Genomic DNA, 60948 nt, shown 5'->3' with positions numbered 1-60948 from the left:
CAAGCTTTGCTTCTTCACTCTGAGACAACCTGGCTCTTGACATCTAAGTGACGTCGATTGATCAACTCTAAGTGAAATAAGTGGGACACGATGTTTTTTGGATGAGCTATATCCACTTCTGTGACAGCCTTACTCGTTGGAGCAGGTGGGAAATATATATTATGGTTTCCTATTTTCGAAACAGGGATAAGTTTAAAATTTAATATAAATCGCTTACCATCGATTCCAATTTTCATATTTGCGATGCGTGTGTGATCTTTGTTCTCCCGTAAATTGAAATTACATCAGCGTATCCCAGGACGCTTATGTTCTCTATTCGGAAGATTGCATTTCTTTTGACAAGTGACAAGCGTTTCTAGCAACCAAGGCAAGGTTAAGTGAACGAATAATAAGTTTTCGCAGCACATGAGACAATAAGTGATTCTCGTGCAATTAAGTAGTTTTTTCACATTTAAATAAAATTCTAACAGAACTTTTGATTTGATTCTAGATATTTTTAATATGTAGAATATTTGAGAAATCACACTGGTCAATCCGTCTCCCCATCTCTGATCAGGGCATCAAAACCACGAAATATCCAGCGAAACTCTCGAGCTGTAGAAGTGGGTGACTGGAAGGTAATTTAACTCTGTATAAATTTTCACCGTGGTTTGGGCAAATCATCATTTTATTGTAAAATGACATCAAATTTCAAGAGCAACCTTTGAGTGTCACCGAACACATAAGTGAAGTACACAGTGGACGAATTATTCCTTAAATTAGTAAAATATAACATGTAACGTGGCTTGCATAAGTTAGTATAGTTCGACTATGTAGAATAACAATCGAATAACAAAACAATTCGATTCCGGCAAAGTTGACTGTTCCGTGCTTGTAAGTGTTGAAGAGAGAATCAAAATGACAACGCATGGAAAATACAAATGCGACATGTACAAGAGGTCTACTCTAGATTCATCAGTAGGAAGGACTCAAGAATCATTCGTGTACTTAACTTGAAACTGTGAGAGTAACCTTGTTTTGTTTTTAAAACAAAAATTGCATGTCGCACACCATGTCATGTAGGCTAATATATGGAAAAATATCTTCTCCGTTGAGAACGAGTAGAGTCAGAATATGTGAAAGCCAGTCGAATAACGCAAAAAGACACGTTTGCTGGATTAGAGGGAAGGATCGGAACACAAACAATGATTCAATGAGTTCGGAAATGACCAATCGAACATACCGTATCGCATTGAAACCAGGTATAATGTACTTTTGAGAGAGTGACGTATGTAAGGTGATATTGCTTGCATTTAAAACATGCACAATGGAGAGAATTTTAGGATACCTCTATGCTACATTAATGTAATGTGGATGATATTTCTTTGGATATTGTAGTTTTGGAAATTGCACACTGCTAACTAAAATGACTGCTCTCTTGTGCTAATAACATCAGCCTGAATTATAGTCTGACTCTACATCCCCGTTTGTTTGTAAACCCCCCCCCCCAATCGATTTCAAAAATGAGGAAGTTTAAGGTGATAAAAAGTGCACAGAACTAAGTCAATTGAATCATTGATTTATAATTTCTAAATTGACTGAGACCAGAATGGCATAATTCTGGCATCCCTTGCACCATTTCATGCTTAACGGACTTTCCATACTAACACGGCGCCATAATGCGTACAATATAGGCTATTTTATTTCCATCAGACTAAATAATGAAGTAGTTCATCCTGTTCGGTAACTGCTGAATAACTGCGTAAACTACATAACGTTGAGAATTTGGAATTATATCCATCTGCATATATGAACATAGAAATTAAACCTCTTGTTAAATCCACATGAAAAGCAAATTTGTAGTTGTCATTATTTTCCTTTGCTTGAATAGACATTATAAATATCGGAAGCAGACGACTTATGTATTTACATCTGTAGTCGTAACACACCCCTTTTCTGAAAATGGATTTGTCCAGAAACTGGAAACGGATTTGAGCATGTCCGTCTATTACACTGAAAACTTCCGTTAAGCATGAGACGCGCATAAAATGAGGCGTTAGGGCCACTCTACTCAGAGTCAGGTTGGAAACTATAAATCAATGAATGAATTGACTAAGTTCCTTGCACTTTTTATCACAGTAAATTTTCCATTATTTAAAAAGGTAGGGGGTACAAACAAACGGTTTGTATTATCAAAGTAAACTATCCGCAGCAGCTATTAAAATAGGGGAAATGAATTTTGCCAGACTAGGCAATACGAACTTCTGAAAGTGCAATGAATGAAATACCAAAAAGTAAAAAAAAAAGTTATTGGCTCTTTTTTTATATATAAAATTTATCTATGAAGTTCAGGAAATGAAAATGACCAAGTGGAGCTAGCATATTTTTGAAAGATGCATATCTGGAGTAAGGCCAAGCTGTATACTCTATAACCCATATTACACCAATCAATCCTACACCAAAATAAAGACAATTAAAGGTTCTTTTGAAGTATACCAAATACATACAAGGTCTCTTTTAAAATAGCCAGTATAACCAGTGAGGAAAGTCGGGGAATTTCTTTTTTTTAAAATTCTAATGCGAAATACGATACTATAGTCAAAAGAGCGCCACCTATATGCTTTACGGAGAAAACTGGAAGAATTCTTCATGAATATAAAAGTAAAACAAATTCTACACTAAATATTAAACTTTAATAAAATTTATAAATAAGGTGTAAACGATATATTTGATTTATATATGGTTTATATATTTTTTAAAATTTATTTATTATATTATAAATTCGTTTCGCTGCATAATGTAATGTTTACATTCCGAATAACAAGATGAGACAGAATACCCGTGTCATCACCGATTAAAAAGTTGCTGGTTTTACGTTGACAAATAATTTCATCTGTAACAAAGGCCATAAATGTATGCCTTTTATGTCATTTCAGTATTATTCCTGTAAATGTATTAATTTGAAAAGTTGTTTAATTATGTGGCCTTATAGCTTCAAAAGGCAGTCATAATACTACGAAAAATTGGTACAACATGAAATACCGTTTCTGTTTTTTATATACAGGTGGACATTGATATTACAGCAAGGGTTAATCCTTTCGGTCACGAATGTCATCATATTTTGTTTGATAAAATGTCAGACTTCAGTGGTAGTACATAGACTTTAAAAGGTGTGTGGGTGTGCAATCGGATTAAAATCGGATCTCCACTGCCTACGTTGAGATCTGATTTTAATCAGATTGTGTGGTAGTGGTATTGTCAGATAAAACGCACAATACGTAAAAATTGAAAAGTTAGACATTATTATCTTTTAAAAGTTTTCATATAAATTGGGCCTTGCATACAATGTATGTGTCAAACAGTCGTGCAATGGTGGCTGACATATTGGCCTTTTTCTCGAGCCATATTTCAAAATATATTTTTATGTGAATGAACCCATCCAATGAGAAATAACTTAACTCTTGCAAGAACCCACATGACTGACTTGTCCACTGGGAAAAAACCAAACTTGCAAACAGGTTTTATTTGTATTAGGATTAATAATTGTAAAACCTGTCAGCAACTATTTATAGATCCTGTTCACTATGCACCCTTAATGCCTTAAAATAGAATGTTATACCCATGTACAAAAATTAACTATCAAATATTTTGACTATTGATGATCGTTACAATTTATAGTCAGATGAAAACTACACATAGACATGATTATGCACCAAGAGTTAAAAAATATATAGCTATCCATGAGCAACCCATACAGATCATTCTAAGCATTGCGGGGCCCCGAGTGGCCGAGTGGTCTAAAGCGCTCTCCGTTACGGATCACTACCATCTCACCTCTGTCTGCGCTGGTTCGAGTCTCGGATTCAGCCAATGTGGGTATGTGAGAAAGCTTGCCAGTAGCTTCTCGAGGGTCGGTGGTTCTTTCCGGGGTTTTCCCGGGTTCTTCCTCCACCATTAATACTGGCCGCCATGTATAGCCTATCGTGTGCTGAAAAATGGCGTTAAACCCCACAACAACAACAACTAAGCATTGCAGATGCTTTTTCCGATTCTGTATCATTAAAATGCTTGACTGATACCCAGTTCAATCTGCATCAAAGAGAACCATAAATGTTAAGTTTCTTTTATTTCACGTCCAATTGATCATGTTTAAGAGAGGTGATCATAAACTATCAATGAGGAAAGAAGGATATGTGCTTAACTTGGGCTAAATAAAAAGTCAGAAAAGGATTTGTAATAAATTATGACAGAGTTCCATAAATTATGCAGTACAGAGAAATACAGTATGGAGCAGGGGCCTCAAACATGCAGCCCATGGGCCACATGCGGCCTGCCAAGCTGTATCCTTTGGCCCGCAAAATTATTGGAGTTACGAGGTGTCATGAGAGATGACAAAGGTGGTATGGTCCTTGGGCCATTGGAAATACCCTCATGAGGCCGTCAGGGTGGTTTGAGTTTGAAACCCCTGGAATAGAGCATGGAATAGAGATGTAATCAGTACGGGTGAAACAGTACACATCGATTATGATACACAGCATATGAAATGATGCATTATCAATAGACTTACCAGATTTGATGGTGTTTTCATCTAGAGGAGGTATGTTAGTGGTGGAGTGGTGCTATTTTAAATGTGTTGCCCTATTGGTTGCATTTCTAGTAAGCAGATTACAGACAGACAAAGACTTACCATCTGTTCATATGCCATTCACATTCTTTACAAGGTATAAACGCTACAGCAGTTCCAATCCGAAACCACAGTTCAACACTGGCTCCCCCTCCATGATGTCAATAGCTTCTCTTATTTTCCATCTCAGGGTATTGTTCTCTCTACCAAGTACTCTGATGTTTTTCCAAGAAATAGTATGTCCTGATTCTCTGAAGTGTTCACCAACTGCTGTCAAGGATTTTCTGTTGGTGTACAAGTGTTCTTGAACTCTTGTTTCAAAGCTACCAGCAGCTTCCCTAATGTAGACATTTTTGCAGTTATCACACTGTAGTTTATAGATGACTGAGCACTTCCTACTCAAAGGAGTTGGGTCTTCGAGGTGTACCAAGATGGCGTGGATAGTGTTTTATGGTTTGAGGTCTACATTAGCTCCATACTTTTACAAGATTTTTTTGGTGATCTTTCTGAGACACCACTAGTGTATGGTAAAGGGATAGTTACATCTTTATATTGTTTCTCCTTCAGATGTTCCTCCCTTCTCCATTCTTTTCCAGTAAACACAAACTTCCAGTCTTTTGTAACTGTTGACCCTCAAAGCTTTCTTAATATGATCACTCTGCAACACCTGGTCTTTCTCAATGCTGACAATGTTGTTCACCCAATGCAGCAAAGATCTCACCAAGGATTTTTTGTGTTCTTGATGGTGATTGGAGTTGAAGTTCAGATACTGGTTTGTATGAATTTGCGGTAAATGGGAGCTTTTGTTCCTCCATCATCTAAAATGTGAACACAAGTATCTGAAAAGGATTACTTCCATTTTTCTTCAACTTCATAAGTGAACTAGATATTTGTATCAGTGGAAATGAGGTAAATGTAAACTCATCAATATTGTATTCCTAAAAATCCACACCAAACATTAGAATGATAGGCTGCAGTGGAAATGGCATTGTGTTCAAAATCTTTCATATATGAATTTGCTACAATGGGAGACACTGGTGAGCCCATTGCTGCCCCAAATTTCTGTCGATAAAATTCTCCCTGATAGACAAAATAAGTAATACTCAGGACCCATTTCAACAGAGTATTTGTTCTAACACCAAAGTAGTGTGTTTGTTCCACTCTGTATCTTTCAAGAGTCTATTTGGGATGACTAACAAGGCCGTTGTCAACAGGTACGTTGGTAAAATGTGTGCTCACATCATAGGATACTAATATTTTCCCACGAGTGACTTCCAAATCTTTGATTTTCTGGACAAATTCCAGTTTTTTACATGGGCTATACCATGGCCAACTAAAAGACCAAACACTTCCGCTAGTTATTTTGATTCTGGATAGGTAAAGGATCTCACCCGTGAAATGATAGGGTGCAAAAGGGGTTGTTTATCTTATCTACCTTGGGGAGTCCATAAAACTCCTTATTAGTGGGAAAATCTGGTTGGACAGATCTTTATTGATCTTCTTATCTTTCTTTCGTGTCTTTAGAGTATCAATTAACTTACTTTTTTTATTTACTAGTGGGATCTTTTTTTAACTTCACATTGTCTATCCTATTCATAACTATAATTGCTCTATAATTATTCACTGGAAGTATCAGGATTGAGTTATCTCTTTCATGGTAGCTGATATTTTGGGGGGTTTTTTTTGGTTTCTCTGAGATAGCTAAGTTGTCACAACTTTTTAACTACAGAAAGATATATATTTCTTAATTTCATTGAGTATAAAACTACTTCCAAACAGACAACCTTTTAGGTGTCTAAGATTTTCATTCAACATTGTAGGCCGTATGAGGCGGCTCAGTTTTCTCTTGGTCACCACACCTTTGTGTTGCATTGTGTAAATTTGTTTAAAACATCACCAGTATCATGTCTTCACTTAAATTTGGAAGTTACTTTGGTGGTTTATTAAAGAAAGAAGAAACGGTGTAATTTCAGTGTGTAAATGAAAACTTATTTAGGAGTTGAGTGGAGATGGCTAACAACCCGATTCTTCACATCGTACTTCCTGAAGATGCAGATAACTGCCCTGGCCAAACAGTTGTTTTCTGCCAGTGAAAGAAAAATTGATGACACCACCCACCCCCTTATATAAATTAACAAGGTGACTAATACTCATGCTGTTTGCAGTGTCCTCTTGCTGATTCATGCTTTTGTTTGGTTTTTATCCCATTGGCATGTTAAGTTACTGATTATATTTACCAGCATGTTAAGTCACTGATTATATTTACCAGCATGTTAAGTCACTGATTATATTTACCAGCATAAAAGGAAACATTACAAACTTGCTCCCCACATACTACTTGTATTTACAGATCATTTTATAATTGCTTTTGCACAAAGTTTCTCTGTTGCTTTGTATTTAAATTTACCTAGTTTGGATACCAATACTTCCATTGTGTCATGCAGTGAATACTCCACAGTTCTATTTGGTGGTTATTGTTCAGCCGTAGACTTGAATAAATCAAACAAGCCATCAGAAATAGACAGGACATATTTCTCTGCATGACCCACTGGACATAAAGTATTTAAATTCGATGCAACTAGACAAGATGCAAAGCAACAGAGAAACTTAATGTAATAATGTTATAACATAATCAGTACAGTACTTAAATATGTAATAATGTTATAAAATAATCAGTAAAGTACTTAAATCATATAAAGGGAACAAATCTGGAATGTCATCTTTACACTGATATATTTTATTTCAATCCACATGAGTTAGCAGTCGTGTGTTCCTTAATTTGTAGAAGACAAGTTTTTTTCTTTCTTTCTGACAGAAATTAATGCATGTTCCTGCTACATCTCTCTCAGATCAGTTCTCTGTTTAAAGAATGAAAAGGCATATGACTAGTAATTATTCATTTCTGCTGAAGATCAAAGTAACTTGTATTGAGTAAGTATCATTTTGTATCGATTTTTCACCATGTATCAACATGGAAAAAGTATCAATACATTGACAGATCGATTACTTGTTTCACCCCTAGTAATAAGATAAGCTAATGGATGCTTGTGGATACAAAGAACCTAAAGGTTGCTTATTTATCTTTTTTCTCTTAATGTGGAATTATGCATTTTCCCATACTTCTTTTTTAAAACTTTTATAGAGTTTTTCATGAGCTAGTAATTCATATCAATCAAAGAACAATGAACTGAAATGGATCAGAACCAACAAACCTCTTGATTCAACAGGATAGTTTTTCCTTAATAAGAGGGTGGATACTTTATTGACACCTGGGAATAGAATTAAATGGGAGTTTACACTAGAATTAAATGGGAGTTTACCTACCTTTCCGTGGCATTTTCAGATATTTTAGCTGTGTCGCAGGGATTTCCAGGCTCTTGACATATTACCTTAGTGGACATGATTTGTACAATGCACAACATGTATTTATTTATTTATTTGTGAAGCAAGAAATCATACTGATGCAATTTGTTACCTCTTATTTTGTCTTTATAAATAATGATGAAAGTGAAAAGTCTGAGTTGTAGTGCAGTTGAGTGTAGTTAAGTGACATGCTTGGACTCCAGATATAATACTCTCACCAGTACATATATACACTACATGCAGCTCCACATAATTGGAGTCTACCTGGCCAGTTATGGATTTTATCTTGTATATTCACTTTTATTCCTAAAGGACTTAGCAGGTGGTAACCCATAGGGTCATTATTAGAATTTAAGACCAGATCATGGTGTAGCATTGGCCTGGTTCCAGCAGTAACACCGGGATAATACACAGTGTAACTTTGCCCAAGCTCCATTAGTGACACCTGCATATTACACAGTGTAGTAGAGCCTGGATTTACTTTCAAGTCCTAGATATTACACACATTAACTTTGGCCTGGCTTGACTAGTAACACAGTAACACGTAGATATTACACATTGTAGTGGGGGAAAAATACACATAGCTTAAATGCCAACCATTACAATTTTGGGGGGCCCCGAGTGGCCGAGTGGTCTAAAGCGCTCTCCGTTACGGATCACTGCCATCTCACCTCTGTCTGCATCGGTTCGAGTCTAGGATTCAGCCAGTGTTGGTATGTGAGAAAGCTTGCCAGTAGCTTCTTGTGGGTCGGTGGTTCTTTCCGGGGTTTTGCCGGGTTCTTCCTCCACCATTAATACTGGCCGCCATGTATAGCCTATCGTGTGCTGAAAAATGGTGTTAAACCCTAAAACAACAACAACAACAACAACAATTTTGGCATAATCATGACACTTTTTATCACCTAATTACATCTTATATTATCTGTGTATTGATTAAGATATTTTGGTACATGAAAAGAAAAATAAAGCAACAAGAGGTTGTGTTTGTTATTTTTATTATCCTCTCTTTCATCCCACACATTATAAAAAATTGAGAATATTCTAAAAGAGGTAATTGATGCATAAAAATAGAATAAGAGCATGGGGACATTTGTCTCTCTTAAACTGACATGTACTTTCCTTATTTTCTGTTTATAGCAGCTGTATATAACACATTTCCAAGATAACAAATGGGTTACTTCAATTTGAAAACTTCTTAAAAATTCATAATGTAATTGGTAATATGTCTAGGTAGTGGACCAGTCTGTACTTAAAATATGGTGCAAGCTGTTAAGTGAAACATGCATTATCAATGTGGCTCATAGATGTTTTATAATTGAAAAATATTAGAGTGATCTTTTTAAACTTTTAAACATGTTAGATCAGAAACAGGAGAAATCAACAGCACTTTAAAATTTAAAAAGAAGAATATAATATTGATGTAATAAAGCACTCCGATTGAGCACATCCTGCTGATTGCTGAATTTGTGGACTTGACGATGCTACAGCGAAAGTTAGACTTGTAGACTAGTTAAAGTGGATGTTGTATATAAAAAATTTGTGAATGTATTTTGTATTTATATTCTGGTACTAATCCACATGGATTTTGCCCATGTGAGACAAGAATTTTAACCAGCTGCAGATAAAAGCTAGTAGCAAAAAAAGGTTTTATGTAAATATGACATGTTGTGTATGTATGTATGTATGTATGTACGCACATATGTATGTATGTACATACATACGTATGTATGTCAGACTTTTCTGCCACTTATATGAGAAATAATTATTATTATGACTCTCAGATGGTTGGCATTATGTCATAGTGTACCTTGGGCCAGCTACCACCATTAACATCAGGATATTACACAATGTAGATAGGGCTTGCTAACACCTGAGGTACACCTGGATATTACTCAGTGTAGGTTGGACCTGCCTTCCCCACTTTCACCTGGATAATACATAGTGTAGCTTGGGCCTGATTCCACATGTAACACCTGGATATTACTCAGTTTGACCTTGGCCTGGCTGCACCTGTAACACCTGGATTTTGTCGTGAAGCTTGGGTCTGACTCTACCATTAACACCTGGTTATTATATGACGTAGTGAAGTAAAACCACACATAACAGGGTAGTTTGGGTCTGATTCCATATGTAAGACCTGGATATTATGCAATGTATTTTGAACCTGTTTATACAAGTAACACCTTGATATTGCTTGGCTAAGCTTGGGCTTGACCTGGATATTACACAGTGAAGCTAGGCCTAGTTGAACCATTAACACTTGGATATTATCTGGCTGAGCAAGGGCCTTGCTCCACCTGTAGGATCAGGATACAACAGATAAATTTGTGACAAACCTTGAGAAAAACTGGAAATTTCATAGATTTGTGTGATTGGTTCTAATTTGGAAACTTTGAATATATTTAGGTGGTTTAGTCCAAGATGGATCTATACCTGAGCATCAATACAAGTAACATGTCCACACTGCAGACATCATCAGAAGTAATCACAACTGCCAGTCCATGCAGTGATACCACTCCAGTCTACGTGGGCTACATAGCTGCTGGTGTTGCCGTCCTCTTCTATGGCAGCAACTTTGCCCCAGTCAAGAAGTTTGAGACTGGAGATGGTAAGTACAAAGAAAAGTTTTTGACTTACATGTACTTTGAGATAGTGCCTGGGTCTGACATTGTGGGAAGAAGTTAGATTAGCTAGGTGACAAAATTTACATACATTCACTTTAAGAAATAGCAGATTTGTGATTATCTTATAAATCAAATGGAACCCTTTAGGATCTTGTGAATACTAACAAATTCCTTTGTATGCCATCCTTATTTTCCCACATTATTATTTCTGTTTTAAGTTTTCTTTTGTTGCCTGTATTGACACCTTGAGTTCATTATTGTCTATATTGTGTTCAAAGTTTTAATCAATATAATGTTTACAGTCATGAATTGGTAGAAGATTAAACTTCAAAATGCAAAAAAGTAGTTCACATTTTAACATCATAGTTTTACATATATATGCTACATTTTCTTGCCTTAAACTAATCATTTCAGGACTTCATGATCTGATATAAAAAAAACTGTTACTTTAGCAAAACTATGGATTATTTTAGCATGCATTGTGTCTAGATTTGTGTTGCATTCATCAGTTCTGATTTATGATTAAAGTCAGACTGGTGCTTATCAATCAATGCTTTATGTATCAAGCATCCATTAAGTATTGATTACAGAGCATGTTCAGCTACTTAACATAGCAATATGTCAAATCAATGTGCTGATAATTTCTTTTGATACTGCAAGCGTGCTCAGTTAAACCAATAAAATTATTTCATGAGATGAGAATTGAACAAAACTCATTATGGCAATTCAGTCTTCAAAAGCAAAAAGCTCAGTCATGAACAGAAAAGGATGAACCTTGGTCATGTGCAATAAAAAAATATTAAACTCTTGCATAAAAGTACAAGTACTTTTAATGACAACTTGCATCGTGTAAAGAAACTTGCATTTTGTGACTGAGTGTTAAGTTTGAGTCATGCCACTATTTTTGTGTATGTCATTACAGGAATTTAACCTAAGATTTTTTATGTGCGAAAGTAATGCATCACATGATCATTCACCAAACCTCATTAGGTTTTGATAAAATGTGATAAGTGTACCACAGAAATGTTGTCACTAGCCTGTTGTGGGAGGGTGCTGCACTATGCCATCTTCAGATATCACCCTTCCCCCGAATGAGATCTTACCATGCTTAAAATTCCCTGACAGGCAACCAACACCAAGTTCAAACTGGCAGTGTTTATTCTAGAAATGGAAAAAGTGGGCCATTTGGCCACAACGAGGTAACAAGGTAGGTTCATTAACTTGGTTCTGGTTTCCTTTCTTGCTTTTACTTTTTAATCCCTTGATAAAGTTTGTTCATATTAGAATGAATCATTTTTTAAAAAGAACTGATGCAGTATTTTCATATCTACATGTACTATGTAAATACCAATCTATCCCTATTTTTATGGACATTAAGAAGACATATCCATAATTTCGCAGATGTATCAGGATAAGTCTTTTGCATCCATCACTCTGTGGCTTAGTGGTTTGAGCGTCCGTCTCAGATATGGGGAGATCGCAGATTCACAGCTTCGAACCCTAGCTGAGTCATACAAAAGACTTATAAACATAGCAATAGCAGCTGCGTCGCTTGGCACTCAACATTAAGAGGTTAGTGTTAGGACTGGTCAGCCTTGTGTCAGGATAATTTGACTGGTTGGGACATCATTCTACTTGTCTACAGCATCATGCCCCAGTGTTAGACATGACTATAAATTGCCACACTGTAGATATGGTAGCGATATGACTGAAAAATTGTTAAAGCTACATTAAAAATCCAATCACACACACACATACCAGTATCAGGCTGTAGTGATTGAGAAAGAGTGATCTTACACTTTGTTATCTGAATCAGTCTGATGTGATTGAGACAGAGTGACCATTCTGTCTGTGTTCTGTATCAGTCTGTAGTGATTGTGACAGAGTCTTTGTTCTCTTTGTGTCCTGAATCAATCTATATTGATTGAGGTGGAATGATCATACTCTTTGTGACCTGAGTAAATCAGTAGTGATTGAGATAGAGTGATCACTGTCTGTGACCTGAATCAATCTTTTGTGATTGAAGCTGAGTGGTCATTCTGTTTGTGACCTGAATCAGTCTAAAGTGATTGAGACAGAGTCATTGTTCTCTTTGTGACCTGATTCAGTCTGCTGTTATTGAGACAGAATGATCTTACATTTTGTGACCTGAATCAATATATAGTGATTGAGACAGATTTGTCATTCTCTTTTTGACCTAAATCGATCTACAGTGATTGAGGCAAAGTGATTATACTTGGAATGTTATTTTAAGAGGATGAGTAAATAAAGGTTTCGATCCAGGGGACGAAGGTCTTCTACCTTGTAACCTGAACTCCATTTACATTAACTTGGGGGCAGTAATTACTTTTGGTATAATGGTTCATTAGGCTGAGAAGGTCACAACCAAGAATTCAAATCCTGAATATGTGTGTGCATGTGTGTGTGTGTTTGCAAAGTTTGGTTACGATCCAGAGTTTTACAAAGTTTCACTTGCAGGCACTTCTTTCATCTGCTTCAGGTTCAGTCTTGGCAGTACAAACTGCCCAAAACCAGACTTTTTCAGCTCGTAAAATGCAAACTGAAATTCTCTATTAGTGTAGCTGGTGATTTTTTACTTTAAAGTCAGAGTTGATTCACAAAATATCCAAAATTCTGTATTTTATGCCATACATATACTGATATGGAAATCTACGTACTGTACCTTAATTTACCTTTCTCGATATGAAAATTGAAGAAAATCTGCTATATTCTCGTATTTTCATGATCGCCTAAAAGATTTGGTACACCTGTTTGCTTTCTAAAACTGGCCATTAATTTTTCACTGGGTGCATAGATTCACATTTAAACCCTGTGGTAGTTCTAGTGAGGAGCTAGATACAGCTGTAGCATCGGGTACATATGGAATGCCTAAATGAAACTGATTCATGCAAACATACTCTGTAATTCTTCATGAAATTAGGTATGATTCCTGTGACTCTCTTTTCTTTAAAAGTGCATCTTATGCAAAATATGAAACTGGAGTGAAACCTTAATCTTTGCTTGAATAGACAAAATCTTTCAGTAACATTATTCTTATCTGTCCACAGGTATGTTTTTCCAGTGGGTTCTTTGCAGTGCTATCTGGATATCAGGACTTGTAGTTCATCTAATTAGAGGCTCACCCACGTTTTACCCCATCATTATGGTGGGCGGTGTAATCTGGGAAACAGGTAATGTTACTTGTATCATTAATATGGAGAGAGAAATACAATGAATGTTTCCATTGTGGACAGATGTACCTATATAGAGGATGAGTATGAAACTAGAATAAAGAATATGAAGAACAAAATTTCCTGGAGGTGTTTACTAAGACAGTTGTCACTGTAATGAAAACCATTATATGATTCCCATCAATGGCGTTTGGGGGTGGCAACTTAGTCAACTTCATAACGCCAAATCACGAAAGTTGATCTAGTCTAACATAATCAGTGTTTGCAGTAGCATACCAGTCGAGATACCGATACTCTGGACCCGCGTGGTCATGGTCAGCCCTAGGCCTCACTTACACTGCCTCTGATGATTCCACTTTTTTAGCTACTCACATGACAAGGGTGATGCAATGACAATTATCTTGGACTCAAATTTTTGTTTATTTCTTTATGCAAAATTAGGTTACTTAAATTTAATTTGCCTAATGGTAGTGTTTAGTTTTCTGGGTATGATGTTCTTGGGAATTGTCATCTCCAGTTACTGGTTATAGTCCTCATAAGTTTATTTTTCTCATGTATGGTATTTAGTTATTAATCCAACAAGGAACCATTCCCATTAAAATTTTATGTTGTCATGACTGACATCGTTAGCAGATAAAAAATTAAGTTATCTTATATTGTTTTTCTTTTGTATATTGAGTTTTGATCCAACTGAAAACAGTGTCATAATATACTTTCAGGTCAGAGTCATTTTGATTTCATTCATTTTATGATTATGAGTGAAAAGAATTACCCTGATCAGCTTTCACTTTCTTTTTTACAGCAGATCAGTCATTTATTCTGTGTATGATTCTAATTGAGCAGTGTAGAGCCTGATTCATTGGCACATTTTGTAACTGCAAATCTGAGTCATTATGATTCATTCTGTGTGAAGTGTGCAGGGTAGACCCTGATCCACTGGCACACTTTGTAAGTGCAGATCAGATTCATTGTGATTCATTCTGTGAATGATTCAAATTTTGCATGGTAGACCCTGATCCACTGGCACATATTGTAACTGCAGATCAGAGTCATTATGGTTCATTCTTTGTGATTCTGAGTGTATATGGTAGACCCTGATCAACTGGCACATATTGTAACCACAGATCAGAGTCCTTGTGGTTCATTCTGTGTGTGATTCTTTGTGAACAATGCAGACTCATATCTGCATGCACATTTTATTGCAGATGATTAGCTTCTGCACATTGATGTCATTGTATAATTGCTACTGTGATACATTGTCCTCAGATTTGGTGTGATGATAATTCTTACAAAAATATAGATTGGCAACACAATAAGGATTTGAGATATTCCTCCATGTCCCAAATAAATTTTCAATTCAAAGTAGTATATATGTTATTTATGTGTCTGCATATGTCTGTATGTATATATATATATATGTGTGAGTGTGTTTGTGTTATGGCACCTCAGTACAATAGTGGCTATATTGTGCCAATGAAGGAACAGTAAGACAAATGAAGAATTGCAGAAAAAGTTAGGAAGATAAACCCTTCCAAATAAATGTAAACATGAAGTACAAGACAAAATATGACAGCAAAGATTTTAAATTCTGTAGTATGCATGTAAAATAAAAGATAAAGTTAACACTTGTAAAGTCCTAAAAATATATGGTCAAAAGATTTATAAAGACTTCATTCCTATCATACCTTCTGGGATTTTGTTGGGTGGTACTCCAAGACACTTCAGTAGAGAGTACTAATATGGATTAGCATTTTTATCATAATCAGCGGTCCTCAGTATGAATACCTTTAAATCGATGCATGTTTGTTATATATAAATAAGAACAGGCTATATGAAATGGTCAGTTTAAAAGGAAAACAATAGAACTATAGCTGTAACCTTGGTATTTCACAGTATAACATCTTTAGATATCACCATTTTAACAATATAAAGAAGCTACTTTAAGCTCAGAGTAACGTTACTTTTCAGCACTCTTTGCAGTTGAATGTGCATGATGCATATTAAATTAATATAGTTAATTGTTTCCATGATGGTGTCTTATGTACAATCTAGATATTTAAACAAAAGTCAAAAGTTATAGACTGAATTTAAATTTGTTCCATGCTTGTCCTAGGTCATTGTGGTTTCCTTCAAAAATTCCAGTTTCATTCTCGTTAAAGAATCCCTCATGGCAACATCTGATTTCTTATTATCAGAAATATGAGGTATATATTGTTATAGCTCTCCAGTTTCATCCACACAAAAATAATACGTCACTTCAGAGCCATCAGAAGCGTGAGGTGTACATTGATAGTAATTATAGTGAATCAACAAAAAGTGTAGAATGTGTTCCATTACTATAAATCCCACAATACAGTTCTGTCCACTAGTAACATGGGTATGTTCAGGGTTCCCATTAAAGTAATCTCTCACTGTAATTCTGCCATGTTGGGGATCCCTTTAAAATAGTTCTTTCACTGTAAAGTTCCTCAATATGGTGTTGTACCTTTAACAATAGCAGTATGGTCAGGGATCTCAGTAAATTAGTCACTCATTGTAAAACTTATTATACTGATACTCCTTGGTAACATACGCATTGTCAGGATCCCATTATTTGATCTCTCACAATAGAGTCACTCAACATAGTGATGCCCTCTACTAACATAGACATCGTCAGGGATCCCATTAAATTGATCTTGCACAATAGAGTTACTCAATATAGTGCTGCCCTCTAGTAACATAGGTATTGTCAGGGATCCCATTAAATTGATCTCGCACAATAGAGTTACTCAATATAGTGCTGCCCTCTAGTAACATAGGTATTACAGTGGAACCTGTCTTGAGAGACCACCCCTTCTGCCAAAACATAATGGTCTCTCATGACAGGTGGTCTCTCATAACAGGTTTGAACACTGTATAATCTCTAAATCTGTACATGGAGAACCTGGTCTCTCAAGACAGGCGGTCTCTCATAGCAGTGGTCTCTCAAGACAGGTTTTACTGTATCAGGAATCCCATTAAATTGATCTCTCACAATAGAGTTACTCAACATAGTGCTGCCCTCTAGTAGCATAGGTATTGTCAGGGATCACATTAAATTGATCTCTTATAATAGTTACTCAGTATAGTGCTGCCCTCTAGTAACATAGTTATATTCAGGGACCCCTTTTAAATTGATCTCTTACAACAGTGCTCCTCTGCATAGTGCTGCTCTTGTAATATGGGTTTTGTCTGATATCTCATTAAAGTGTTTAAATTTTGTGTGATTAAATTTCAACTTCATCTATTCAGCTATTAATAAGGACCAATTATTATATGATTTAAAATACTGAAATATGCAGTTGTTATAATGATCTATCATGAAACATTCTTGGAAGAATAGTATAATACGACTTCATTTATATAGAGAAAGCTGTGTATTATGCTTTTAAATAATTCCATACTTACAGTGAATAGGAATGGGAGATTTTTGTCCAGTCTGCTTAAGCAAGGTTTAAGTATGGTTGAAGCAAAATTGTTGTGCAGTGTGAATAAATTGTTTGGGCAATAGGCATGATTGGCAGTAGCATCCTTGTTAATATTAATTAAGATTCAGCGTTATAGGTTATGTATGTTGGATACAGTGGGGTATATATGTTGGATACAGTGGGGTATGTGTGTTGGACACAGTGGGGTATGTATGTTGCATACATTGGGGTATGTATGTTGGATACAGTGGGGTATGTGTGTTGGATACAGTGGGTTATATCATAGTACAGTCCATGTGAGAGACTGCATTCAGTGGAACTCATGTGAATACAATCTAGAAAGTGTCTCCCCAGTTAATGTTAACATGTACAACTGTTTCTCATGTTTATAAATCTACATTGCAGAAATTAAATCTTTGAATATTGTAGGCAATGTGTGTGTAGTTCCAATCATCAAAACTATTGGACTGAGCATTGGGGTGTCTATATGGGCAGCAACTAATCTGCTGAGTGGTTGGGCAACAGGAAGGTAAGGAATCCTTGGTAATGACAAGGACTTGACAAGCAAGTTGATGTTTTTAAAATATAGACTGTGTTTGATAAACTGTCATGATAGTATTTATCAAACTCTGAAAATGAAATAATTTTACATGGTATCATTTGTGACATGATGTTAATTAAGTCTTGGACTGATTTTTGAAGTTTGATCTGTAATATGTGTGCATCTGTAGGTTTTTTTGGCATATCAACACACTCCTGGCTTTATAGTGCTAATTGAAAATTTTGCCAAATATAAAGGGAAGAAGAAAATTTGCATTTGCATTTGTTGGAATACTCTTTATAGGTTACTGCATTTGTATGGGAAAATATGTTTGAGCTTTTCGATGAAATACTGCATGACCTTGGGAGCGCAGCATATCCATCCAACAAAATGAGTTCATATTTTCCCATACAAATGCAATAACTTTTTTATTATATGCTCATTTTTTAAATTCTATCTATGGCTTAATTACATAAACAAAATACACTACAAGAAAAAACGTAACTGAATGTAAGCCCTATTCCAAACTAAATACACAAGTGCAAAATCGTCATTACACAACAACATTCTTAATGTGTACATAACATCGCCCAGATAAATTTGAACTTAGTTGTGCACTACACAAAATGTTTGAAAGAAAATATCATTTTGGTCTACTTAAAATTGAAATTTAGATTCATATTGTGAACGAATTTGCATTGCAACAACTTTTCCATTTGATATGGAATGAATATATTTTGTAGATTCTACGAAATTTTTTGATTACGGTCTGCATTTATCTGTGCAAATTCTACATGAAATACATCAGATTGATATAGCGAGGGAATAGCATGTTGACATCTGCAAGTGTGTTTCTGTTATGTCATTGAATATTTGAAATCATAATGTGGGAAAAGTATGAAGTCTTTCAATTGCTATTATCAAAAAGACGTTATGGAATTTAATGTTTATTTCATTTTGAGTGCATTAAGGTGGATGTAATTGCACTTGCAATATAGTCAAAATTACAGTACAATTTCAAAATGTGTAATTAAGCTTGAGAACCCATGACATGGCTCATGGAATTTGGATTTGAAGAGCTAAGAAAGAAAATTCAGGATGTAAAACTGTAAGTATATTTTTTGCCATTCTTATTACCAGCTAAAGAAGACAGTTTATGTCTTGTCATTTTCGTGCTATTTATAGGTACCAAGCAATTTTTTTAAATCTGGCATCTCCCACATAAGTCTGAAACATCGTATCAAAAAATTTAACGTGTAATGTAGCAAAGCAGCTGGTATGTGGCAGTCTATGAAACATCTGCTTTAGTTCATTTCCATTACAACTTTTAAATGTAATTCCTAAAGAGCAAAGCAGTAATCTCAAACACTGATGAATGAGCAAAGTTTTTCATGTTTCTAATAAAATTATTTTCATTATTTGTCTTCTTTATATTTCCAGATTTGGGCTGTTTGGTGTAAACCCAGAATTACCAGATAATTCCATTATGAATTATTTTGGTGTGGCACTAGCTGTCAGCAGGTGAGATGTTCATTAATAAACAGGCAGGGAGCTGAACTATGGACAAGTGAAAAGACATTGGTGCTTGTGTGCATTTGACTACATCAATGCAGACATTTTTCATCAAAGTTTACTAGTCGATTTTGTGGGAAAAACTTTCAAAGTAACAGCAGTTATTTCTGCTTTTTCTGGTTGGATGATATAGTGATGTGTAAAAGAATTTCATTTTGCTTGTTTATGTTTCATTGAGAATACTTACCTGATCACTTTAACATTAGGGTATTTACATCTGCTACTCATGAACCCAGTCATCCCAGAAAGATGAGAAACCATATAACTACCATCCTGTGTCAGTGCTGGTGGATGCCCATGTATCAGATTTCCTTCAGTTTAAGCTTGAGTGATACAGCAGTGAGGATGGTCTTTTAGGATAATTACTTTTAAAAGGTACATTGTTTAACATCAGTATTGTATATGGACAAGAAAAATATTTTTCATCTTTCCAGAAAAACTAAATTCATGTGGTAGCAGAAGTTAAGCTCCTAATGTTAACTTGATCATGTGTTTGGCAGAGAAAATTCAGTGGTATTATTATGTAAAGCTTTCATTGCTTTCTAAGCATCATTTATTAGTTGGAAGGTATCACCAGATATTGCTGCATACATATATTTGAAAATAGCTAATTTTGGCTTTTCAGACCTTTTTCCTACACTTTGAAGAACAGCTTGTTTCTTAATCAGTTTCAGCAGAGATGTCCAGCTCAAGTGTTGGTCTCTACAGCTTTATGGATCGACCTGAAAATTAGCCATTGTGGGATAACTATCTTTCTGCATTGTAAACAACTGTTTTGGCCGGTCAGTCAGTTCTGTCTGACAAGTAAATTTGGTCTTTAAGCCAGGTTGGCAAATTGTTACATCAGACAGATCACATAATGTGTGGGTCAGGTTGCCCCTTTGTTGCATCTTTTCTATCAGACAAATTGTATGAAGGTCAGGTTTCCCCATGGCTGCATCTGTTCTATCAGACAAATTGTATGAAGGTCAGTTGCACCATGGCTGCATCTGTTCTATCAGACAAATTGTGTGAAGGTCAGTTGCCCCATGGCTGCATCTGTTCTATCAGACAAATTGTATGAAGGTCAGGTTGCCCCATGGCTGCATCTGTTTGGGAAAAGATAACAAACCTCATCTGAGGAAAAAGTTTTCTTTGTGTTAGATATTATTAACTATTTTGGGATTGAAGAATAATTTTTTCACCTACACAGCTGGATGTGACAGAGGTGTCATTTTAATGTCGTTAAACATTCTTTAGAAAACATGCATCTCCTGCTGAATATTTTCTGAAATAACTGTTATGATCAAAATTATTGCAAGTTGGTGGATAATGATTCAAGGAAAAAGGTATTATGAAAAAGATTTGGTACTTGGGCTAATTTTGTTCCTCTTATTTCTAGATTTCCTTATCCATTTCAGTTCAGTGCAGAATGTGTTCCTTAATTGAATACAAATGTTGAATCTCTTGCAGAATTTGTGAAGTTCCATTAAATTGGGGTTTCAGTTTAGCACGATGCAAATGTTGAATCTCTGTCAGAATTTGTGAAGTTCCATTAATTTGGGTTTCATTTTAGCACAATGCATGTTCTGCTGAACCAATTATGTGTGTATAAATATATCTTAAGAGACTTAACTATCACTGTTCTAAGTCTGACGTAAATCTATATCTTACTGATCTCTATTTACAGTGCTTTTATATTCTCTTTTGTGAAAAATGAGACCAGCAGTAACATTACAGACAGTTCCATTATTGTCAGCAACCCAGAGACTTCCCCACTTATTCGGGTAAGTTTTTCTGTCCATTCTTTCTTTTTTCATTGATTTTATATCTTGGTAATTATACATTATTTCATCAACATATAATATTGTTTGTTATAATGAAACAATGTATTGTTAAGCTATTGATGTTTGTTATTTCAAATATACTGAAACTTGTGACACCCCTTGAAACATGAATAAATTGTCATATGAGAGAGATGGTCTCATAATAAATCTCTACAGGAAGTAGTTTTTAAATTGGACATGCAACTGGTTTTCAGATGGAAAAATTCCCATAATTACTGTACTTATATTTATTCTTTATTCATAGTTTTTGCTAAAATATTACATGCATTCATCTAAATAATTGTAAAAACTAAATACAAAAAATGATACTTTGATTCTAAATTTTACAGTATTATTTGAATTTTTCACATATGAATTCCCAAGTTAACTAAAGTATCAGTTTTGTGTCCTGTCCATAAATTGTAAAGTTAGTTTTCACAGCACGTGCGAAAATAATCTTAAGTCAGCCTCATCATAAATAATAGATAAATAAAGTTGATACACAAACATATTACCGGAAGCCATAAGTTGAACAGTTGAGACTGTGATTCCGGCACTTTAGGCATTGTGTACATGTTTTAACATTTGTAACATTGTAAAGTGACAAAATATATGAACCCTTACAATGACTATATAATTGATCAACCAGAAAATGCAAGTAACTTCTTATGAGAAAAAGACCAAGACCTTATTCGCCCAGGTCATTATATATTATTAATCCACTTTTAAATGCCTAATGCAGTACTCAGTGTTTACAGTAAAAGGGTGAGAAGATTTCGTAACATCACATATTTGCAGCAAACAATATGAGCTTTGGAACTGACTGTGTTCATGATTGTTTCCACTAATTGATTGATCTTTGTCTTTTCATGGACAAGGTGATAATTGGACTTCTTTTACAATGTTCATCTTTGACAGGCTTTGGTTAGGTGAATCCTCTGTTGATTACATTACCAGTTCACATTAACATTAAGAATAAAATCTACTACCCTCTGAATCCAGTCCCCATGAAAAATATATATAGCACTATAAACAAAGGGAAGAAACTCTTACAAATTACATTCCCTTAGTCCTCCTACGTAGCCACCCATATCTACTGGTAGTGCGAGTTTCCTCTGACCCTTGCCACTCCATTTTTTATATTTTGACAGTTAGGTTGGGGTGTGTGGTCAGAGTCCACTGCTTATTGAAAAGTTTGAATTTGCAAAATACATGTCAATGACAGCATAGTTCAAGAATTCATGTGATATTAACAATAAACCATTTCTGATGCTGCTGTAAGAAAATATATAAAACATCTCAATGAAGATCATGTAATATTTATAGAAAAATGAAAGAACATAAACTTCTAAAAATATTTATTCTGAAAACAATGACCAGAAATCTGTAAATGTTGCAGCAACTTAGAAAAAACCAGATTCACCAAGCGGAGAGCACAGGTCAATGCGGTAGTCATGTGATGCCAACAAAATGTCCACTGACACGTGCATAGTACTGGATGAATCTGGTTTTTTCCACCTTGCTACAATGCCAGCAGGTTTCCAGTCATTGTTCTCAGAATAAATATGTTGAAAATTAAGCGTGCATTTTTATGTCCAAACATTGTGACTTTTAAATATGATTTGTGCATTAATGTGACCTTGAATGCAAATGGCAAGTTCCAGGTCAGATTTCATCAACGCTATAGTTTCAGCTAGTCTGTCAGCAGATTAAAGAAATAATGAATGTTCTACTCGCAATTTCTGAGAAAAAAATCATATTCCGATCGATTTAATGCTGGTATGTCTGGATGAAAGGTCGTTAAAGTTTGCTGGGCAAGCTAGTAAGTGGCTACCCTGTGCTGAATTCCATCTTTTCGATAGGCAGTGGACTCTGACCCTACACCCCAACATAAATGTCCAAATATCAAAAATGGGGTGGCAAGGGTCAGAGGAAACTTTTACTAATCTACTGGGTGTTGTCCAGTTTTATGCTTTTGCTTGAATGGTGAAAAGTGTTGCAGTACCTCCTGAATTTCTTTATAATTTGTGAATTTTTCTCACCATCCAGTTTCAGATATTTATGATTTATGCAGTGTTAATATTGTTACACTTTGTATTACTGGTAACTTTATTTATATTTTCATTCTTTGTGAAATAAGCATACTTAGCAGGTGGGTAGTACACAGGGACATCCATTCTCAGCACCTTGTTCATCTTGATATGCAGTTTCTAACTTGTGTCAGTGTTTCCAGGTGGCTTAGGAGCTTATCTTTAAAGATCACTAACAGCTCACTTCTGTCCTGTGGGTTTGTGTCTTGGGCTTGGCCAACAGGGTATGTGAGAAAGCTAGCCAGTAGCTTCCCTTGGGTCATTGGCTCTTCTAGAAGTTGTCCTGGGTTTGTCCTCCACCAAATATACCTTCTGCCTTGTATAGCCTATCCTGTGCTGATAAAAATGGCATTAAACTCATAACAACAACATCTACCTTGTATCAACCTTGTTCAACATCCTCCCAAACATAATGATTGATTTCCAAAATGTTGTAGTCAGTTTCCACGAACGTTTCTTCTTTGGAGAGCTTCAGCTACTTTTCCTCCTCATTGCAGCATAGGACCTGATGTGTCTTAGCCATCGAGTAATCATAAATATCTCATACTTAGACCATGTCTCTAATGAAGAGGTCCGCAATATAATCCAATGTGCAATTGGACCATATAAAGATGTAAGGAAAAGCAAATTAAGATGACATGATTACATATTATGTTCATATGGATGTAAGGAAAAGCAAATTAAGATGACATGATTACATCTCATGCTCATATAGATGTAAGGAAAAGCAAACTAAGATGACATGATTACATCTCACACTCATCTGGGTTTTCAAAGAGAGTCCTAAAGGCACAATGAGAGGGAAGAGACAACAAAGCAGACATAAGTAGAGATGAGAAAATAACATAAAAAATGGAAAGACATTGACTTTGTAAAGTCCCAAAGAGCAGTATAGAACAGGGCAAAATGGAGAGGTTGTCATAAAGTCATCAGTGGCTCCCCTACAAACAGCCAGTCATGGGAGAAATGAAAAATGAAAAAAAAAATGATATAAGGAATCTGTTTAAAAGTTTAGAGTAATTTCTCATTGGTTAGTGCAGTCATGTGGGTTCTTAGATGTATTAACTTATTTCCTATTGGATGGGTCAGTCAGGTGGGTTATTTCATAATGTGACTAAAATAGTGTGAAATATTAGATTGACTCTGCAGAAAAGTCTTTCACATGGGGTACATTGCGACATAACAGACAAACTCGTGCTCTGTTAGCTAATGTTTTCTTTCTTATCTTGGATGAAAAGCAGTTAGCTCCTAAGACTTTAAGGGAATATTACTCTGTGATTTCTGACATGTAAAGACATAATGGTACTGAAGATATTGGTACCAACAAGGACGGTCAGACCTGTTTAGTTTTGATCTCTCCGGGCCAAAATCACTTGCCTTGTTTCCCAAAGGGAACTTTTCTGTGTCTTGAGATGGCTCAGCTTGTCTCATCATCATAGAAAAAGTAGTTGCATGGAAAATGTGCCAATAATGTCATCATAATAAATTGATCTAATTCTTATAAGTATTTTGATGCAGCTGTAAAATATGCAGTTTCCCGTTTGTGACTGTTGGAGCATTTGGCTAGCAAACAGAAGAGAAAAGAACCTTAAACAAAAAATACCCATGCAAATTAATTTTTTTAAATAGTTTTTGCCGTGTTCTTTTGTGTGGTATACTGCTTTCTAGTTTGTTACTGTGGTTGAGTGAATAAAGTGTGATACCACATCATTTTATCATTTAATTTGTTATCAGATTAATTAGGATCAATTACCAAACTTCCGTTGTTAATGATGGGACCATAATTTGTGCTGTTAAGCAAAATGCACAAAATTGGATGGCTTCCTGTTATAGAAACGCACCTTTCCGAGGCAGAAATTGACTTCATCTTCTCATGCTAATATTTTATGACTGTGTTTACAATGGCCACCACTTTGATTCTACAGAACATTTGCTGAACTCAAGTCCATAGGGAATATGTAAACAAACACTGACTGTTGATAACTGAAACTTACTAGCCCATCAGACTATTAACATTATGAATGTTATTAGTTTGACAGGAAACCTACTAGCCTTGGGCTAGTAGACAACCACTAATTTTGAGCCCTGAGATATATTTATTCATTGGTAAACATTCTGTACTAATGACTTTACATTGTGATATGTATGTTACTTGCAGCAGGTTAAATATGTATTGTGCCAGTGTATGAATAAAGGAATTTGATGACTTGCTTGCTTGCATTTCTTGTGAGGCCTCAGATATTGGATTAATCAGATTAATTATTGATGCATAAAACTGTGGTCTGAATAGTGGTCACATTGTCTTGTTGTTGTTGTAGGGTTTAACGCCATTTTTCAGCACACGAATAGCTATACATGGCAGCCAGTATTAATGGTGGAGAAAGAACTTGGGAAAACCCGGGAAAGAACCAACAACCCACGAGAAGCTACTGGCAAGCTTTCTCACATACCCACATTAGCTGAATCCGAGACTCAAACCCATGCAGACAGAGGTGAGATGGCAGTGATATTTAATGGAGAGCGCTTTAGACCACTCGGCCACTCGGGGCCCCAGTCACATTGTTTATTACTCCATGGTTAAACAAATACTGTGACTTTCACTTAGTAAACTGTGCCTTTTAGGGTTGGGCAATGATAATATCCTGTGAAAGAGATTTTAAAAGCAATCATGTAAAAGAAATAAATATAACATCACTAAGGTTTTATCACCACATGATATCATCTCTAATTTAATGCTCTTTTTTTATTGTTTTACGTCTTTACGTCCTATCACAGAGACCAATGGCTGAATTTTTTGTGATGTTGAAATTCATGGGACACTATGAAGGATAAATTGTGGCTTTCTAAGTGAGGTAATAGACAGAGCCTGGTTGGATAGGAGAGGTTAATGATTGAGGAAAACAACTTGTGAAAGTCACTTTGTATTGTTTTAAGGAAAAATGATTTATTTAATATATTGTAGGATCTAAGGGGTCATTATTTTATATATTTTAGGATCTAAGGGACCATTATCTTGTTACACCTGCCTTTTAATTGCTTATTTATTTTTATAGGATAACAGCCTAATTGATAGTACATCCACATCTATCTATACCGGTGACTCCAGCCGTGAAACTATTGTCTTCAGCAGAAGAACGGTAATTGATAAATTTAACCATAAATATTATTCATATGAAGCCATTGATACCAGTGCTGTAATATTGTTGTAATGTATATTATTCATTTGAAGCCTTTGATACCAATGCTGAAACATTAACCATGAATATTATTCATATGAAGCCATTAATACCAATGCTGAAATGTTAATCATGACTATTATTCATCTGAAGCCGTTAATACCAATGCTGGAACATTAACCATGAATATTATTCATATGAAGCCATTGATAACAATGCTGTAATATTAACCATGACTATTATTCATATGAAGCCTTTGACACCAATGCTTGATTATTAACCATGACTATTATTCATTCAAAGTCATTGACACCATTGCTATAATATTAACCATGACTATTATTCATATGAAGCCATTGATACCAATGCTTGAATATTAACCATGAATATTATTTATATGAAGCCTTTGATACCAATGCTGTAATATTAACCATGACTATTTATTCATATGAAGCCTTTGATACCAATGCTGTAATATTAACCATGACTATTATTTATATGAAGCCATTAATACCAATGCTATAATATTAACCATGACTATTATTTATATGAAGCCATTGATACCAATGTTGTAATATTAACCATGAATAGTATTCATTCAAAGTCTTTGTTACCACTGCTGTAATATTAACCATGAATATTATTCATTCGAAGTCATTGATACCAATGCTGTAATATTAACCATGAATATTATTCATATGAAGCCACCGATGCAGAGATATTTAACCAGTGAATGAAGGTGCTGATGGAATAACTATAATTAGCATAGAATGAGCTATGGGGCAGATTTCAAACAGCTCAAGTTTATCATCTTGTGTAAGTTAAATAAAATTTAGAATAGGACTGGGTGTAGTCAATAGTTTTCCTTCACTAACAAATATGCATGTACCTGTGGCTGCAGCAGTCTTTTGCATCTGCAGGAAGTAAAATGAAATAGATTTTGTTAGCATTCAACCTTATTCCCATGCCTGAATTTGGTCTAGATGAGATTTTCTTTGCATGAGGAAATTGCATTATTTATTCTTTTTTGAAGATAACATCATAATGTCTTCCACGTTCAACTGAGACACGAAATTTGATAATAAGATGTTTTCGATTCGTTCATGTTGTACAAAACAATGGGAGTTTAATGGAGCCACCATTAAATGGCCGAAAACGCTGGATAAACCTCAATGCAACAAACAGATAGTCTGTTTGAAAATATTGTTGTCTTCTTATCAATGAGAGTTGCATATAAATATATGATAACTATATGTCTGTCTGTAGTCTGCATAATGGAAATAGGACCAGAATGTGAATATACATGAAAGGGCACCACCTACCTTCCAAAGATTGAAAGACCATCAAGTTCATATGTGTATCGATATGTATCTTATCGCAGACTGCATATTATGAATCATTGATATGTGGCACAGGTGTGTCATTTCACCCCTAATTCTGATCACACTTAATATATTCAGCCACATCAGGAAGAAACATCATATATATGTCAGAGTTTGCATTAAATTTTCCGTTCACTGTGAGATCATAGATGTGATAGAAAAGACAGGGCAGGGCAGATCAGATTTCCAAAATTTGGCCAGTAGTTTTGACCTCAAAAGAGAGAGGATTTTTGTCAGCCCAGTTTTTAACATGCAATTGATAAATAAAAAAATCCAGTGAACAAATTTACATTTATTAAATATTAAAATATGCACGTAATTTTATCAAGTCAGCCCTTTTGAAGTATCTTGTTGCCATTCATACTCTTCTTTTATGTATCACCATTCTGGTGGCCTAGTGGTTAGAGCGTCTGCCTCAGAGGCAGTAGGTCATGGGTTCGAACCCCGTCTGAGTCATACCAAAAAACTTACAAAAATGGTACTAACAGTTGCCTTGCTAGGCACTCAGCATTAAGGGGTTAGTGTTAGGACTGGTCAGCCTGGTGTCAGGATAATGACTGGATGGGACATCATGCTACATGTCTGCAGCATGATGCCTCAGTGCTAGACATCATTATAAACTGCCACACTGCAAACATTATAGTGATGTGACTGAAAAATTGTTAAAGCTACATTACAAATCATAATCACACACACACACTCTTCTATGTACCACAAGTATTTTTAGCATTTCTTAGATCACTACTGGATTATGTAAGTGGCAGTCCTCATCATTGTTGATCTTAACACTTAGAAGATGATATTCTGTTACTGGATCCATTTTTCATCTAGTTTTAGCCTGAATTTTCATCAAAATGGAAATGTCCATCTGTCTGTTGGATTTAGAATATGGCAATGTTAGGACAACTCTACTTATTCCACCAAAATGTTTAAGTCATTTCCATCCTGTTGATAGATTCAGTTTGCTTATTGAATGCCAGAACTGCTCAAGATTAGTACTGTTAGTTTGTAATTTTATTATTGTTTAAATGTCTCTAAGATTTCTTCACATGTAGCAAAACACATACATTATACCATTACACCCCTTATGACTTAAGGCCTAATTTGCAGACACCTTTTTTGTTTTCATTATCATCACTATCACTACACTTTAATAATGGCAATTAGATCCAGAAAATGATTGTCACTTACCAGTATTACAAACTAAAACAAAACAACCAATGTGTCAGTTAGAGAAGAAACTTGCTTTAAATCTACAGGAGAATGAGTATTAGTAAGGGTAAATTACCCATGCTTTTTGTGTCTCCTGCCGCAAGTGATCTATGATGATATACATGCTAGTTCAGTTGTTTACCTAGGGAAACAGTTATCCACCCTAGGTAATGTTGTACACATGTGCGACGAAAATGATTAAATCGTTCTAAGGCGAAACTAAGTTATTTCTTGCCTTATTCTGTGACATGACTATATACTTGGAGTTGGTGGGAGTTTATCCTCCTGGTTTTTTTTGGTAGACAGTTGAGTGTCTTGTATACCTCAGCATGACCTTAGGGACTAAAATCCTTGCTGTCAGCCTTCAGTCTCAGACCAGCCAATCTAGTGATCTATCATACTGAATATTGTACATTGGTCACATCAACAAATTATGCCATAAAAGGAAATCTTATAGATATGCATATTATTGTTCATCTGTTATGCTGCCAAGTCAGCTGATCATTCAGCCTTCTAGCTTCCCATACAACTATACATTATGTTGATACAAACCATGTCATTTGATCACCTACCAGTCCAGCAGGAGGGTCATATGTTGATGTATGCAGTGGATAGGTTCATGATTTTGATTAGGGACAATGATATTTCTACTTTCATGTTGCTGTGAATGATACAATTGAATTTTATAAGAACAACTCCAACATTAAGTGTAGGAATAAACTAGATCAGTTAGAAAAGTTTGATTCAATGATGGAAAAGATGTAGTTCGTCTTGAAAGTGATGGTTGAGATTTGTCATATATTGTCTTGACATGAATGACCAATACTGCCATCCATCAACTAAGCTTGTAAGGTTAAAGCAACTAGAAATTGGGAAGGAGAATATAAGCCCCTCTTTTCATCTACTTCTGCATTCAGTGAGGATTATAGAAATCTTGGAACATCTGTATGAAAAAATCTGAGACCTGGGTAGTTCTAGGCCTGCTGGTTTTGCTGAGCCAATTGCTAGTATCCTTCTCTTGCCAGTATTGCATGCACTCATATATGTGGAAGTGCAGATGTTCTAAACTGATAGGAACACTGTATCAGTGAAGATAACAACCGTGCAGTTTCTACATGGTCTATTGCTGTGCTTTTGACCTGACATTCAGAGTTATGCAGAACATGGTGGCCACTTCATTGATGCTTAACTTGGCATTCTTGGTGATTTTGTCCACCCCAAAGATAAGAAAGATCATGCCATAAGCACACTTGGAATATGTTTAGCATAATTAAAAATGTGATTAAGATGGTTGTGTATTGCTCTATTGCCATTGCATCTTGCAGTCTAGATTGACGGAGATGAGACAGTGGTATCTGCTTCACCCCACCTAAGCCACATACTAACTATTCCAGTGCTCATTGCCTTTCACTTTGTCACAGTTTGGCAGCTGTATTTAGAGTGGAAGTAGCCCGCCAAGTAGGTACTTTTATGTCACACATTCCACTCAGATATCAACCTTATGCATGCAGATAACAGCAAACCAGTCTTGAAGGCAACCTTAAAGGGGAGGTAAGAAACCAAATTTTTCCACCCCAAGCCTTCTGTTGCCAACCACTAACTTATCACTCCCACTTTCTATTGACAGCTTACTGGTTGGAACCTGACTCCTACAATTCCAGTCACAATGAATCAACCTATTTCCACAAAATGAATGGGTGAACGATGTCATTTCAGAGTGGCTTCAGATTTCATTCTTCAGCAAGAGTGGAGATTGTACAAAAACCACAATGTCCATGGTTCTGTTCATGGTTGTTTCTTATTACAACAATGTCCATGGTTCTATTCATGGTTGTTTCTTATTAAAACCACAATGTCCATGGTTCTATTCATGGTTGTTTCTTATTACAACAATGTCCATGGTTCTATTAATGGTTGTTTCTTATTAAAACCACAATATCCATGGTTCTATTCATGGTTGTTTCTTATTACAACAATGTCCATGGTTCTATTCATGGTTGTTTCTTATTAAAACCACAATGTCCATGGTTCTATTCATGGTTGTTTCTTATTACAACAATGTCCATGGTTCTATTAATGGTTGTTTCTTATTAAAACCACAATATCCATGGTTCTATTCATGGTTGTTTCTTATTACAACAATGTCCATGGTTCTATTCATGGTTGTTTCTTATTAAAACCACAATGTCCATGGTTCTATTCATGGTTGTTTCTTATTACAATGCCCATGGTTCTATTCATGGTTGTTTCTTATTAAAACCAAAATGTCCATGGTTCTATTCATGGTTGTTTCTTATTACAACAATGTCCATGGTTCTATTCATTGTTGTTTCTTATTAAAACCACAATGTTCATGGTTCTATTCATGGTTGTTTCTTATTAAAACCACAATGTCCATGGTTCTATTCATTGTTGTTTCTTATTAAAACCACAATGTACGTGGCTCTATTCATGGTTGTTTCTTATTAAAACGACAATGTCCATGGTTCTATTCATGGTTACTTCTTATTAAAAAGGTCAGTGGCAAGTTGAGGCCAATCAGAGTATTGAGTCATCTTAATGAGTTCATTCTTCCATCAAGGTCCAGGATAGAGACAGTAAGATCTATGCAAATTGTCATCTGAAGTGATGAGAATGGCATTGGTTTGATCTCAAAGATGCATTCTTTCATGTCCCTATTCACCCACATATGCACAATTTTTCTTGGGTTGCTTTCTGCAATATGGTTCATCAGTTTTGAGTCCCTCTGTTCATTATAAATGTCATCCCCTTGGCCTTTACCAAAATTATCAGTAGTATCATCAGCCTGTTTCAGCTGACTATCTTTACAACAAATGGTAAATTCTATTCTCCTCAAGGGCAGATAATCTTCCAATCCTTTTTGAATAATCACCGTTTTCTTTTGATTGGGAAAAATCTGACTTTCATCCCAGTGTTTCGTCCACCTGAAGTTTATAACCATTTTGAATCTTGTATGTCTCTTGTTCACTATCATATGGAACATCATTCTTAAGTGATTAAGTTTCCAGGAGGGCATGAATTTTAGTGAGATTGTTCTTGCATTTCCTCAGGTTATTCATTGTGGCAGTGGATTTGTTCCCACGGGGCCACCTGTAGATGCACCTGTAACAAGTGACTTAATGGCACCCTTTTTCCAGTCCACTTATCCAAAAGGTCAGTATGATAAATGAGGTAAGATCATTCCTGTGTTATTGGTACAACCACAGTTGGCGCATGACAGAAATTTCTTTGGAGAAGCCCCAACCAGAAGTGACAACACTTACTATGTTTGGGGAGCAAACTTGTTGCTGGATTTTGATGCAAATGTGGACAAGGGGAAATGTCTCTTCACATCTATCTTCTTGAAATGAAAGATCATAGAAGATTTTGACCTGCATAGAGAATCAACCTTCATTAGTTTTTATCTCGACAAGACAAAACCAGAACTTGGTGGGTCCTGTCACTACCTACCAGATGACCACCAGACCCTTGTTAAGCCAATACAGCCTTTTAGCTTCACTGGATTTTAAAAGTAAGAAGATTCTGATAATCATCTTCTTGACCTGATGGATCAATTACAGTTCATGCACCAAGGCTGTGTTTTTTTTAGAGCAGTTATCTTTCGCATAAATTATCAAATCTTTTTCCTAGAAGGATACCCAAAGTAGAGGTTCTCCTAAAGTTAATGTGATCAGGAAATGCTGTCAAAGAGAAAGCAAATGTTTCTGCAAATTTTGTTTTTGCAAGAATAATTGACTGATCACATTATTTAAAGACCCTTCCACACAATCATCCTTGAGGATAATTTGTTAAGCTTAAAAGCTGGTAACATCTAGTGTTGGCAAAGGGAGGTAATGTGCAGGAGCAAGTGCCCTGTATCTACAGACAGAGAGAAAGAGAGAGAGAGACAGACAGACAGACAAACAGAAGGAGAAAAGATGAATTTTCATTTTGTTGTAGGGCTGATTTGGGATGTAGAGAGCTTAATGTTGAATCTTTCCCTACCACTGATGTGTATATCCATTGCGTACATGTGCGTTACCTCCACAGTGACTGATAAATCAGCTTGTAAACAAGCACTGCTATCTGCAGTAATGGATATATCTGCTTGCCTGTTATGTGCTTTATACCTCAGTGATGGATAGATCTGCTATGCATGTTCTTGTTACAAACAATCTTATTCATTAACAATGGGCAGTAATTGAACATTCATCCAATCAAAATGGAGCTTAAAAATGATTGCTCTTGATGTGAAAAACATACACTAAATATGGGATTCTCTGGAATATTGTAATGTGATAGCTAATACATGCAGTTGTTGACAGTGGAAACTGGCTTTTGTTAGCGATTCAGAATCATAAATTTTAGGTTTATCAATCAGATTAATAATATTGATTTAAGAAGTGTTAGCAGTGGCATTAGGTTGTCATCTTTCTTTAGTTTGTCAAATATTGAGATAGAATCAGATGATGAAGACGGTATAGTGTGGGAAGGAGCTGTGTGTTACAATTTTTCACACAAAAGTGATTACATGAAGTTTACCGTTTCACTGACACTTGATCTTGTGCAGTCATGATACATGATTTATTTCAAGGACCAATATTCACTCCTTGAAAAGAAGCTCACATAGCCTCATTTTTGATTATATTATTATTTGGATCAATCAGCTACAATACATGTGAGATAGAACCTTATAAAGTTATGTAAGCCTATTTATTGTAAATGGGTTTTTATATGAAAAGATCCAATAATGTATCATATTTATGTGGCTTTTTTCAGGGAAGAACCATCATAAATGCAGATGTCACCACTGGAGGCTCATTCTTTGATAACCTTAGTACATCAAGAAAACGAGTTTTGTGAGTACAACCATTGTTGCTTAAGATGTTGATTCGGTTTGAAGTAGAGGGGGTGCTCTTCATGTTCTTTATACCCTCCTATTTGCTCTGCAGTATACCCTGTAGTTGTATCTAATACAGCAAATAGGAGGGTGTCTTGTGTCTGGCATCTCTCTCTCTCTCTCTCTCTCTTAGCATTTGCTCATTTAGCACACTTCTGTCCTGTTTTTGATTAGATTTTGATCAATCGTGGATTATATGATTATATGATCAAGATCTCAGAAACGTTTGATAATGATCAAGATCCATGCATTTGTTTTAGGTGGTCATGTTCTTGCATCTGATTAGCTGAACTTGTTACTATTCCAGAGGCCATATTTTGGATAGGATTTTGATTTATCCTTGAATATATGGTCATTTCTGCAAGGTCTCAAATGAGTGATGCATATTAATGATTGGATGAGGCAATCATAATCTGATTTACTGGATGGCTTATTTCTGATCCAGTTCTGATAACACTTGGAATAGATGCTTATGTCATTATCATCTTGGACGGAAGTCAGATCTGTGCATATTAATAAGGTGATCTTGCATTTGATTGGCTAGGCTTACTAACACTCAGGAAGTCATATTTCTGTTTTGATTTTAATCAGATTTGGAGTAAAGGTTTATTTCAACAAGATCTAAAACATTTTGATGTTGAGAAAGTTGGTAATTAAGCTTATATCATTAAGGTACCATACAAGGTTAATTATCCTTGAGATCCCTGCATAATGAGGTGATCTTGGCTGAGCCTCATATCACTCAAGATGGTTTTTCTGATTGGAATTTCAGAACATTTAGTAAAAAGGCTAGCATGGTATTGGATGAGTTTTATAATGAGCAAACCCTAATCATATTAACAAGGGAATCTTGCATTGTATTGGCTTAGTCTTCTTAAAACAGAAAAGGTTTATTTTACTTGGAATTTTGGGAACTGAATCTCAGTAAGGTTTTTCTGCAAATTGGTATAGAAGCTATTATGGTATTAAGTCCTGTAGTAAGTGAGATTTGTATGACTTTTGTACTGTGGATGTGAGTTGTATTTGATTTGATGAGATTGCTGTCTCTCTGGGGACTGTTTTCATCCTTATGATCTTGGAAAAGTTAAATTATCCATATTAATCATGCCTATATCTTTGCGAATATTTCTCATCAGATACTGTTGTTGATTTAGTTAACATTGGCCTAACATAAGATTGGGAAAGACTGCTAACTTTAGCCTGCTTAGTCAACTGGTCAACTGTGATTTCTTATATGTTGTTCTCCAAGCACACATAATCCAGTAGAAAGATCAGCATGACATATGCCCCATCCATTCATGGCCCTGAACCTTTTGGCCAAAAATGGGGAACATTTATTTTTCTTTCTATCCTTCCAGCCACCTGCCATACTGTTGTTTCAGCTAAGAAGCTTTAAATTTGTTTGATGTTACTATAAGATTATTTGTATTATTGTGCATCATTATTAGAAGGTTGATTATTTCCCTTTCGTTTGCAATTATGTTGGATCAAGTTATCAGGCGGGTAACATATTCAAACTGTTGAGTACAGCCAGACACTATTTGTTTCTCAATGTTCATGTCAATGAAGAATGTGTCATGTGTTATCGGACATAAGCGATACACGCCACAGTATGGAAGCCTATGCTACATATGCAGAGTTCATGACTATATATTATTCTTTAACGCTCATAATGAAAAAAGAGGAATAAATGATAATACAAGGTTAGTTTATTTCATTTTATTATCAAATAAGTGTTTTGTTGATCTATTTTATTGCAAAGGGGGGGCACAAAGTCAATACAAATTTATTTATTTTCTTAAGTTTTGGTACATATGACCTAGGTGAATTAAAATTCACCATAAGTTCTGGGACATGAACATTTTTTTTTATTTTATCATGTCCCAATTTATATGGTAAATAAGATAGTCTGAAATACACTAACTTTAGCAGTTTTTGAAATATGGGAAAGGAATTTTGCCAGACAGATAGTATATGATTCTGTAAGTTCAGTGAATGAATTAAAAAATATATTAAAAAAATTAAAAGTTTTCAGCTGTTTTTTTTCTTTTCTTTTTACAATTTACCACTGAAGTCCATGAAGTGAACATGACCAAGCAGATCTAGCAGTTTTTTAATATGTAAACATCCAAAATATGACCAACTATATACTCTATAACTCAAATTACACCCACTAATTCTACACCAAAATAAATGGAATTAGAAGTTCTTTCATCAATATCTAAGATATACAATCTTTTTAAGCCATTATAACCAGTGGGGAAAACCTGGGAAATTATTTTTCATTAACAGTCTAACCCTTTGCAAGATCAGAAAGTGTAGAGCGCCACCTAAGTCAAATTCACTTTACACATTCGTTTGATGTGTATTTGTGAGCGATCTAATCTCAGTTCCAAACATTCTTATGTATAAAAGAATAAACAGTGAATTCCATACACTTTATATTGAACAATTTTTATAATCCCACAAAAATTAAGTATTATAATATTTTCTTCTAAATTGAACTATTACTTTTCATCCTTGTAAAGAAACAATTTTGTAAACAATTAAGATTAACTTAAACCCAGTATATAAACAATCACCCTTTGGAACAGAAAAGGGGGAAACAACCGTTAAGTGCACAGCAGAGATAGAAATCATGGGTAAAAGAGAACTTTTGTCTCATAAGTGGCATTATGTGATCCTAAATTATTTTTTATCTTTTTAAGTAAGCAGATCTTTATATTACTTAGATTTATTTAGACTTTTATGTTATTTTGGGTGATAAATGGTTTTTTAACTTGTGAAAGTCCATCCTATATTTCTTGTTTTTCCTGACCATTTCAGACATTTTAAAAATGTAGTTTTTATAATCAGTTCATTAATATCATAAGTGGTCTGTGTTAATCATTCATGATTTGACCACTCCTGTGGCATTGTGGTTAGAGTATCCACCTCGGTTAGTGTTAGGACTGGTCGGCCTGGTGTCAGGATAATGTGACTGGGTGGGACATCATGCTACTTGTCTACAGCATGATTTCCCAGTGCTAGACATCACTGTATACTGCCACACTGCAAACATCATAACAATATGACTAAAAAAATTGTTAAAGCTACATTCAAAATCCAAATCACACACAAACACATTCTTGATTCATTTGCGATGTAACACATTCATTGGAGGTTTAGTTTCTTTTCTGTTGGGTAACAAATGATTGGATGTCATTACTTGAGAAAGATAATTTGATAAATAATAAAATTCATGCATAGTGATTTGGTTAGATATTCATGCTTTAACTTAAAGGAGTGTTTCAGATAATATTGTGTTCTTTTATTTTCTTTGCTGTTTATGTATCATGCAGCACATATGAAGGAACATACTAGGAACATTTTAAACTATGTTTTTATTTACCATGATGTAGAAATTTATCTACTATACTTCATACCTATAAATTATAGGTTTATGAGTAGAAAAACAGCGAAATGCTATAAACATTCATAGGCCTACAAAATTCCAAAATTTAATTTCATTGCATCTTGGTATAATTAATTTCTTCTTAATTGTTTTAAAAATGTTGGGGGATAGGAAAAATAATGTACTACTATTTATTTTCTTTAATATACTTTCTAGATAAATACTGGTTTTGTAAGTTTTAGGCAGTTGTTTCTCTTTATATGTATAAAACAGAGTCTCAAAGGAATGTCATTGTAAAATATTTCAGTTTTATGTGTCATGAATAATAAATATTGTTTCTTGAATTATTGTGCATCTTTAAATATTTTGTGCACATCATATGCTATTTTGATTTCCTAAATAAAGTCTATGTACAGTTTATCTCTCTTGTTGATATGTTTAGTTCAGTTTGGGTAAACTAAATACATGAGTTTCAATAGGTATCTTATTGACTTAAGTTGACTATTGACAGTAAGTCCTTTTAAACTTAATTTGCATGAGAAATTAGACAAATTCAGTCAACCATATAAAAAAAATTACACTACATAAGCATCCTTGTTTACATATCCCTCAGCTTACAAACTAGTGACACTTGTTGGCAAGTGGAGGTAATGGGCCAGAGTTATTGCCCTTTGTCAGTATGAGATAGACAAAATGGAGTTTCATCTTTTCAGTAGAATGGATTCAGGAGGTAGTTAATATCCCTAATATTGATGTGATTAGGTAAGTATTTTCAGAGAAACATAATTTACTTCAAAAATTGCATTTCATATAATGAGAATGATAACATATAGTTGACATTTTTCTAGCAATGATGGTAACCGTGACTGCATCAACAGTATTGTTAGTGTGTATTACAGATTTTGAAAAGTCATACATTTTCCAAATCATTTGCTGTGTTAAACTGAAGCCTGAGTATAATCTTATACATAACTAATGCCTATCGGTTGGCATGCCAGGATTTTTTATTTTGTCCATGTCACACTGTTCATAGATGAGACACCATATTCTGCAAAACATTGTTTCTGCTACAGCCCTTTTAGAAATGTAAAAAACTGCAAAGCATATTTTCATTATCTCTTGCAGGGGTATCTCCTTATCCTTAGCCTCTGGGTTGTTATATGGCCAGCTATTTACGCCAGCCATCTATGTACAAGACCATTACTCTGGAGCTAGTCAGGAAGGTAATTTTGCATTTTGTTTCCACTCACTCCCACCCCTACCCCCATCATCATTGTTCATATAATCAGTAATGAAAGTGAAATCACTGATGAGCCCCCTTGTTTTGCAAAGTGAAATCACTGTGATGAATCCTCTTGTATTACAAAGTGAAGTCACCGATGAGTCCCTTTGTGTTACAAAGTGAAATCACTGTGATGAGTCCCCATGTATTGCAAAGAGAAATCACTGATGCGTCTCCTTGTATTACAAAGTGAAATCACTGTGATGAGCCCCTTTGTATTGCAAAGTGAAATCACTGTGTTCAGTTCTCTTGTCTTGCAAAGTAAAATCACTGTGACAAGTCACCTTGTATTACAAAGTGAGATCTGATTGATGAGTCCCCTTGTTTTGACAAATAAAATCACTGCTGAGTACCTTTGTACTGGAAAGTGAAATAATGATGAGACCCCTTGTATTAACAAGTGAAATCAAAGTCATGTGTCCCCTTGTATTACAAAGTGAAATAATTGATGAGTCCCTCTGTATTACAAAGTGAAATCACTGATGAATCACCTTGTATTTCAAAGTGAAATTCACTGATAAGTACCCTTGGATAACAAAGTGAAATTACTATGATGAGTTTCCTTGTATTGACTAATGAAATCACAGATGAGTCCCATTGTATTAGAAAGCGAAATCATTGATGAGACCCCTTCTATTTACAAGTGAAGTCCCTGATGGGTCCCCTTGTATTACCAAGTAAAATCACTGAAGAGTTCCATTGTATTAAAAAGTGAAATCATTGTGAAGAGTCTCCTTGTATTGCAAGTAAAATCACTGACAGGTCAATCTATATTGGAAAGTAAAATCACTGTCATGAGTCCCCTTTTATTAGAAAACAATTTCTATTGCTATGAATGAACCAAATTTTCTGCAAGTTGATTGGATATAAGTGGTCACTTGAGACTGATCAAGACATACATCTGTAAATTCTGTGGTCTACTTTTAGTTTCACATTTCCAGGTATTTTATGTGAAGCTTTATCTATACCAACATCTTACACCATAATGATAGCAACAATCCCCACCAAGCCAATGTTGTGATTTCTGACCAAAATGTGCAACCCCTTGATTGTGTGTGTGTTAGATTTTTAAGTTAGCTTTAACAATTTTTCAGACGTATCACTACAATGTCTGCAGTGTGACAGTTTATAGTGATGTCTAGCACTAGAGCATCATGCCGCAGACATGGAGCATGATGTCCCACCCAGCCACATTATCCTGACACCAGGCTGACCAGTCCTAACACTAACCTCTTAATGCTGAGTGCGAAGCGAGGCTGCTATTAGTACCATTTTTGTAAGTCTTTGTTAGGACTCGGTCAGGGTTCGAACCTGCAACCTCCTGCATCAGAGGTGAATGCTCTAACCACTAGGCCACCGGAGTGATCGCAACCCTTGATTGAAATTGCCCATTAGAAGTTAAAACAACGTAATTGCAGAGTCATTCCTGCATTTCAACACTCAACTCTTTTGCAAAAAAATGAACATGATAAGCTTCACAAGCCAGTCTTGAGAAATTGTTGCATTTTGACATTGTTTTGCCAGTTGCTATTAAAGGTCAGGGTCATAAATTATATGCCAAGCAAGGGATCTCACTTAAAGTAAACATGGTTTTGCTTTTGAAAGGTCCAAATGCATAGACAGCCAGAACAATGATTATTATAACAACACATGCCATACACAAGCATAACGTTAGACAAAAAGGAATAGCCAGATTTAAACAGTTTTATATATTAAAATAATGATCAAATCAATATATCACAGGCATGACCCACTGTGACATCGTACCCTATATTACTATATAAAGAATCAACAACTCTTTGCTAGTGACCTTCAGGCTATGTATTCTGTCACAGTTAAGAGGCTAATGTCTACCTAAAAGTGAACTTTGTTGATAAAATCTCCTGATATGATGACAAGAAGGAAGTAACTTGGAATTATAAGGATAAAATGATCATGGTAGGGTATTTGTGTAAATTTTACCTAATCACTCTCAAAGTTAACATGAAGTCTTTTGGACTTTATTTACTTTGTGAATTATTAGGTAAAATCTACACATCAGTAAATACCCAACCATGAGCATTTAATTTATAGTGAGCTCTGTGTGATGAGTTGTATTAAAAAGTGAAATCACTGTGACAAGTTCCCTTGTATTTAAAAGAGAAATCACTGTGTTGAGTTCCCTTGTATTAAAAAGTGAAATCACTGTGACAAGTTTCCTTATATTAAAAAGTGAAATTACTTTGTTGAGTTCCCTTGTATTACAAAGTGAAATCACTATGTTGAGTTCCCTTGTATTAAAAAGTGAAGTCACTGTGACAAGTTCCCTTGTATTAAAAAGTCAAATTACTTTGTTGAATTCCTTTGTATTAATAAGTGAAATTATTGATGAGTCCCCTTGTAATACAAAGTGAAATCACTGTGATGAGTCCCCTTGTATTAAAAAGTGAAATCACTGTGATGAGTTCCTCTGCATTGACAAGTGAAATTATTGATGAGTCCCCTTGTAATACAAAGTGAAATCACTGTGATGAGTCCCCCAGTATTTCAAAGTGAAATCACTGTGATGAGTTCCTTTGTATTAACAAGTGAAATTATTGATGAGTCCCCTTGTAATACAAAGTGAAATCACTGTGATGAGTCCCCTTGTAATACAAAGTGAAATCACTGTGATGAGTTCCTTTGTATTTACAAGTGAAATCATTGATGAGTCCCCTTGTATTTCAAAGTGAAATCACTGTGATGAGTCTCCTTGTATTTCAAAGTGAAATCACCTTGATGCATCCCCTTGTATTACAAAATTCCTGGACAGAAATTCAAGCTCGTTCTCCGAGTAAAAAGTTAAAAATTGTATGTTCTGTAACTTTGATCATAATAGAATTGCAATAATAAAAGTGTCGGTATCTTCTTAAATTTGTTTCTTCCCATTTTGTTGTTTTGAGTTTAATGCCATTTTTCAGCACATGATAAGTGGTGGAGGAAGAATCCTGGAAACACCCAATAATAACCACCGACCCATGGTAAGCTATTGGTAAGCTTCCTCACATATGTTGGGCGATCATGAGACACAAACTAACACTTCCTATGGGTTGGGTTACCTTCCCAGAGTTCTTCTTATGTCATATATTGGCCAACATTTATGTCCTATTTTGTGTTGGAAAATGGCATTAAGAGCAAAAACCCAACCAAGCCTTGTTCAGACATCATGAAATGTCCAGCATAAAATGTTATGGAATTGTGTTCTATACATTTTTTGAGCCTGTCTTGATTGAAGTTGGATACATTAGTAACACTGGCATTCATGAGCATGTCTGTCACTACATATGTACATCTGTGCAGTGGTCCCTCTCTTTTGTTGACTCTTGTTTGGCCTTTTAAGTTCCTTCTTACTCACACAACAATGCTGGGATGTTTTAAGTGGGGATTTTTAGATGGGCTAGACTGCAGTCAGTAAGCTGGATATTGAAGCTCTTTCACTATTAACCATAGCCATTTTGGCAAGTTCCTTCAGAATCTTTGGAGTGTGGAATCTTTGACTCATGCTTTGCTTAGGCGTTTGCTGCAGGCAGTTGTCAAAACTGGAAGGTATATTTTGTCACTGTCCATGATGCATTCAGTGGAGCTGTTTGACGTTTGCAGAGACATTGATTTCGACACATCAAAGGTTTTACTGGAGCACAATGAGAATATATTTAGGACTGCACCACTGGAGGATGAGAATCCATGGAGCTCTCATTCCCTCCATGGTCCAAGGCACTTTAGGACATGTGAGACTAACAGCACCATTTCTCACAGCCACTCCTGGCTTGTCAAAACTTCCCAGGAAGTGTTCTTGTCCTGGCTGTCCTTCAGTTTTCTGCAAAGTTTTTTAAAAGCATCCACATCAGTCCAGCAACAACACCAATTCAAGCCTCGCTCCTGCCTATCTTAGGCTAGACAAGCCAACCAGAAGGGGCAAGGAGGAAGCCTGTGGACTCCTACCCTTTCTTCATGGGATCTGGGTGCAGAAGGCCCTTAGACTCGAACCCTTTCCTGCCATGCATCCCGCTTCCCAAGATAACCATTGACACTTGGCTAGCCCTCTTCTCAGGTATTTGCTCTGGCAAAATGGAATTTATATAGGTCCTTCTGTACTAAAGGAAAGATACCAGCTTCATTTCCAAGAACGTCCTCCTCTTGTAAGGACAGCCATTGACAGTCAGAACTGGCTCAATTAAGGGAAGAGGTGCAGTCTTCTGTAGATGGGCACAGTAGATAGGTTGGCATATGTCAAGTCTCTAGTTTTCTCTTTCCAGATTTTGTTGGCCTTTCAAGAAGCTGGAAAGTTTCAGCTTTTTAACAATCTTTCCACCCTAACAATTTTTTCAGGATGAACCATTCATGATGGAGAATACTACTTCAGCAATGAATGCCATATGACCCAGCATCTGGGCAGTCTCCATTGACCATCAGGATGCAGACATTCCTATCCCAAGTTTTCATCCACACAGGAAATACTACAGGTTTTGCATTGACCATGATGTTTTCCAGTTCCAAACTTTGCCTTTCAGCCTGGCCTCCGTTTACAGAGCTTTTACCAGAAAATGGGAGTAGTTGTCACTCACCTGAGGACTCTGGAAATACTCAGCCTCCAATACTTTGTTGATTAGTTGATGCAATGTAGCCATAATTAATAATAATAATGTTGTATTTATGGAAGGTAGCTCAGTTAGTAAAAGATTATTCTTCTTTGAGACCTTATTTATGATTTATATAGATTATATAACACAAGTTGAAAAAGAGTATTATTTCTTATTTAACATGTAGTCAGAGTAATTTGTTTAAAGCATTGAGAGAATTAGATTGTTTTATATTTAAAGACAAGTCATTCCAGACTCAGAGACAAACCATTCCAAACCTAAAAAACTAAAGCTCTTCCTGAATTGCTGTACAGGATAAACAGAAACCTGGCTCTTTTGGTGATGCTTCAAGCCTAGACCTTTTCACTGGCTTTTCTCTATCTTGCCTGGGGAGATTACACTGTATTGGACCTAGTTCTCCTTGGAAGACTGTACATATATCCTCTCCAATGTATCTTACTGATAAATTGGAAACTGTACAAGGATACCCTGTAAGCTCAGATTATTCTGGAGTCAGAATTTGATCATCACTTAAGTTATTGGACAAACTGGGGCTGTTTTCTAATAATCTGATCTGAGTCCCAATACATGCCCCTGAACCCTACTCCTATGTTGTCCCAGAAAGAAGCTATCCTTCATATAAACAATTTAGAAATGATAGTGATATGTTTTGTCCCACGAGAGGGAATCCACCAAATAAGGAGTCATTGTGTGATGGTCTCTTCAGATAACATCTCAGTTGTGGTGCACTTGAGGTGACAAGGAGGTATGTGCTCCTTTGTAAGTGGAGGCTTCAAACCTCCATTGATGGACAGCAGGGATTACCCTCTGAATATGCCATAATGCAGTCAAAAATATTCTGGCAGACAGTCTACCCAGGTAATTCAAGAAAATTCTCATGGAATGGTTTCAGCAAATTTCACAGCAGATTCCCTGTTTGGGCTGAGTGGGAGACCCTTGGTGGACTTTTTTTTGATGAAACTGAACAACCATCCTACCTTTCAGAATGAGTCTGCAAGTTCTTATGTATGGACCTGCACTGCATAGCTCATTATGATGACCTCTCTCTGACCTCTGCCATCATGGTTCAGCAGCCCACATGATTTGTTGGTAGATCACACCAGGAGATTACTATAGAAGATGACCTACTGATGTAGAATTAGAGGGCCCTTCTCCACAACAGACCACAGATTAACCACATTCATGTTTTGCTCATTTCAAGTAATCTGTTTGCCATAAAAAGTTTTCAGGGAAGGTTGCAAACTGCATCATCCAGATTAGGACCAGTATCTTGCTCACTAATACTGAAAGGGAATCTCTTGTGAATGTTACAGGCTTTGTCAGAACCATGTTACGAACCATTGGGTGAAGCTTCTTTAAAGAACCTTTATTCTTGCATTCCTTGCTCTCATTGAGAAGATGGAGTGGTCTTCATGCCATGTCTGTAGGAAAGACTGTTTGCTGCCAATGGTAATTATGAGTTTGCTTCTCTTCTTTGTCAGTCTGGTGATATTGCAAAAGGCCAGCTTCCTTCAGTAGGTCCACTTCCAATAGAGATCCTCCATCTCAGTCAAATCTTTGCTGGAGATGATCAGGATGGACTTCTCTGAACAGTTATGTTGGACCATGTCAGGAGGCAGAAGGAAGGGTTGAAATCATCTCTATCTACCAATTACAGGCTCTGCTCATATCTCAGCATCTACCACTTCCAGGTGGATTGTCCTCACTATCAAATTACCTTATAGTCCCTCACTGAGAGAGACCTTTTGTGGAGGAAAATTAATGCCCATGGTGTCAGGTTATTGTTACATTATCATCCTATTTTAATCATTTGGTATTTGGGGTTGTTATAAGAGCCATGTTTTAGTGGAATACTTTCTCCCACTTTTACCTGCGTTCTTTGGCACACCAGAGAAAAGTTATTTATTCGTTGACCCTAATAATTAAGGTGCAAAGGGTGGTCCATTCTGCTCACAACTTAAGCAGTGAACACTTGTACGATAATGGTGAGTATATTATTTTTATACCAGTTTGTTTAGGTCATTAGCCTCCTGCCAAACTGGCGAATTCAGGATGGCAATAGTGACAGGTTTTGTATTGCTGCTTTAAAATGTAGATTTGGTTCGGGGCACACAAGGAATGGTAATAATGTAATCTCACTATTGCAAGATTCCTTCCTACCATCCTGCTTTTATGGCCCAAGAAGAGTCTGGGTCCAAGTCTGATAATGTGGTAGTTAGACTGGTTATGGGTTCTCTCTGTTCTTGATTTCTAGAACATTCCATGTAATTGGAGGTTGGAATTATCTGCACAATTGAGGGGATTTAGCATCCCAGATGGTAAGTAAGGCATTAGTAACAGGTAAGTATTACATTATTAAAGTTAGTTTTCTCCTCTGCCCCCAACACACACACACTAACACACACACACACCAAACTTGGAGGGGAGGACAGTAGAAAAGATCATTAAAAAATTTAACCAAAATTGGCATGTGATTATATCTTAACACTGACACTTGGTTAATGATCTGTCCATGATGTCAAGTGCAGGACCAAATACCACAATATGGAATTTTGTGCAGCACTGTCTTTCTGGTATATTGTAACCATGTTTACTCAAACATCAAATGGTTTGTTACCAGATTTGGTATGTTGAAGTTCATGACAATATCAGAGTTTGTTTCAGTACTCATCAGTTAATAAGAATATTCCCAAAAATTCAATTTGGCCAGTACTGACCAGTCCCTTTGAATAGCTTTTGTTTTAATACCATTTTACCCAACCCTCATAGGAGTCTTGTCTCATTAGCTGGGAATTTTTTCAAAACAAAATAACCAGCTATTAAGATATGGAAAATGCAAATGAATAGCCTTAGATACCCATTCTTGAAGGGTCAAATTTTCATACACCGTCTCTCCCTAAAATTGAAAAAAATTCATCTAGAGAAAAAAAAATGATCAATAAACTGTGTATGAAACAATGCCTCAATAACATTTCTATTCTGCTGTTTAACTCAAATCAATCTGTTCCTGATTATATTAAATGGACCTTTAACTTATCTCAATTTCTCATGCTTTTTGTGACATTATGTGCATTCAGTGTAGAATAATACTACACATTGTACTGTTTGCTGTACATTATGATGTATTGCTTTACTTTTGCATAATTTTTTTCAGGTCTTGATTATGTCTTTTCATCGTTCACTGGAATCTTCCTGACCAGTACCTTCTATTTTCTTGTTTACTGCATCTTCATGAGAAATAAGCCGAATGTTTATCCACAGGCCATATTACCTGGCGCAGTATCAGGACTGATGTGGGGTATAGCTACGTCATCCTATTTTGTGGCTAACAAAGTCCTCTCAGAACCTGTAGCATTCCCGATTATATCTACGGGGCCAGCAATTATAGCCGCCCTTATAGGATTGTTTTTCTTCAGGGAAATAAGGGTAAATTTACATGTGGTTAATTAAAAGAACACAGATAACCATGCCCACTTATTTCAGAATTACATTTATTAGAGATACCTTGTTTATATACAAAATGTCATGAAAATTTTAGGAGAAATAATGTAGTTATTAAAAATCAATGTTATACATATATAGCTTATTTTCTCTCAGCCAGACACCTTAAGTGCAGTAGATAGCATCATGTAACAGTTTGCATTTTGTCTAGGACAAGATTGACTAATTTTGCATTGGAATTTTGAATAAACAATATTTGATTTACAGGTGATCAAAAATAGGTGGATATTTTTTCTGTTGGCTATTTATCTGCCTTAATGTTCACTTATTCTTCATGTTTTTTCACTGAAATTCTTTTGAGTATTAGATTATACGAATTCTACTACTTTTGAAAGAATTGAATTGGTTTTTGAAAACATTATCCAGTTTAGAGTCCCTACCAATTGTTGGTCTGAGCTTCATACTTATTTAATCTGATAACATTATCCATGTTAGATTCCTGAACAAATCTTTTTCCAACAGTGCCTCAATGTTATTTAACATAACATTATTCACATTGGAGGCCTTACTAACTCTTAGTTAAAGCATCAGAGTTCACTATTATTCATGCAGTACCATTTTTTGTAGATTAAGTGGTTGGCACAAACACAAAGCATAAACTTAAAGACCCCAGAACAGTTATCCTTCTTTGAGAACAGTCAGACTCCTGCCCAATATATAAATTTAAGTACCTACAAATATCATACAAATTTATGTCCATAAAAATAAATGAATTTAAATTATGATCATTTCTTGTGACCATTCATTTCTTTCATTTGGATGTGTTCGGTAGCATTTACTTGATTTCACATAATTAATGCCTCTGTAGCTGCACTGGCTCAGTGTTTAAGGTATTGGACTCATGACTAGAAGGCTTAAGATTTGATTTTCACATTTGATCTACCCAGATTGACTACCATGATTTGTAGGCAAGGCACTGTACTCTACATGCCTCATCATAGTGTGTGTTACCCCTGACACACGCACTCCAAAATGATTAACACCTCACACAGTTGGGGTTTTTATGATTAGTGAAAGCATCAAGGAACACTTTAAGTCTAGGATGCAAGTTAATCTCGTCAGTGTTTTATTTTTCATACAGAATTGATGGATAATTTTAAAACCTAGCATTCTGATCAATTTTAAATGGGAATACTTTACTTGATTTGAATTAAGAACATTCATTGTGAAGCTTCAAAATATCCAGTGATTAGAAATGTAAAGATTTTTGAAGAGATAGATATAGTTTTCGGTTAAGCTTTACAACTAATCCTGGTCCATCTTTATCTGTTTCTCAGAAAGAGATTTAAATTGCTCTCATTGTTAGCAAGTCATATTAAGATGGATTCTCTCCAACAGTTTTTTAATATTGGTTCTACATCAGCAAATCTGAAGTTGACTTTATTCGGTCAGTAGTATTTGAGCATTTGTATGGGTATATAATTGGGTGCTATAGGTATTTTATTCATTCCACTGTTAGTTGTGTAGGAAAAACATCATAGAAGAAGCTATGTGGGGTGGTTTCATATAAAATAATATTGGCAGCATGGTTGCCTGAAGCAAGGCTAACTCACTGGATAATAAAAATGTTTGCTCATTAACTGTGATCATGGCTTTGTCTTTTGGAAGTTTGATTGTGTGTATTTGGCAAGTATCACAGTCACGTTTTGGTGGTTGTGGCTATTCTTACAGGATTCTTATATTAATTTGTCATTGCCTTAATAAGGCAAGGGATCACATTAATTCCCGGTTACCCACCCTCCTTTTTTATTAGGCTTAGATGTATGGATGTGTTTTCACAAATAGCATGTAACAGGAACAAGACTAAATTATCCTTCAGATTGTACAGGCCTGACATATGTTTGGTGATAATTCACTCATCAGTGTACTAGATAATGTGTTTGTCTCTCATGGGTTGATTTGTTTTGCACATTTTATCTGAGTCCATATAATGAGATTTGATTTTCATGATTTTGTGCAAAAAATGACATTTTCATTGGTATTTCAGTTTCTGTACTGGGTGAGGGTTCTTTCTACAAAATGATTATTGTTTTTTTACTGTTTAGCAACCACAGAAACCGTAAAAACTAGCACCCAACCAAAACTAATGAGTTCTTAGTAAATGGGGAACTGTAGGCTACATTTTTTTGAATGAGAGTCCAGGGTCAAAACTGTAGGACCCCTGTTTGTAGGGACTCAGACTATAGAGAACTTTGGGTTAGACAAATTTTGATATAATAACAGTCGTAGAAAATGGGGTGGATGGAGACAGTTCAAACTTATTTGAATTATATAATACTTGTCTGCTACTATTGCATAGCTTACATTTCTAGGATGCATAGTCCTACATCAGGTTACATGAACCAGCTTGATTCATCCTTCCTATCTGTATGGAAGGTTCTTGAACTGAAAAGAACAAATTTCCACTCTGACTCCAGCATCAGAGTTCATGTAATAGGTTAATATCCTCTTGAACCCAGAGAACAGGACATATACAAACTAAATCATAATTACAATTGAATAATAACCAACCCTTTTCTACCAACAAAGCATGAAACTCACTCCTCCTCACGGAGGCTAAAAGTGAGCAGGAAACCCTCAAACGGGGCAAGGTTTACATAAGATGCTTCACTCACTGGTTCGTAAGGTGTTTTGACAATGCCAAATATAACAAGTGATTCTATCAAAGCATTAGTGAAGGAGATATTGGTTTCTGCAGCTCAGACTACAGCATGAAATCAAAAAGGTGAGGGTCCGATCAAATGTCAGAGTCCATAGACAACTTCAAAGAGTAAGTCTGAAAGAGCTTGCCAATGGCCCTTATCTTCTTGAGGCACAAGGAAAGTCTCTAGGGGAACCAAGTCTAGTGCACCGTTCAGAGTCCCCAGTAGCGAAGGGTCACAATGTGCCAACAACAAGGTCTTTGCTAGAAGAGCCATTATGAGGGATTGCAGCTTGCTGATCCTATCCAGTGGAACATGGACTCTCCTGAGGTTTGTGAGGAAACATGAAGTCCAGGGATGGGATAAGATCTGATTTCTCAAATGTATGAATATGCCCACAGTGGGTCACTGGATCAACTAAGGGACAGGTCTTTGAGAAGGTAATCTCTTAGAATATTGTGCACCAACTAGTCATTGAATTCCTGGAGGATGGGAATACCTAGTGACCTATCCTGTTACCCTGGTAAAAGCTCTTGGAGTCAGAATGGAATAACTTGAAATCGGAATACGTCCTGGTTGTCTCAAAACCAGATGAACTTTCTGTATTTAAGGATGTAAAGATATGCAACTTTGTGATTGATGTAGACTGCCCAGTTGCACGGCCTTATGGTGTTCCAGACCAAAGCAGAAGTATCCATCTTGAAGCATTCTCCCCAGAGAAATGTGTTCATGGTGAAAAGGTCAGTTATGAGGAATAAACCTTTAGCCTTTTTCAGAGACTTGAAAGAAAGATCTGAATCCTGGCCATTTATTAATCTATGGAGGAAGGTTAGTAACAGTCACTACTAGTACCTCATCAAACTTGTTTGAGTCTATTATAATCGAGTAAACATCTTAATCCAGAATTTGCTCCTGAGGTGGGACAGGACTGTCTTTCCTTTTGCCACTCATACTTAAAGCTCTAATAGTGGAAGCAATGGGACTGACAGTAAAAGTGGATTTTGTTGACTAATGAGCACATATTTAACTTTCCTTCTAGACTGTAAAGTGGGTGAATGTTGTTCCCCCCGCCCCATTTTATTGGCCTGGGCAAAAAGTATGAACCCTAGCACTGGTACATTGAAGGTGAGGGGGTACTGGGTTATAATTCACAAAGGCACCACCTTTCCCTGCAAGCTGCAGAAAGTCCTTTTTAACAAAATAGTGAAAAAATAAGATTCAGTTGCAGCAAGGACTGATGAGTCTATCACTTGAACAATACAAAAATACAGGTGGAATGAAATAATGTTTTCAACCAAGAGTGAAAGCACATCTACTGCACACAGAAAGCTCAAGGAAAAGAAGATGGTAACCAGTATGTGGGCTGTGATGTGGGATTCAGACTGGGACCTTCAGTTTTAGTACCTTCATACTAAGGGGAGTAAGGAATTGTTTAGAACCATGTAGCTTGTGCATGAGACTAAGCACCACAGAAAGGTTAGCATTGCAATAGCAGCAGTTATTGCATCACTGGTATTAAAATAATTTGTTCAAATCTCAGAATAGTTAATTTATATAGAAGTTTGCATCTCAGCAATGATCCAAGATTTTAAACTGATCAGAATATAGAGTTATGTATTTAACTTCCATCTCTGATATTGGAATACTATCTTCAAATGAGTTTGTTTGCATCAGCATTCATAAAATAACATGTATTTTGGTTGTACTGTGAAAGAGATAATGCTGAAATAAAACTGGATTGAATAAACTTTCTTTTGAGACATCCCAAATTACATTTAAAAAAGTTTCCTTGAACCATCCCAAGTTACACTGGGTAAACTTTCCTTGAGCCATCCCAAGTTACATCCTAAACCTTTCCCTTCAGCCATGCCAAGTTACATTAGTTAAACTTTCTTTGAGCCATTACAAGTCATTTGGTTAAACTTTCTTTTAAGTCACCCTGAGCCATCCCAAGTTACGTTTATCATTTCACTTGAACCATCCCAAGTTACATTACTTAGACTTTCTTTTAGCCACCCAAGTGACATTAGTTGAACTTTGTTTTGAGCCACCCGAAGTTACATTGGTTAAACTATCTTTTAGGCCATCTCAAGCATAACGGTTATTTGATAATGATAACAGTGAACCAACATTATACTCCAATGTTTGTTATATTTAAACTAGTTGGCTTTAATATTTATAACAAACAAAGTTTGAAATAGAATAGTGTACAGGTACAAAAATTAAATTAAGTATTTGATTTTTTGGGTAGATCATATTCAAAGAAATCAAACATGTTATGTTTCTATCTATTATACCATTTTTGCTTTTGAGTTTGATGAATACAGAAATCTACATTCGAGTAATGTAAACTTGTATTCTATCTCATTGCAGGGCAAAAGGAACCTTCTGATTTTACTGCTGGGGTTTTCTGTAACTATTACTGGAGCTTTGTTGGCAGGTTTATCCAAGAATTCCAGAAAGAGCTGTTAACAATTGTTCATTATAAAGATTTGAACTTGTCTTAATGAGTGTTAAATATATAAATTTGGACTTGTCTTAATGGTTGTTAAATATACAGATCTGAACTAGTCTTAATGTTTGTTAAAAAATACAGATTTGAACTTGTCTTAATGACTGTTAAATATACAGACTTGGATTTGTCTTAATGGTTGTTAAGTCTACAGATCTGAACATGGCTTAGTTTCTTATTTACAAAGTTGATTGAAACTCACATAAAAAGTCAGCATGGAATTATCTGATGCGTATAAAAATTCTGGGTCAGTATCACCTAATTGTTGATATCTAATCAGATTGCAGAAAAGGTGGGCAGTTCATAACAGTTGGAATTTATTTAATTTTTTATTTAATTATATGGAATACTACTTTGAAAATTAGAATAGTGTGGCCAGTATCTCATGATCCAATGATTTTTAAAAAAATCTTTTCATTTATCTAAATTTTTCTAAGGCACTTTTTGCTGTTGGACCATTACTAAAAACTAGGTCCCTATGTTATATAATTCATTGTCATTGACTTATCTTTCGTTTTTTGGGGGGGAGTCACAGTAGCGCAGTCAGTAGAAGATCAGACCAGTAATCGAAGGGTCACAGGTTTGATAGTTGCCAAGGCCAGTGTATAAAAGCTACATTCATTGTGTCCTTGGTAAAGATACAAATTGAAATTTTATGGATTCTATTATTAAGAATTTGAAGTAGGTGAAAATTAACCAGTATTAACTGATCTTGCATGAGATTGGCTGAGCATGTTGCAACTCTGGAGGGCATATTTCTGGTCCAATTTTTGAACAAACTTGGAATATGGGATTATATCAGATCTCAAACAAGTTTGATAATGAATGAGATCCACTCATATTAATGAAGTAGTTTATTGGCTGTTTGGCTTAACTAGATACCATTGTAATGACCATATTTCTGGTCAGATTTTAATCAGACTTGGAATATAGACTTTTTTATCAATGTCTTGCACGAGTTTAACAATGAGTGGTGTCAATGAATATTAATGCGGTATCCTTGCATATGATTATCTGAGCTTGTTACCAATCTGATGTGTGTTTCGGATTTAATGTTTACTTGGTAAATAGATTTAAATCATCAGCTTCTTGTACAAGCATAACTATTATGAGTAAGATTCATGTATATTAATTATGTGATCTTGTATTTGATTGGCCACATTTGTCTGTATCAACTCTGTTTCTGACTAGATTATTACCAAACTTCATAATAGGCTTGCATCATCAAGATATCCAATAAATTTTATTATGAGCAAGATCTACTCATATGTGACTATGCCTCGATAGGCAGTTTTTTTACTGATCATTAGACGGTATTTCTTACCCAGTTTAAACTAAACTTGGTAACTAGAATAATATCAATAATATGCCGATGAGGATTCTTTTTTAGTATTTTGTAAGCAAATTTATAAGGTTATCTTGCATCATATTGACTGATATATTTCATACTCTAGAGAATGTATTATTGATAGGGTTTGGATTGGATGAGCCTATCAAGAATTTTTGCAACTCAGTTTCGGATGAGGTTTCGATGATAATTGTTAAATAGTGAGGTTGCTTATGAGCAACATCAATGCATATGTTTAACATTCTGTGTGATTGGATGAACTTTTTACCACTCTGAAGTCTGTAGTTTTGTCCAGTTGGTAAATGACTCGATAGCATCATTGACTTAGGTTATGTAATAAGTCAGCTCAGCAAATATTAATATGATCTTGCATCTGATTGGATGACCTTGTGACCTATATTGATGTAGAGCCTATGTCTCATCCCCTTTCAGCAAACCTGGTAAGAAGGTTTATGTCATTTATTATCTTGGATGAGTTCAGTAGATTATGTACATTATTATCCTTTTATATTCTGGAAATAATTTTTATCAATATCCATCCTGGCCAGCTCTTCTTTTAGAAAAATTATATGTAATCAGTATTTGTGTATGAATGTTAAGTGATGCCAATATACTCGTATTTATCTTTATTTAGGATAGGTTGATTGTGATGTAGATATTGTAAACTACATTACTAAAAATGTTTGTCTTTGAATGGCTCATCTTAAAACTTTCATTGTTTTTACATCAAGATCAAACCGTTTATAATATTCAGCTTAAGTGATATTTATTCATTTATTATTTCCATTAGCCTTCTTATTCTTCAATTGGTCCCAGGTGGCACAGTGGTCTAAAGAGCTCACCTTTACAGGTCACTGACCTATCATCTTTGTCTCTCTGTGTTCAGGTCTCTGGTTGTCCAGTGCTGCTTTGTGAGAGAAGCATGCCGGTATCTTACTGCGGGTTGGTGGTTCTTCCAAAAAATTTCCCTGGTTCTTCCTCCATCAGATACGTTTAAGATGCAGATAGACAGAAATGACAGCTATTGAACAATTTTTTGAAATACATATATATATATATATATATATATATATATATATATATATATATATATATATATATATATATATTACACACATCATCTCATCACATCAGTCTTTTCACAGTAACTTGTTGCCTTTCATACTGTCTTTATATGTAACACATTCATTGTAGACCACTGCCTCATTTATATTTGTGGCAGTCCTCATTCAGTTTGATTTCAACATAATTGATGATTATCATTACTGGATCTAGGTTTCCTCCAGAGTTGGCCTCAATTTCCCCAGCAGTAGAAAATGACCTTTCAGTGTCTGTAAGGAAATGACGTATATTTAGTACAACTACTCGAGATTAGTGCCATTTGGGTCAAATTAGGAAGTTATTTATCAGATCACTTTTAGCAATAGCAACCTTAGAAAGGTGTAACAGGTCCAGTAGTACTGGACCACAAGCTGGAGTGGGGGATTTCGGAGTTTGTTTAAAACATATCATAATTGAAGCATGTTATTTAAAAATAAATTTGATTTTGAAAACAAACTGTATTTTTCTATGAATATTTCACAGAATTTCTTTAGGTATATAGAAATTAGATTTTGGGAGCCTGTTGTCCTTTTTGCACTGTTCATGAACAGCTCTAAAACTGCCGCTGACTTTATAGGTAGGGACATTAATATCCCTTTAAACTTGACTCCAACCACTGAAATTCCCATTTCCATCCTTTCAGTTTTGTGGGGTTTTTTTATTGTTTATGTTGTTTTTTTAACGTTGGGTGATAATGCATGCTTATGTGCCTTATCATGACAAATATTAAATACTGAAGCCAAATGGTAAACCAGCCTGTTTTATTCTGATTAAGCTTTTTTGTAATGATTGATCCAACCATAATCTATAAAAGTTGTTAATCCTTTCCAAATCCTAATCGGACATAGCAGAATCCATCTTTAAAAGCTTTAAACACCAAAGCCAAACCAACCCTGCTGAAAGACTCTAATTAATGCTGATCATTTTGTTTAATGAACTCTTGAGTAATCCAACCATAATCTATTACTGTCTTTATTTTTTTCCAAATGTTACTGATCACACATTGTATAATCCAGTGAGATTTCAATTAATGATGGGAGACTCGCCTCATCTCAGGAGATTCACATGTATGACATAGCACAGACAACATGTTGTTACTGTTTTGCTGATCATACAAATACTGTTGTTGTGACAAAATGTATGCTTCTATAGTGTAAAGCAACTGCACAGGTCTAGTTTTGCATATGAAATGACAAAGAATTGTACTTTTTCACACATATATATTATTTTTTGTTGATGCATGTAAAGAAATATAAATAATAAAGGTTTCTCTCAACAGTTTAATCTCAATGTTTTGAGTCCATTTATTTACCACTAATGCTTGAGGTATGCAACTTGTAACTTAAGATTGGCATTGATATATCTTATACAAATAACTAATGATTGAATGTTATTTTTGAAAATTTAGACTGTGACATCTATTTTAAAATCAGTTTCATTGACTCAGTTAACATGTTTATAAGTGCTGGCTGTTTTTCAGTAGTTTACAGTTAACTAGAGCACTTATTTATAATAATAATAATAATAATAATAATGAAATAATTATAAACTTTTTTAACAATGATAACACATTTGGTAATACTGACCTATCTGCCATGTGGTACTCATTTTTTGTAATTGGTTATGTTTAAACAAAATAATTACCTCCCCCCCACAAACCCTCAAAACAAAATGATACACATACTCGGGTATCATTGCACACTCATTCATTCATATTTAACATGAATAAGTACGTATGACTAGACTGAGAAATATACATATATTATCAATATTCTATAAACGGGTACATGCATTTCAGCATAACCTAAGTTGTATGCATATACATACATTGAACAAGACTGGACATATTATGTGTGGACATAATGATAAAGGTTTCTATTCAAGAGACCTTAATATGTCATTCCAGCTGGTCAAGAAATAATCTCTTTAATGATATCTTAAAAGAAGCAAGGTAATGGTTGGTTATCGACCACCAAAGCTGGAGATAGTTGTTAGTTGTCGATAAGAGATTATGCTCAGTATTTGGCGATCTTGGTTCAATGAAGTTAGTGATATAATCAAAAGAAAGATGGTTGAAAAACTTATTTCATGATTCCTTTAAAATTATAGACGTTTTTGTATGGGTAGCCATTGCAGACATGAAAACAAAACATTCAAGGACGTCATAATAGGAAGTTTCAACTTACTGGGGAGGTATAAATCTAGACAGCAATGTTAACAGTTATTCTTTTGACTACCATTGCACATAGGTGATCGACTTGTGCATTCCAGCTGAAATGTTGATCAATGTAGATACCAAGAAGTTTTTTATTTTTGACAATATACACGTCTAAGCCATTTTGAGTTGAAAGTTAATCCATATTAGTTGACAGGAGCTGTCTTGTTCTGATTGTCATACATTTCGTTTTAGAGATTTTAATATGCATTTAGTTTTGTTGACAACAGAATGATATATTTTTAAGGTCGATTTGAAGTTTAACTTTAATGGAGACAACAGATTTAATTAATGAATGTAATATAGAGTCATCAACGAAAAGATGTGTTAGAGTGCGCTGGATACAAGGCTAAGTCATTGATAAACAGTAGATAAAGACTTTTTTTGTATTTTAACACAAATCGAGGGGGATTGCTACTCATCAGAATTATATAAATACCTATGGATATCATTCATATCCCATACCCACAAGTATCGTTTGTATCGATACCACAAAGATATTTCATATCATACCTGCAGATATCATTCATCATTTACAGATATCATCCATATCAGATATATAGGTCGCTCATATCAGATACAGATATCATTCAAATCAGATACAAATATCACTTATACCAGATAGGCATCCCTCATACCAGATATAGATATCATTCATATCGGATACAGATAAAATTCAAGCCAGATAAAGACGTCATGCATATCTGATTCAGATATCGTTCACAGACACAGATAACAGATATTGCTCATACCAGACACTAACATATAACATTCAAATCGGATAATGTACTGAGAAATAAAGATTTTAATAACTGTAACTGGGCAATTCTTTGAAAAACATTAATTAGACAAAAGTTATTTAACAAAATTCCTTCTGTATACAGTCGCCAGGTACCAGCCATTTCTATTTTCCTCAGTAGGATTTCCACAGTATTCCCGTATTTCATGTATGGTTTTTTTTTCATACCGTTTAATTTTTCATACACATTCCATCTATAAAATAAAAATTATTTAAATATATAATTTTTTTTTCGCACATAGCAGCTTGTATTTATGGGAAAATCCTTTAAATTATCGTACATAAAAGTTCTACTCAGAAGATTTACGTTTGCAAAAAAAAAAAATCAACTGTACCGTATTGCCATTTTGTTTTTAAAAAGGTTAATGTGAATTTAATCATGAGCATATTTAATTAAGGTGGGTTTTATGGTTTTGTTTTGTTTTTTTAATTATTTATAACCGTATAATTTTATAATTTAAATGGGGAAGGTTCCCTTTTCAAACGGCTTCGAAATATGCCGAGGTATGATTTAGATCCGTCCAGTGATGGAAGTATTGTTTTGCTTAGTGTATGATATAAATAGTGACAAAATCTGGGTAAGTTCTTAAGTGAGGCATCGACTAATGAAACAAGCTGTTGAGAGATAAAGGAATCACCATTTATGATCACGCAGAAATGTCATTTTTTTTTTCATTTATTCATTTTTATCCACTTATTTTTATATTTATACTTGAATTAAGAAGAGAAGGTCACATTTCAAACAGCTTTAAAAAATTCCGACGTACGATATAGATACGTCAGACTACCGATTTATTTCTGAGCATATGTTTGATATAATCCCAAAAGAAAAACAACTATTTGTTGCCTCAATTAAAACTTATGCGACTGTTTGATTACTTCCCGTAAAAATTTGTAACTGAGGTATCGAATAATGAATCAGGAGATTAGGAAGTCAATTAATCGCCGTTTATAATTCAATTAATCACCGTTTATAATTCATGTCATTATTTTATTATTTCTCAACCACATATTTTGATGTTTTCTTTATTTGAATCAAGAAGAGAAGTTCACATTTCAGACGGCTTGGAAAAAATCGTATGCAAGATATACGTACGTCAAACTACGACTTGCAGAGAGGTCACTGAACATTTTATTCTTTCATTACTTTTTAACCATCTATTTTGATTTTTGATTTGACTCGAGAAGTTCGCATTTCAAACGGCTTAGAATAAACTACTGATGTACGATATAGATACGTCAAACTACAAATGCAGTATTTGCCGAGAATATGTTTTATATCATACCAAAACAAAACCATTTGTTGCCGCAATAAAAATGACCCGACCTATTTTTTAACTCTGCGTGTCACGGTGAATAAGGAAACGGGAGATCAAGAGAAAAAAAGAAATAATAACGATTTATAGTCATACAGAAAGGCTTTTAATAACCACTCATTGAAAAGGCAATTCTTCAGTTAATCTACTCTTATTCATCGATTCACCCTTATTGGTCTTCTTTTCTGGTGAGAAAATACAATGCTTGATGAATAAACTCTCATATTGTCAATATCTACTGGTGATTACTGACAACTGCACAAAGACCTTTACAGAACATATATTAAATAGTATTGTTAATTAGTTATCTTTATTAAGTCCGTCACCGTAATAAAACACCAAATGCGTTTTGAAATGAGCTCGTAATCCCTTTGATGCTATCTTATTCAACAAAAATTATACCAGTACATTATATAGTGAAGACTACAGACTAGTCGCATTGTTTAATTATAGTCATACAAACATAAAATATGAAAACCTTGTCATCTTCAATCGTAAATTTGAAAGCCACGCACTCCGTTAAATCGATTCGTGCATATATATATATATATATATATATATATATATATATATATATATATATATATATATATATATATATATGCTATCAGTAAGGTAGATTGTAATTTAATTCTTATCATTAAAAAATTCGAACTGCTCATTCCTGTCAGACTAGTGGATTATAATTAATAAATGATTCAAACTTATTTTCTACCATACAAGTTGATTGTAATTATTATCATAAAATTTCAAATACTAATTTGTCTTTGATTAGTGGATTTCTCATACGAATAAGTTCCCCAATCACATTACGCAATGAATATCAACCTGCTACCTGACTCATCCATCCCTATTTAAAGACGAAAATCGTCGTTTTCTGTCTATATCAACAATCAAAGGGCAATGGCACTTGCCCATTACCTCCCCGTGGCACAGCCAGGTGTCGCCAGCTTTGAGCTTCACTGATGGTCTGGACAAAATCGTCCAGTTTATCGTCTGACAATCGATGCCGTTTTGTTCTAAGTCACTCATCCACCGTTCTTTTTGTAATTATTTTATGGATTAATCATTCTGCTGCAGGTTGTGTAAATTTATATTACAATTTCTGCTAAATTTAAGTGAATGTGTCACCTATTGGGACTTTGTCCATTTTATACTGCGTGACATCACGCTATCGTTGACCTCTGCCAGGTCATTGCGAGTTAGTGCCACTCTGACTTTTTTGCTTGCTCCATTTGTGACGAAGTTTGTTTTAGCATGATGCATTGCTAATTTATGCCTTGTTTTTCCCATCTTGTGTAGTTTCAGTAGAAAGGTCAACTAAATACTTCAAATATATTAGTTCAAAACATAGTTTATAAATTCGAATGTGACACTGACATTTTCAATTCCTTCGTTAATAACGGGGAATATATTCATAACAGCTAGTTAGTAGCTTCATGAATTACGAATTCGTGCATTGCTTTCTTTTCTTGTCGTGTTGTTTAAATGCTATTCATGCAGCTTCAGAGAATGGAAGTCTACAAGATTTTTGTTTTGTTTATACTAAGTATTCACCGTCTATGATATGTGTCGTCTGTAATACGTGGTCAGAGGAAGTATGGTTTATCGTATTAGCTAGTGAGCCACACGCTGATTGATTTGCTAATCTATGCTTTTAGCTAGTTAGTCACATAACGATTTGCTATTATATGTCTTGTTCTGTTATTGTATCATTTTAACAGAAATGCTTACTAAATTCATGAAATGCACGCTCAAAGCCATAGTCCGTTCGGCATTGAAAGAAAGGAAAGACGGAATACCGTATACGGTTCGTTGTTGGTGATACCGACAAACCTGGGGTATTCATGGGATTTTAGGCAACCCCACTGGGCGCAATTCCCCTCTCAGACACCCGTCCAAACATAGCCTTCGTGTCTTAAGTCAGGGTGCATCGGGTTCGTATCGGATCAAAGGGATCCACCTCCTTATCCCACTGCACAGGCACCAACCGTCCAGTACGGGAAACCTTTGAGAAGACGGCCCAGCCTACTCTCTCACTGGGACATTGTTTCCCCATTTGCGACAGTCCTCCAACCCCATCCCTGCATGTACGAGCATGTACCGCTACTCTAAAGAATCGGTAGATCTCGAAGAGGAGGAAGAGACGGCTTGATGTGGCTGACGCTTTCAGTACAGATCTCTCGCAACTTGACAATAATATAATCGATATTCACCTGTGTGCTCGACTATTTTATAAGACCGACATATGTGCTCCATGCCAGTCAGAGCTGGTTGGGGATATTGTTGCACCTTCTATGGTGTTGGATTTGGT

At 35.3% G+C, this 60948-nt stretch overlaps 1 protein-coding gene across 2 annotated transcripts; it reads left to right on the top strand.

Moving 5' to 3' along the window:
* The first annotated feature begins 2793 nt into the window (after window positions 1-2793).
* On the top strand, window positions 2794-55588 carry LOC149796554 (transmembrane protein 144-like). Of its 2 annotated transcripts, XM_089961253.1 has the most exons (12): window positions 2794-2892; window positions 7419-7534; window positions 10373-10574; window positions 13659-13781; window positions 17657-17756; window positions 19209-19289; window positions 21010-21106; window positions 26289-26372; window positions 33785-33864; window positions 38425-38522; window positions 46355-46626; window positions 51717-55588. In XM_089961253.1, the coding sequence occupies exons 3-12, from the start codon at window positions 10388-10390 to the stop codon at window positions 51813-51815; spliced, it is 1221 nt and encodes a 406-aa protein (XP_089817379.1). In that variant the 5' UTR covers window positions 2794-2892; window positions 7419-7534; window positions 10373-10387; the 3' UTR covers window positions 51816-55588. The 2 variants fall into 2 exon arrangements, with proteins under 2 accessions (XP_089817379.1, XP_089817378.1); XM_089961252.1 differs by lacking the exon at window positions 7419-7534 and having other exon boundaries at window positions 2800-2892.
* The last annotated feature ends 5360 nt before the right edge of the window (window positions 55589-60948 follow it).

Source organism: Sinohyriopsis cumingii, chromosome 6 (genome assembly GCF_028554795.1).
Source record: "Sinohyriopsis cumingii isolate HCF-2022 chromosome 6, ASM2855479v2, whole genome shotgun sequence".
Taxonomy (NCBI): domain Eukaryota; kingdom Metazoa; phylum Mollusca; class Bivalvia; order Unionida; family Unionidae; genus Sinohyriopsis; species Sinohyriopsis cumingii.
Note: the sequence above shows the minus strand (reverse complement) of the source record. Positions and strands in the feature narration are given on the sequence as shown.

Excerpts from the sequence above, each read along its gene's own strand:
- LOC149796554 (XM_089961253.1), top strand. The coding sequence starts at position 10,388 with ATGGATCTATACCTGAGCATCAATACAAGTAACATGTCCACACTGCAG. Across the intron at positions 21,107-26,288 it reads AGACTTCCCCACTTATTCGG|GATAACAGCCTAATTGATAG; the intron begins GTAAGTTTTTCT and ends TTATTTTTATAG. Across the intron at positions 26,373-33,784 it reads TTGTCTTCAGCAGAAGAACG|GGAAGAACCATCATAAATGC; the intron begins GTAATTGATAAA and ends GGCTTTTTTCAG.